Source organism: Budorcas taxicolor, chromosome 8 (assembly GCF_023091745.1).
Source record: "Budorcas taxicolor isolate Tak-1 chromosome 8, Takin1.1, whole genome shotgun sequence".
Lineage (NCBI taxonomy): Eukaryota > Metazoa > Chordata > Mammalia > Artiodactyla > Bovidae > Budorcas > Budorcas taxicolor.
In genome coordinates, this window is record NC_068917.1 from 74,394,158 (window position 1) to 74,466,246 (window position 72,089).

General features: G+C 38.4%; 1 protein-coding gene across 1 annotated transcript; it reads left to right on the forward strand.

Moving 5' to 3' along the window:
* Positions 1-5,879: 5,879 nt before the first annotated feature.
* Positions 5,880-57,281, forward strand: ADAM7 (ADAM metallopeptidase domain 7). Its single transcript, XM_052645229.1, has 23 exons — positions 5,880-5,959; positions 7,384-7,513; positions 11,131-11,207; positions 16,579-16,657; positions 18,235-18,311; positions 20,310-20,502; positions 22,072-22,125; positions 23,516-23,587; positions 26,739-26,908; positions 30,796-30,880; positions 32,512-32,642; positions 34,206-34,380; positions 35,862-35,951; positions 36,891-37,086; positions 37,733-37,835; positions 42,491-42,677; positions 46,865-46,945; positions 48,384-48,462; positions 49,378-49,483; positions 49,863-49,962; positions 53,943-54,014; positions 55,676-55,732; positions 57,237-57,281. Exons 1-23 carry the CDS (start codon positions 5,880-5,882, stop codon positions 57,279-57,281), a joined length of 2,439 nt encoding a protein of 812 aa, XP_052501189.1.
* The last annotated feature ends 14,808 nt before the right edge of the window (positions 57,282-72,089 follow it).

Genomic DNA, 72,089 nt, shown 5'->3' on the forward strand with positions numbered 1-72,089 from the left:
ACCAGTGTGTGCTATGGTGGCTAACAGAAATATCATGAAGAGTATGTTACTAAATGTGTTGGGTTTGGGGAAGGTGGGCAGGGTGGCCCCTCTCAGAGAGAGTAATTAATTATATTTGTCAAACTGGAGGCAAAGAATAGCATGAAATGAAGAATACGATGAAACCACAAAAGACTGACAAGTATACTCTGAGTTCTATTTAACCAACCTTGAAAAAGATGTTTCTGTAGGCAGATGAAAGGGTGGCCAACTGTATGGGAGAACTCACACGGGCATACCGATGAAAGGAGCAGGGGCACCAAGAACTGAACAGGCCAACCAACCGAACAATCACTCAAAGTAAAGTTCCACCACTCTTTTAGTTGATGATCTTAAAATACTGTGCAAACAGTTGCTAGCTAGAATAACATATGTCTCCTTACATTTGACCATTAGTGCTACTAAGAAGGGCTTCCCAGGTAGCACTAGTGGTAAAGTAACTGCCTGTCAATGCAGGAGACATAAGGGAGTAACTTAAAGAGAGAATGAAGAATAAGAACAGGAATTATTGAAAACTCCTTGAAAGGATTTTGTTATAAAGGGATCAGAAAAAGATCGAGGTTGCTGGAAGGGCATGGGAGATCAAGAAAGTTACTATAATTTATTAAAATATGAATATTACAGTTTGTTGAGAAGTGAGGTGAATGTGTGACACCACTCTGTAGGAACTGGACTTATGGATAGGATCACGAATGCTGCCACTTATCCAACTGGAGAAAACAATTACATTTCATTTCACACCTTGTCACCCATTGACTTTAAGTCTATGTTGTTTAAACATTTTGACCTCACTAAAGTTAAAGTATTTCCTAAAGCTGTTATGAAGTAGAGTTAAATTGAAGGTGAGGAATAATGTCAACCCTTCAACGAAATTGCAAGTAGTATGTGTGCTATGTATTAGTACTCGTCATTAATGATCTTACTTAATCTACACAGTGATCTGGTATAGGACGCACTATTACCTTTAATTTGCCATGAAGAAACCAAAACTCTAGGAATATTAAGTAATTTGTTCAATGTCATTAGCTAAGTAATTTGATTACCAAAATTAAAGGGTGAAATGTCTATGCACTCTTTTTACTCAGGATCTGCTATTCCCCACAAATAACTTTTTTTTTGCATGGTAAAGTAAGTCAATTTTTTTTATCACTCTTGTGGCATCTATATCATGACATTTACTGTGTATATCAATTCATAGACAGTAGGATTCACTAGAAAATACCTTAATCCTGAGAAAGATTGAGGACAAGAGGAGAAGGGGGTGACATAGGATGAGATGGTTGGATGGCATAGCTGACTCAGTGGACATGAGTTTGAGCAAACTCTGGGAGATGGTGAAGGACAGGGAAGCCTGGCGTGCTGCAGTTCATGGAGTCGCAGAAATATGACTTGGCAACTGAACAACAACAAAAAAGGATAGTGAGAAAAAAAAAATCCAAATGTCGTTATTCTAACAAGTCAAAATTTCTATTTACAATGAATAGGTCTTAGAAAAGGAAATTCAGTAAAAGCATGGAAACACAGCACCCTGATGTTTAAAAAAAAAAAAAATCTTAGAGATCAAACAATCTAATATCCCTAATTTATACATGAAGCACTGGGGCCAAGAAAATAAATGATTTGCCAAAGAAAGAATAATTACTCACAGGTGAACATAAAGTTCTTTATTTTGAATCTAGTGTTCTTTTCAATGCACTGAAAACACAATTAATGGGCTGAAATTAGCTTCTACAAAAAGAATTGCAAGTTCCCTTTAATGAATGTGACTTTGGAGTCCTTTATAATGATATTTCTTTTAAAGTCAGATAGAAAATGCTCATCTTTCATCCAGTATTTCTGTGTTTAGTTTTTGCCGTTGCTACTGTAATTTGGATAAGATTTTCTTTATTCATTTAATTTATTGCCCCTTTTCCCATGTTTCTCTTTGCGAAGGACAGAAGAGAATAAGCTGTTTGAGTCTGCATAGTGGACCGCCTCTTGTTTCTGACTTGGAGTGTGTTCTTTATCACCTGTCACACTTCCTGGGCCTCCACGATTGTGAACTCACTGTAAGTCTTTAAGAAGGGTTGAGGACTTGCTCTCTAAGTTGCTAGCTCAGAGAGAGGGAGCAAGACTGGAGAAAAGAGAGGGAGAAGGAATCTCAAGAGGAAACCTGAAGGGGTACGTGGATTGTGAGGGAGGTCAAAGGGAGAAAGCAGACATGCTCTTATCAAAGCTAGGAGGCCCCGAGACACATACTCCTGCCTGACTTCAAGGGTTGATCCTAGCATCCATAAGGATTGGACACAAGAATCTAAAATCTCAGGATTTCCCTGGTGGTCTAGTGGTTAAGGCTCCATGCTTCCAATGCAGGAGACGTGGGTTCAATCCCTGGTCAGGGGACTAAGATCCCACAAGCCATGTGACACAGCCAAAAAACCAAATAAAAATCATTGAAATAATGATAATAATAATAAAAAAGAACCTACAACCTCCAAAACCCTCACTGAAACCAAGATAGGAGTAGATTTGAGAACCTCCTATGCGAGGTTGCTCCACAAATTTGCAGCAGAGAAATAAGGAGGAAACAGAATATTCTCATATTTGTTTAATCCTTAAAATCTGCTTTTGTATGATAATTGGACTTCCCAGAGCCACTTTCATTGAAATCTGCTTCAGGGTTAATCGTTTGTTTGTTTTTAAAGCTTTATATACTTTAGTGATGCGGTTATTTTGAAAACAGAAAGCTGTGACTTGAGAGTGAAAAAAAAATATAAACTAGCTACAATATTTCATTGTGCTACTCTAGTCACTTGGTAGGGTTCAGAATTAAAGTATAATATTCTCCAGGTTTGAATGCTTGATTATAGACTGATTATGGGAAAATAAAGCTTGTTTCTATGTCCAAAAAACCACTAGCATATAAAAAGAACATGGGGTAAGGCAGAAATTTTAATGCCTGCTTTCCCCTTATTGATTATGGGGCCTGATTAAGTTACAAAAATTTTTCTTCTTTGAAAGTTCTGGGTTGTTTCACCTGGATTAACTGTGGATAATGCCATATCTTTAATATTTTAGACATGCTGGAAAGTTAGCTCAGCCATAGCTAAAGGCATCAGACAAATGCCTTTAAGCCTTATCATTTAACATGACACCATAAATAATTAGGATTCTACAACTGGTATTTAATTTTTTTTTTCTATTTTTACTGTAATAAAGGGAACTTCAATATGGTTCCTACCTATCACCCAATTTAAAATGCTGTCTGTAACCATCACTGTGAATGAAGCTGGTAAGTTCCATCTGATATGTGAATGAATATTTGTTTGATGACAGGTCAGATATATTAAGTATGCCCTTTGGTCTTCAACTATCTCTTGTATTGACCTGAAAGAAACTCTGCGGGTAGAAGTGATCACTTAAAGTTATTCCAATTACGTTCAAAATTTTGAGAAACACATGAAGATGGAAGCAGATCCTACTCATATTGCAAATTAGTTTCATTGCATTCAACAAATTTGTATTGAATACACTGTCTATATGCAAAACACTTCTACATTTCTGGTTCCAGAGTAAGAAAAAGCAACCAGAGTTTGCTTTCTGGAAGTTTTATTTTGTTTCAGGAAACAGATAAGCAATTGGATGAATAAGTCTGTGATAAACTAACAACCTTTCAGAAAAGAAAAGGGTATCTTGTTTCAACAAGAAGCTTGTTCTAGACCCTGAAGTTAGAGAAGTCTTTCTTGAGAGAGTGACCCTTGAACTAAGAATTGAAACATGAGGAATTAATCTGGCCACAGAGAGGCAGAGAAACAAGTGTATCCAGAGGTTCTTGGATAGGAGAAAACAGCATGTTGGGGTAAAGAAAGGAAGCCAGAGCTCCTGAGTCTCAGGGAAGGAGAGGAAGATGAGAAGTGGATAAAATCAGTACAGAAAAAATAATAAAAGCAAAATTCAACATTTATGTAGTTCTTTAAAAAATCATCACTTATCTAGCCTTTAATATGTAGTAGGTACCACTTTTAAGTGATTCAGTTAAATTAACCCCATTTAAACCTGGTTATTAACTCTACCCTCCTCTAGGGGATCTTTCCAATCTAGGGATTAACTCCTGCATTGTAGGCAGATTCTTTACCATTTGAACTAGCAGAGAACCCCCAAGATACTGTTGTAATACTTATTTTGGGAGAAAAGAAAACTGAGGTATGGAGAGGTCAGACCTTGTCCAAGGTTTGTAGGTAGGAAAAATAAGTGCTGAGAACAGAACCCAGGTGGGTTGGATCTAAATGTCTACTTTTATTTACTGTATTATAAAACCTCATCCTAGTTAAGTTAAATAATTATAGTCTACTTTTATTGGGTGACTACTATTACCGAGTATTTTTCCAAACTCTTCAATGTGTTAATATGTGTGCTCAGTTGCTCAGTCATGTCTTTTTTGTGACCCCAGGAATGTAGCCTGCCAGGCTCCTCTGTCCATGGGATTCACCAGGCAAGAATACTGGAGTGGGTAGACATTCCCTTCTCCAGGGGATCTTCCTGACCCAGGGATTGAACCTGGGTCTCCTGCATTGCAGGCATTTTCTTTACCATCTGAACCACCAGGGAAGCCCGTTAATTGGCTATACCCCAATACAAAATAAAGAGTTAAAGAAAACTTCCAGTTATGGTAGACTGGTTCAGTTTATGGGAATATTATGGAGATAGTCAATAATGGAGATAGTGGAGGAATAGAATCCCAAGCAGATATGGGGTTATATTGCAAAGGTATATCTCTTCTAATATAATGAGTGAACACCTGCATATAGAAGGGTTTGTACAGGTCCTTTGCATGTTTCCCCATTAATGTTTTCTTTTTGTATTGATTTGAAAGGGTTCTATATTATCAGGATCTATGCCCTCACATTTTGTTATATATGTTGTATGTATTTTGGGAGTTTTTATTTGCCTTTTTTTGAAATTAATTTGTGATTTATAGCATAAATGAGTTTTCATAAATAAGTTTAGATGAAAGTGATCTATCCTAGCTATCAGACCAATAAGTACTAGGGATGTAATGTACAACATGATGACTGTAGTGAACAGGGCTAGGTGGTATATTTAAAGTTGTTAAGACAATAGATCTTTAGAGTTCTCATCAAAAAGAGGAAAAAATGGGGGGTTGGTGTCTATATGACATGAACCATTTCATAATATATACTGTCAAATCTGTATGACATAATACCTTAATCTGTTGTCAATTATATCTTAATAAAACCAGGGAGAAAAGGGAAAGTTATTTCCCTTCATCTCTCCCTCTTACCCTAGTGACTGGATTCTTTTATCAAGGTGGGGATGAAATATGGATTCGTATCTTTAGTTTCATTTAGTACCATAAACATCATTATCCTTATGTCCTACATGGTCCAGGCCTTTATTTGGCTAAGAAAATAAAAGTTCTCGATATTTCTATCTACTTTATTTTATCAAATTTTCCTTGACAGTTCTTACATGTGGCTTTCAGCATAGATGACTTTCTTTCACCACAGTTTATATGAACATGCTTCAGTAATTTTTTCCAAGACAAATGTGATGTTTTCACTTTAAAAATAATTTAGTACATCTGGAGTCATATTTATAACAGGTATAATATAGGGATCTCTGTCCAGCCCACTTCCTCCACCACCACCATCTCACTGGTTACCTTTAATTAGTACATGACGTCCACCCTCCAGGTTTTAGCCTAAAGCACCTCACAAATTGTGTAACACGATAAGGAACACTTCCTTGTGCTGGATCAAAACTGCCTGTCTGTCTGTTAGGGTCTTCATCCTCTCTGTGGCAGCAAGGACCAAGAACTGTGCACGTCTTTTCTCAAACACATGTGCCCCAGTTTGCCAGAATCATTCAGAATGTTTCCCGGGACTTTATGTTTCATGATTTTACTCATTTTTCAGATTAAAGGTATGTGTTAATCTTTTTATGATAGTTTTCTTAGTATGCTATGAGGCAACATCTCTTTTGTCACCAAGTTTAAATTGTAAATGATAAAATATTAATATTCACTGATTTTGCTGAGAACATAGCATAGAATTTGGACTAGATTATGGTTAATCTTGAGATTCAATTGTTCTATAAAATGCTGTATTAATCTTAAGTACTCTGATAGATGGTGAGAAGGATTTTACTGAATATCTGCAAGGCAGTAAACACCATGTTTGAGCAAGCTCCGGGACTTGGTGATGGACAGGGAAGCCTGGTATGCTGTAGCCCATGGAGTCGCAAAGAATCGGACATGACTGAATGACTGAACTGGAACTGAGACAACATGTTAGCCATTAGCCACTTTGTGTATTAGCATGCTTAAAATTCTATATTATCTCCATTTAGCGGTAAGAAAATTGAGATTAATATCTGTAGATCAGAGAGATTAGACGTATTACTCATGGTCATGTATGTGTGTTCAGTTGCTCAGTCATGTCCAACTCTTTGCAATCCCATGGACTGTAGCCCACCAGGCTCCTCTGTCCATGGAATTTCCCAGAAAAATGGAGTGGGTTGCCATTTTCTCCTCTAGGATATCTTCCTAACCCAGAGATCAAACCCACATCTCTTATGTCTCCTGCATTGGCAGGCAGATTCTTTACCACTGCACCACTTGGGAAACCCCACTCATAGTCATACTGCTAATAAACCAGTAAAACTCTGGTTCCAATAAGAACAGATTCCAAAAGCCTATGCTCTTTCCTCTATATCACTCTGTAGTGGGGTTGGCAGGGCTCACCTGACAGGTGACTACCAATCTGATAGGTAATGTAGAGATTATTTTAGCACTGATTCAAACTATCTAAAATCCCTTTTACATAGGAAAGTCTTATATTTAACTATGAGAGTTGACTTCAAATACAAATGCCCCATAGAGATAAAATCAGTAATTTACATCGAAACAAACTATTACAGTGACTGGCTTCAATAGGAGGCAGGATCCAGAGACAGGCAGGAGAAGAAGACAAAGGTCACACCTGCAGAATAAAGTGAAAAGATGTAAGAAACTGAAGTACCCCAATCTGTTTGCCTACTTTCCAGTGGAATTCTCCAGGCAAGAATACAGGAGTGGGTAGCCATTCCCTTCTCCAGGGAGTCTTCTCAACCCAAGGATCGAACCTGGGTCTCTCACATTGCAAGCAGATTCTTTAGTGTCTGAGCCATCAAGGAAGTCCATATTTTCCTTAGATATATCAGTCTCAATTTCCGTACTTGTAAAGTGGGGATGCTCTTCCACCTGGCTGCTAACTGGGAGCAAATGAACTCCATGAGAATAATTCTGTTATCCAATTACCATGGAGGGATGTTAATGACAAATATATCTCCCCCCTTCCCTGCCCCGGCCCCCCACTTATGTTCCCTTTTAGGAAAGGTCATCCTTGGAGTAGAGGGTCAAGAACTGGTTCATCCTAAAAGGCTTCCTCTGATTCAGAAGCGAAATGTTTGGCACATCCATGAGGATGACATACAGGTATGGGCTTTGATTTAATAAATGAAATGCATTGTTTCACAGGTATGAAGAAAGCAAACAAGTGCTATATCTTGTCTTTTCTGAGGATTCTTACTCCTCTTAACACATATGCTTGGGTGGAGAGTGGAGTAGAGGTTGGGTGGTGGGGGGCGGGGGGGACCAAGCCTTTTATGGATTAGAAAACAAACAAACAAAAAAAGTTCAGGTTTGTTGGTGGGTGGGGGAGTATTTAAAATCCTCCAGTTTACGTGAGGAGTTCCACTAACAGTTTTCCTGGCTGATCCAAGACAGCCTCATTTGTTCTGAGCTGATGGCCATGGAGTGTCACCCTTGAGCATTTTGCTCTCCCAGTGATCTGATCTGCAGGTTTATTGACCTCACAGAATCTACAGCATGGCTGAACAACTTTCACAGGAATACAAAAGCCTGCTGCTGAGAAGAGTGTTTAATTCAAGTGTTAAAATTTTAAAATATTTAAAATGTTAATCCTGAAAATAATAAATATTTATGTAGAAAATGCACAATACTCCTACTGGGGAGAAAGCTTCAAAGTTAGGTTCTTTTCAATGCCCACTATTGTCAAAGAGGACTTCTCTGGTGGCTCAGACTATAAAGAAGGCTGAGTGCCAAAGAATTGATGCTTTTAAACTGTGGTGCTGGAGAAGACTCTTGAGAGTTCCTTGGACAGCAAGGACATCAAACCAGTGAATCCTAAAGGAAATCATCCCTGAATATTCAGTGGAAGGACTGATGCTGAAGTCAAAGCCCCAATACTTTTGCCTGATGTGAAGAGCTGACTCATTGGAAAAGAAACTGATGCTGGGCAAGATTAAAGGCAGGAGGAGAAGGGAGTGACAGAGGATGCAATGGTTGGATGTCATCACCGACTCAATGGACATGAGTTTGAGCAAACTCTGGAGATGGTGAGAGACAGGGAAGCCTGGCTTGCTGCAGTCCATGGGGTTGTAAAGAGTTGGAGATGACTTAGCAACTCAGCAACACTGCATTGTCAAAGACATTCAATGATTGTTTTTATTTTTATTTTTAAATTATTTTGTTAAATTAAAAAAAAATTTTTTTTTGGTATTAGGGTATAGTTGATTAACTAACAATATTGTGATAGTTTCAGGTGAACTGCAAAGTGACTCAGCCGTACATATACATGTCAATGACTGGTTTTAGATACTTATTACAGGCATTTCCATTTTGAGACTTAGGTTTTTCATTTGACCCATGGAGCATCCCGACTGTCACTTTGCCCCTGCACTCCTTGAGAAAGCAGACCTTTCAAATGCAATGACTTGTTCTCCCTCCACCGTAACAGGAGCCAGCCTTCCAGGCTCTCACTTTTTAGGTTTCTTGGTCACAAGTAAGACACAGTTCAACTTTCCAAATGGTCCTATAAGGCCTCTCTCCCATGGCTTGAGATGATTAAAAAAGTATCTCTCCATCTACCACCATATGGAAATAAAGTCTAACTATTTTTTTCTTTGATAATCTCCTTGCAAATAGTTTTCCTCTTGATCTTCAATTCTTTCCTCATCTTCTCAGACCTTTTAATGGTTGGATGTTGGTGCTCACCCAAGAGGTCAAAACCTGCTTTCTACTATCCGTTGTGCAAAAGCTGGTGGGCTCTTCTGGTATCTATTGTCTGAAGACTTAATCCAGACTAAGGTGAAAAGTTCCAGGATGAACCTACAAAACAAGCCTGGACAGGGCAGGAAATATGAGTTTGGAGCATCTTGCACCTGTAGAAAGTAAGGAGGTTCTCAAACAAACCCAACCTCACATTGATGGGAATGTGTCAAGTAAACAGAGGGATCAACAGAAGGATCTCCCAGTTTCCAAAAGAAAAATTTGAGCAACAAAGTGAATAACGTGGTTTTAGACCATAGCACAAAGTATCAGTTAATATCCAGAAGCCCATGTTTACGTAAAAAGTGATTGAACAAGGAAATTAATGAGGTCTCGAGAATAGACAAATCTCTCTTAAAGAAGAATCAGAAACTTGATGCAGAAATTCACCCCCTTCCCTAGGAGGTAGAGCATAGCACCCCACCTTTGAGCATGGGCTGTACTTCATGACTTCCTTCCCAAGAGTAGATAGAATAATATGGAAGAAAGAAAAAAATATAACTTGCAGTGAAGAAGGCTGACAAATGTTGCCTCGGTGAGACGGTCCAGGTTAATATCAGTAATAAGTCATACTGACAGTATGTTCTGATATGATGCTATGAAAAATGACATTTGATTTTGTTGTTTTCTATCAATTCTTCATAACTCTAGTCTAAACATGAGAAAAACATCAGATAAACCTAAACTGAGAGACATCCCACAAAAAACCTGACCAGAATTTTGACCAGTACTCTTCAAAACTGTCAAGGTCATCAGAAATAAGGGAAGTCTGAAAAATTATCACAATTTAGAGGAGCCTCAGAAGAAATGACAATCCCATGGACAGAGGAGCCTGACAGAATATAGTCCATGAGGTCACAAAGAGTCAGACACGACTTAGTGACTGAAAAACAACAGCAAAAAACGGATATAAATTGAAAAGTCATATACAAATAAAAGGAAAATATCAATTTCAAAAGTAATCAAAAAGAATAATTTATCACAATGTTATCATTTCATTATTCAAAAGACTTTTATTAGCAACAATATCGAAGGCAAGGAAACAAAAATGACTATAAATTTCTGTTGAAATTCTAATTTTGAACTTCCTTTATTCAAAGCTATCTGGTGATATTTACCAAAAGCTTTACCTTTCCCCCCCACATTGTTAATAGTGAAATTCTAACTGTAGTGAATATCCCAAGTGAAATTTCTAACATAGATGTAGATTAAATAAGTTCCTTTTGTGTCTTCCAGGAAAAAAATAAAAATATATACTGTAAAAGAAGACATGTTAGAACAGAAAATGCTCATGGTCATGATTTATTTTTATGTGAAGATGTAGAGTATAGGAGAGTGTATACCAACTGTTAATAATACATGAACGGAAGATCCAGGGCAGTAAAACTATAAGGATATATAGTAACTTGTATACCTCTGAATAAGGGGAAAGTAGGGAAAGTATGCATTTTTTTTCAATTAATTTCATTTTATAACTGGAGAAAAAGTCCACCAAAATTAAAAAAAAATAACAACAATTATCCTGCAATTAAAATAAATAAATTTTAAAAACTATACTCCAATATAAAATAAAATTAAAAAAATAACTTGAGGGGACTCCCCTGGCAGTCCAGGAAAGACTTCACTTTCCAATGTGGGGAGGCTGGTTGGGTCCCTGGTTGGTGATCTAAGCTCCTGCAGGCTGAGATCTTTGGATCTTGGCCAAAAAAATAAAATACAAAACAGAAGCAATGTTGTAATAAATTGAACAAAGATTGTTTAAATGGTCTATGTGAAAAAAAACTTGAAAAATAACTTGAAAGCAAAATTTTTCATAGAAATTCAGCTTTATCAGTACTTATTATTTTGCCTGAAAGGACTTTTGGGTTGCTGGGTAGAATGTGAAAGATCTGTAATTTTCCCCTCTACCTACCCCTCTACCCACCACCAACACACACTCAATGGGCACACATTTAAGTCACATGACGGATACTGTTTTTCAGGAAGCTTATGAAGAAGAATTGTTGTATCAACTAAACCTAAACAGAAAAATCTTAATAATTCACCTTCTAAAATCAAGGTAAGTTCTATGATAATTCAATACCTTATAGATGTATTAGTCTATAGTATCCTAGTTTTCATAAAAAACTTCTGGTAAAGTGAAGTCTTTAAGCCCTTCTTATGTATATGTAATCTGAATTCTAACTCTTCTAAAATAAGCTTGTATCATTTCAACAATTTAATAACATTTAACAACAATTATATATACTGCTCTCCTGTTCCTAAATTACTTCCTAGCTGGGGCACCTGGAGTATGCTCACTTTAAGAGCTCATACATTAATGCTTTGTGAATCAGTGGAACAAAACAAACTTGAAAACTAAATTGTTTTTAAAGTGACTTCTAAATTATTAAAAATAGACATCAAATAGAGTTCTGCTGGAGAGGACTCTAAGGGATGGGAAGAATTTAGTTTATCAAGTTATTTTGTGTACCTTAAATAATTCTAATGCATTAAACTTTCTTCATTAGCTCTCTTCACAACTGTTGCTGCTGTTTTTGTTGAATTTCCACTTCTTTTCAGTTGGTCCTACACACAATAGCTCTTCCTCCCACACTCAAACATTGAAATCATGAAGAACTGTCAAATGAGTAAAATATAATTATGAAGAATTGTCAAATGAGTAAAATATAAGGATAACTCCACTGAAGAATTGAGACTCTGGCCTATTAGCTAAAAAAATTAAGTAAATTAAATAAACAACAACAAAATCTCCTTCCACTTTGAGTCTCCCACTGGACAAATGTACAGAAATATGAACCTAATAACATACTTATATTGATAATTTGTTCAAAATCTGCATATTCTAACATCCTCAGGATGGAAGGAAGCTAAGATTTATTGAGAAATTTCTATGTGCCTTTCCTCAAAGTTCTCTTTTAGTCCCCAAAAGTTCTGGAAGTGTTAACCTCTGCATCCATTGAAATATCCACATGGTAATTTACACTGATTGATATTTGAATGTTAAACCATACTTGCATCCTTATGATAAAACCCTCTTTGCTGTATTCGGTTCACTTAGATTTTGTTAAAGGTTTTTGAAACTATGTTAATGATGAATATTTTTAAGCATTTCTACATTTTTGTGGTTTGTCACTTTTTTATATTAACATTATGTTGGCCTCAAAAATGAGTTAGGAAGTATTCTCTCTTCCTATATTTCCCAAAAGACGTCAGTTTTAGAATGTTTGATGGAATTTATGAATGAAACTACCTGTGCCTTGAGGATTTGTGTATGTGGGGGGGGAGTGGTTTTATTATTACAAATTCAATTTTATTCAGAGAGGGTTATTCAAATTTTTTACTTCACTTTGTATCAGTTTTAAATTGTAATTCACAAGAAAAATGTACATTCATGTAAGATGTCAAATTTTTGGTATAAAGTGTTTTTTTATAATATTCTTTTATTATTCCTTTAATATCTATAGTATCTGATAACACTTTTATAATTTCTAATGCTGGTAATCTGAGTTCCCCATCCTTTTCTCTTGACAAATATGAAGAGGTTTATCAATTAGTTCATCTTTTCAAATAGCCAAAATTTGGATTTGTTCATTATTGCTCTAATCTATTTATTTCACAGAATCCATCTATTATCTTTATTATTTAATTTTTCTACTTATCTAGGGTGTACTTTTCTCTTTTTATAGAAACATTTCATCTTTTCTGTCATAAGTATTTAAACTATTTAAAACCATAATATTTCCTTTAAGTATTAATTTACATGCATCTAAAAAACCTTGACATGTTTTATTTTTATTATCATTCTTTTCAAAATATTTTCTAATTTCTTTTGAGACGTCTTCTTTGGCTCATGGATTACTTAAGCGTGTGTTATTTACTTGATACCAATATCTGATAGTTTATGGTATAACCTTTGTCAAGATTTGTATGATATCATTTTTTAATAAAAATTTATTGCAATTTGTTTTATAGCCAAACCTATGTTCTAACTCGTTAAACATATCATATGCCCTTGGGGAAAAAAGAAATATTTTTCAGTTACTGGGTGAAGAGTTCTAGGTTAATAGAATTATTTAGATCTTTTATTTTTACTTACATTACTCTTTTATTTGTTCTGTCAATTGCCAAGGGATGAGTATTAAAACATCCAGTTATGATTTGGAATTTTTATCCTTTGAATTTTTAAAATAACTGCTTTATATATTCTGAAGCTTAGCAGTTAGATTCATTCATACTTATTATTGTTTTTTGTTTATGGTGGACTGACTCTTTTCTCATTATGTCATTATAAAATGTCACTCTTGCTGGGAAGTGTATTTTACGTGATATTAATACAGTTTAGCTCTGTCTTCACATGTTTACTGTTTCCATAATGTACGGTTTTTCATCCATTTTCTTCAACCTACCTGTGCTTTAACATTTAAAATATGTCTCCTGTAAGATGGCAAGTGGTTGGTTGCTGCCTTTTAGTGACTTCTGACACTATTTCTAATTGGAAAGTCTGATTGCTAATTGGAAAGTTTAAGCCATTAACATTTAATGTAATGAATGATACATTATAATGTTATGAATGAATGATTTCATTGTATTTAATTTCTGTTTGTCTCTGTTTTTGTTTCTCTGGCTTTCTTTTCCTACTCTTCTTTGGATCTTTGAATTATTTGACTTCTTTTTTGCTTTATCTACTGGCTTTTTGTTTATCTATTGTCTTTTTAGCAATATCGCTCTGCTTTAACTTGAAGTTTTTATTTTAGAGATTAAAACATATATTTACAGTTAATATTGTATGAAAGTGCAGTGAAAGTCTCTCAGTTGTGTCTGACTCTTTGCGACCCCATGGACTGTAGTACATGGAGTCTTCCAGGCCAGAATACTGGAGTGGGTAGCCTTTCCCTTCTCCAGGGAATCTTCCTAACCCTGGGATCGAACCCAGGTCTCCCACATTGCAGGCAGATTCTTTACCTTCTTTATCAGCTGAGCCACGAGGGAATATTGAATAATTTTTTATAAAATGTAAAAACTGCAATCATTTTAAGTCCATGTGTCATATGTACATGATACATATATCTTAATGCACATTAACCCAACAGGTACATAATTTGATAAAATATATGCTATATATATACACGTATCGGAGAAGGCAATGGCACCCCACTCCAGTACTCTTGCCTGGAAAATCCCATGGACGGAGGAGACTGGTAGGCTGCAGTCCATGGGGTCGCTAAGAGTCAGACAGGACTGAGCAACTTCACTTTCACTTTTCACTTTCGTGCATTGGAGAGGGAAATGGCAACCCACTCCAGTGTTCTTGCCTGGAGAATCCCAGGGATGGTGGAGCCTGATGGGCTGCTGTCTATGGGGTTGCACAGAGTTGGACACAACTGAAGTGACTTAGCAGCAGCAGCAGCAGCATATATACGTATATATATATGCATATATGATATATAATATCACAAATATTTTGCATTAATTTTGGCACTTAAGGCAAGAGATTTTTCCTTAGATAATATTTTTCCTAGGTTCTTCTCAAAATGATGCAGTTTTAGAACTTCTAGGATCTTTTCTGTTTCTTTTGCTGCCTGTACCACACCCTGATATCTAGATAGAGAGTCTTCTCATGTGACTGGGATTGATTTTGCTTATCTTTAGCATAAGAGGATCTTGCTGAGAATTGAAAGCAGCCTAGAGGCATCCAGACATGGTACAAACCTAACAGAAGCAGAAGATATTAAGAAGAGGTGGCAAGAATACATGGAAGAACTGTACAAAAAAGATCTTCACGACCCAGATAATCATGATGATGTGATCACTAATCTAGAGCCAGACATCTTGGAATGTGAAGTCAAGTGGGCTTTAGAAAGCATCACTACGAACAAAGCTAGTGGAGGTGATGGAATTCCAGTTGAGCTATTTCAAATCCTGAAAGATGATGCTGTGAAAGTGCTGCACTCAATATGCCAGCAAATTTGGAAAACTCAGCAGTGGCCACAGGACTGGAAAAGTCAGTCCTTTGAAAAGTTTTCATTCCAATTCCAAAGAAAGGCAATGCAAAAGAATGCTCAAACTACCACACAATTGCATTCATCTCACATGCTAGTAAAGTAATGCTCAAAATTCTTCAAACCAGGCTTCAGCAATACGTGAACCATGAACTCCCTGATATTCAAGCTGGTTTTAGAAAAGGCAGAGGAACCAGAGATCAAATTGCCAACATCCACTGGATCATGGAAAAAGGAAGAGAGTTCCAGAAAAACATCTATTTCTGCTTTATTGACTATGCCAAAGCCTTTGACTGTGTGGATCACAGTAAACTGTGGAAAATTCTGAAAGAGATGGGAATACCAGACCACCTGACCTGCCTCTTGAGAAATCTGTATGCAGGTCAGGAAGCAACAGTTAGAACTGGACATGGAACAACAGACTGGTTCCAAATAGGAAAAGGAGTCTGTCAAGGCTGTATACTGTCCCCCTGCTTATTTAACTTCTATGCAGAGTACATCATGAGAAACGCTGGACTGGAAGAAACACAAGCTGGAATCAAGATTGCCGGGAGAAATATCAATAACCTCAGATATGCAGATGACACCACCCTTATGGCAGAAAGTGAAGAGGAGCTAAAAAGCCTCTTGATGAAAGTGAAAGAGGCAAGTGAAAAAGTTGGCTTAAAGCTCAACATTCAGAAAACGAAGATCATGGCATCTAGTCCCATCACTTCATGGGAAATAGATGGGGAAACAGTGTCAGACTTTATTTTTGGGTGCTCCAAAATCACTGCAGATGGTGACTGCAGCCATGAAATTAAAAGACTCTTACTCCTTGGAAGAAAAGTTATGACCAACCTAGATAGTATATTCAATAGCAGAGACATTACTTTGCCGACTAAGGTCCGCCTCGTCAAGGCTATGGTTTTTCCAGTGGTCATGTATGGATGTGAGAGTTGGACTGTGAAGAAGGCTGAGCGCCGAAGAATTGATGCATTTGAACTGTGGTGTTGGAGAAGACTCTTGAGAGTCCCTTGGACTGCAAGGAGATCCAACCAGTCCATTCTGAAGGAGATCAGCCCTGGGATTTCTTTGGAAGGAATGATGCTAAAGCTGAAGCTCCAGTACTTTGGCCACCTCATGCGAAGAGTTGACTCATTGGAAAAGACTCTGATGCTGGGAGGGATTGGGGGCATGAGGAGAAGGGGACAACCGAGGATGAGATGGCTGGATGGCATCACGGACTCGATGGACATGAGTCTGAGTGATCTCCGGGAGATGGTGACGGACAGGGATGCCTGGCGTGCTGTGATTCATGGGGTTGCAAAGAATTGGACACAACTGAGCGACTGTACTGAACTAGAGGCATCTCTCTCACATAATAAGCTTTATCTGTTCTCTTATTAGAATAAATGAATCTCACCATCTCCCTGTCCTCTTTTCCAGGGAGCTTTTAGCCTTAAATTACAGTGAGACGTACTACTCCACAAAAGGAGAGGAAATCACCAAACATCCTCAGATCACGGTATCTTACAGGACCTTACTCTATCTCTTCTTTGAAAATATTATTTCCTTGCATAATTTTGAAACCATTCTAGCTTTACAAGTAGTTGCAGAAAGTGTTACATCAGAACAGAAAGTTGTGGGAAGTGTTAGTTTAAAAATAATAATCATAAATAATTTTTAAAAATTTTAAAAACTGAAGAGTTAATTTGGTTCTATCAGCTCATGAGATCTTCTAAGCATTACTGTTCACTTGCTCTTCCCACTAATACTGGTCAAAGAGTGTGGGAAATAAATAGAGTAAGTATAAAATTTAAAAAAAGAAATTAATCTTGCCTTGGCTACCATCACTGAATGATCCTAGAATAGAAGCTATGATCCTCTGAATGCTAAAGGAGGCTGATTACTGCCTAACAAGCAAATCAATGACTGCTAATGTATTCTTATTGATTTCTCTGTACCCAAAATGTTGTTAAGTCTGGAAGAAGGGTAAAGCAGGACACCAAAGAAGTATGAGGTACCCTGATGGAATAGTAGTTAAGCTAAAGGATAAAACTTATAGATCAGAAACTATTTTAAAACCTCCATCTATTTGACTTTTATGTAAATCCAATCCCCTTGCCTGGTGCTTCTGATGCACCAACACTGAGTCCTCTCTTTCATTCTCTAAATGACTTTTGGTTCATTTATTATAGCATTATTTCAGTGGATACAACTTCTGTTTTTATATTTATTTTCCATTTCAGAAGATGCCCACTGCAGCCTTCTAGCCAAGAATGACTTTATTCTCTCTACCAAATGTATACTTTTTAAACCATATCACCTCTATTTACGGCAGTTATCAGCTATGAAATCTAAGTCATCATGCACTCTTTGCAAAATGGAACAGTAAGAAAGCTGGGGACATTCTTCTACAAAGGGAGTGGATATTAGTCTGTGATGGTCTGAGGTCTAGGGCATAGAAATTGTCACACACAGACAGGAAGTGAACAGAAGGAATTGATGGAAAGAGAAATTATCGGTGGAATCACCATGAATGGAGCACCAAGGAGGAAGTAATAAAGATACCAAAATGATCAAAGCAGAGAGGCAGGGAAGTCATGAAGGAACCTGGTTAGCGACTGAGACCTAATTTTTGTGATCATCAAAAACTTTGATTTGCTTTCATATGCAACAGGGGGAAATGGATAATGATAGCACAGGGAGGGTAGTTTGATAGAGGTATTAAGATGGATTAAGGAATAATATTTCTAAGGAAAAGGGTCACATTCCGAGGTTAGCATCAACTCAGAGACTGTTAAAATTGTGAGGGAAGAATTTATATACTCTTTTAAACAAAATAATCAAGCAATTAAAAGGATTCTAAAGTAGCTTTAAAATCTTCCAACACAAGAATGCAATGAATGAATGCATTAATGAATATATCTTCCAACACAAGAATGCAATGAACGAATGCATTCATGAATATGTGTAATTTCTGAAAATAAAATAATGATTATTATGAATATAAATGTATTATGAATATAAAATGTATAGATATTAATATTTATATAATACCCAAACATGTACTTATGTCAACAGCCTCTTCATCTCTTTTAGGACCACTGTTTTTACCAAGGATCTATCTTACATGAGTTTGATTCTGCTGTCAGCATCAGCACATGTCATGGTCTGAGGTATGCACCATATCTTTCTACTTAAATGAGTTATTCTATGAATTTTCAAACACATTCTCTTTTTTTAAAGACACTTCATACAGAAAAATTAATGGCAAAAAATACTGTATATTTTTGGCATGAATATCCAATCTAGCACATTTTTTATGTTCATTTTAGACAAAAAGATACAACATGCTCTAAGCAAGACTGATTTTTCAATATATGATCAAGGAATTCAGAGCTGGAAGATAACTGAGATTCATCCAGCCTGGCCTCTCATGTTATCGATCAGGATACTGACATCAGAGATTTGTTCCTGAGCATTCATTTTGCTGGTGGTTGAACTCTGTCCGAAAATGGGCCTTCTACTTCCTAATCCTATACATTCCTACCACATCACAGCACAATGCTTCACAACTTTTTACTAAATTAAGCAGTGTTTCCAGTCTCTGGAATATAAAAAAGTCAGAAGTAAAGCCGATATAAGTTGTCTCTAGATCTTGGGCTCAAGGACAAAGGAAGAGGATGTTGGGAGGCAAAGTAGAAAAACAAGAAACTTGTATCTTCATTTATGAGGATTTTATGTGTTCAGTTTTCAGTATTTCCAAGAATAAAAAACCCTTTAACAACACAATTACCACATAGCAGTGTCTGTACCTTCATATATTTACTCTTTAATTAATACATACAGATTCACAAAATTTTTGCATGAACTCAGACTTGCCAGGGGTCCTCAACCATGAGTGGGAATCGCTACTCTACTCATGCTTCAGAGGAAAGATGGAGCTGTCAAACTTCTGAAATCCAGATGAGTTGTCTCTTAGCAAGGAGTCACATGCCATGTCACCTCTTGTTGTTCAGTCTCTAAGTCATGTCTGACTCTCTGGTGATCCCATGGACTACAGCATACCAGGCTTCCCTGTCCTTCACTATCTTCAAGGATTTGCTCAAACTCATGTCCGTTGAGTCAGTGATGCCATCCAGTCATCTCATCAGTATATCACCTCTTATTCACTCAGAATACCTGGCTACCTGCTGACATGAGGCCTTGACTCCACTGTTTCCCTTTCTTACTTTTTAAATTTTATTTAATTGGAGGATAATTGCTTTATAATATGTTTCCCTTTCTTAAAAAGGCAAACTCCATAAAGTGGAACAGAGAAAGACTGTCCTGGAAATATCAATAACCTCAGATATGCAGATGACACCACCCTTATGGCAGAAAGTGAAGAGGAACTAAAAAGCCTCTTGATGAAAGTGAAAGAGGAGAGTGAAAAAGTTGGCTTAAAGCTCAACATTCAGAAAACTAAGGTCATGGCATCCAGTCCCATCACTTCATGGGAAATAGATGTGGAAACAGTGGCTGATTTTATTTTGGGGGGATCCAAAACCACCACAGATGGTGCTGCAGCCATGAAATTAAAAGACGCTTACTCCTTGGAAGTTATGACCAACCTAGATATTGAAAAGCAGAGACATTACTTTGCCAACAAAGGTCTGTCTAGTCAAGGCTATGGTTTTTCCAGTAGTCATGTATGGATGTGAGAGTTGGACTGTGAAGAAAGCTGAGCACCGAAGAATTGATGCTTTTGAACTGTGGTGTTGGAGAAGACTCTTGAGAGTCCCTTGGATGGCAAGGAGATCCAACCAGTCCATCCTAAAGGAGATCAGTCCTGAATATTTATTGGAAGGACTGATGTTGAAGCTGAAACTCCAATACTTTGGCCACCTCAAGCGAAAAGTTGACCCATTGGGAAAGGCCCTGATGCTGGGAGGGATTGGGAGCAGGAAGAGAAGGGGACGACAGAGGATGAGATGGCTGGATGGCATCATTGACTCGATGCACATGAGTCTGAGTGAACTCCGGAGTTGGTGATGGACAGGGAGGCCTGGCATTCTGTGATTCATGGGGTCACAAAGAGTCGGACACAACTGAGCGACTGAAGTGAACTGAACTGAATGTAGCAGTAAAATGAGAGAGATTGTAAATAGACATTGTATTCCCAATTTCCACAGGGGGTTCTTCAGGGTGAGAGATCAAAGATATCTCATTGAACCAGTGAAATATTCAGATGAGGGAGAACATTTGGTGTTCAAATATGACCCCTTGATTCAGCAGCCTGCCAATTATTCTTGTACAGAGCTCAACTTTACCAGGACAACTATTCCAAAGGATAATACTAAATCCCTGGAAGATTCCAAAATGGAAGTGAGTGCTTTATTTTAAAATCATTTTTATCCCACGTCAAATGCCTCTTATTTTCCTTCTCATCTCAAAAGAGAGATTATAAGCCCAATGAAAGCAGTGTATATGCTACCTGAATCTGACTCTTCACTGTTTGAAATCTGAAATGTCAAATTTTGTTGTTCTTATCTTTATAGAAAATGTTCATTTCCTATAGCAAATCTTAGTTTGTCTCACCAATTTCAAAGAAGGTGGATATCTACAACCCTAAATATGTAGATTTATAGTATTAGAGCTAAACGTGGTTGGAAGGAATGAAATTTACATCTTGAAATCTCTCCTAAATATTCTTTTCTTTCCTTGTCTTTCTTGCCACAGTTTTTGGGGGAGGAGTTGTTGATGATAAACCAGATTATCTCCCTCACATCAAGCCAAATAGTCTAATTGTTAAGGTGGAATTTCTAGTGGAATGACACTACAATGATAGTCTTCTGTGTTTTAGGCTTTTCTGTACTAGCTCATTGGAGAAGGTGATTTCACCCCACTCCAGTACTTTTGCCTGGAAAATCCCATGGGCGGAGGAGCCTGCTAGGCTGCAGTCCATGGGTTCGCGAAGAGTCGGACAGGACTCAGCGACTTCACTTTCACTTTTCACTTTCATGCATTGGAGAAGGAAATGGCAACCCACTCCAGTGTTCTTGCCTGGAGAATCCCAGGGACAGGGGAGCCTGGTGACTGCCGTCTATGGGGTCACACAGAGTCGGACACGACTGAAGCGACTTAGCAGCAGCAGCATTAGCAGCATCCTAGCTCATATCATCTTAAATCTCCGTGAGGTGTTAGCCTTAAGATCTGTATTTGTCTTCTTCACATATCCATGGTTTAGGCTGTGTCTGAAACTTTCTAGATGCCTAAGAGGGGTTTTCTGATTAAATCAATCAATTAATAAATCATTAGTTAGCTCAGAAAAGAATAACTTAGTCAAATAGGTGAATGATATGCCTCTGGTTTATACTCAAGAGAATATGCATGTACCTAGCACCTGATACTGAAGGCTGAAAACTTAGAATTCCCTGGAACTGTGTTTTATAAAATAAAGATCTATAATTAGCAATGTTTTACATGTTTCCTTGGAATTGAATTTCAACAAAGGGAGATTGGGAGACAGAGGAGTAGAAGGAATACAGTCAATCCTATTGACTGGTTATATGTCCTGCTCTCAACTATAGATGGCCTTTTTTACATGAACTTACTTAGTAAGTGTTTACTTTATAAAAGAAAAAAAACCGTAAATGTTAAAAACTGTATTCATGATTATTTACTTATAACTCTTATTTTACCTGAAAGACCAAACAAAGAAATGAAGGAATATAAAATATGGAATGTTGTTTCAGTTTCACTAAAACCTGATGAATAGAACCACATGTTTTAATAACATATGGGTTTTATTTACCTAAATTTCTAGAATTATTAGATATACTCTTGGACCTCACCTTACATAATACCAACATTTTTCACCTTGGAAATTTTAACTTAAAATGTTAAGATAAGAAATATTAACCATACTTCATTCAATTTTGCATTCATTTCCAGAGCAAGGAAAAAGAAAAGCATATTGAACTATTCATTGTTGCCGATGATAATGTGGTAAGTTTTCCCTTAAACATTTGCTCTCTATTGTAGTTGTGATTTTTTAGCAAAGAGAAAGTAGTATTTTCATCAGAATTTAATTCCAGGTTCAAAGTTCTGTTTTTAGCTTCCCCGGACATATGTAAGAGACTGCAAAGAGTTGACTCATTGGAAAAAACTCTGATGCTGGGAGGGATTGGGGGCAGGAGAAGGGGACGACAGAGGATGAGATGGCTGGATGGCATCACCGACTCTATGGACGTGAGTCTGAGTGAACTCTGGGAGTTGGTGATGGACAGGGAGGCCTGGGGTGCTGTGGTTCATGGGGTCACAGAGAGTTGGACACGACTAAGCGGCTGAACTGAACTGAACTGATACGGTCCTTTGGGTATACAGCAGACTAAGCCAAAGTAGAACCGTCCTTCTCCATTATAAACATAAGGAAATGATAAACAACTTACAAAAAAATTGAAAACATGTTTACAGTCTGTACGTGGGTTTGTGCTCAATTGCTCTGTCGTGTTTGACTCTTTGCCACCCCATGCACTGTAGCCCGCCAGGCTCCTCGGTCCTTCCCAGGCAAGAATGTTGCAATGTGCTGCCATTTCCTTCTTCAGAGGCTCTTCTTGACCCAGAATTGAACCTGTGTGTCCTGCATTACTGGCAGTCTCCTGCATCACATGCAGATTCTTTACTGCTAAGCCACCAGGGAAGCCCAAGTGGAAAGAAGTGGGGTGGACCACAGTTTCTTGTCCTTCTCCATCATATCTCTGGCTCCAGGATGATCCTTGATTACATGCTCCTGAGCCTGTGGCCACCATGGATACAGGAGGGCTGATAAAGTTGTTGATTTTTGCAATATAGTGGTTGCTATGCAGCTTTAATAAGTCTTGTTATAAATACAGACTCTAAAGCAGCAGTCCCCAACCCATTTTGGCACCAGGAATTGGTATCTTGGAAGACAATTTTTCCATGTACCAGGAAACGGGGAGATGGTTTCAAGTGCATTACACTTATTGGGCACTTTATTTCTATTATTATTACTTTAGCTCCACCTCAGATCATCAGGCATTTGATCTCAGAGGTTGGGGACCCCTGCTTTAAAGAACAATTATCAGTTGGCTTAATAAATAAGTATAATGTTATATAATGTAATGTGAAGAGGGAACAGAGTTATAAAGAAACACCTTAAACTAGTGCCAAGTTAAAACTGCCTTTAGAAACTGCTATATCTGATTATTTTATATTAAAAGTGTATTTCTGCATAAGTTGTCTAGATTTTTCAGCTCACTGGAAGGAAAGCCAATGAATTTTTTTCTTTGAAATATACTATGATGGGAATAATTTTGTTGAAATTACATTCAGTTTCTATGATCGATGAATGTTAATTGAATGTCTATTTTTCCAGTATCGCAGAAATAGTCAACCTCACAGTAGACTGAGGAACCGAGTTTGGGGAATGGTCAATTTTGTCAACATGGTAAGATTTGACACAGTTTGAATCAAGCCAAAAACACAAATGAAAGAAACTTTTAGGCTAGATCTCTGCTGGATTTTTGTAGTAATCCTGATACTGATACAGCCCAAAATACAATTCACCAAGGCGGCTAATTAACAAAATTCCATTGGAAAAAAAAAATCAAAGCAACAAATGAATCACAACTGTAGGTTTTAAGTTTTCTAAGTAAATGACATTTAATATTTAGATAAGTTTCAAACATTCATTACGAAGCACAAAATTTACAAGGCAGTGTACAAAGACTTGACTACCCCCCATGAATAATAAAACCCATTCTTTCAAATTACTGTTCCGTGACCTTGCATTGTATAGCAAAAAGGCTTTCAAGCACTAATTTATAGTCCATCTTCAGACAGAGAGATCAGGGGAAATATTTCTATAAAAAGCAGCAGAATGATTACTTTGTCTAACTTAGAATGAACTAGAACCCTTTTAAATGAATAATACTGTGAGTTTTACACATCTTTTAAAAACTGACTCCTTCTGAGTTAGCCAGCTCCTTTACTAGGATAAAGAGGGCCCCCCCAAAAAAACACTGTCGAAATCACCCCTTTTGGTCAGTGATTTTTTTTCATTCATCAGCTGATCTGTTTCTAGTTTTTCACTAGAATGTTTGGGAACCTGAACCAGCCCTAACTGTGCACTGAATTCCCGGGTTAAGTGAGGCCACCAGTTTTGCTCTGCAGATAGGGGAAGTCATGAGCTGACCTCTATTCAAATTCTACTGGGCCTAGGGCTGTTGGATGGGCTATGAAGATTCCATGGTGAGGGTTCCTGGTCAGACAGACTGAAGTCTATATTTAGCAATGAGCAGGGCTGCAAATCAGATTCCCTGCTTGGGCACAGCAGGAGAAGCAGCTCTGAAACTGGTAAAGCTCTGTTGGCTGTCCTAAGTCAGGTTGACCCCCTTTCCTAGCTGAACAGGATCACTGACTTGGCTTGAAGACTATTAGCTCTGTCTGCTCATCTCTTAGGCTGAGCACTGCTGGGATGCCCATCTTTCAGGGGTTTTCACCAGTCCAGAAGGGGCTTTGCTCTGGGGGAATGTCAAGGGCTGCTTCTCCTATTTCTTGCAGTTATCTTTATTACTCCCCTAACATGGATCCAAATAAAACACAGATCTATCTCTCTCCTTGAGTTCCCATCCCTAAACTGTTGCACATTGCTGAATTTGTACTAAATATTTTCAGTTCAGTTCAGTGATATTTTCTCACTGGAAGAGAATATATCCAGAGAATGGCAAATATTGTTTCCGTTTGCACTCGATTGCAATTCTATGAACCTGAAATCCACCCAAGAAGGTAGAGAGTCCAAAGAACCCAGGTTAAGAAAAAATCTTACGGGACCTAACTCATCAAGAAAGACAAAGGAGTGGACATCTAGTTAGGTTTGAGATCATGGTTTAGCTAAAGATCTAACTTTATAAGAGTTTATGAAAACCATAGTCCTTCATGGTTATGAAATGGCCACGAATCATGATTATTGTGTCGGCACATGAAATTCTATATAGTCATATTACGCAGGTTAAAAAAAAGTGAAAAATTAGTACACAATTATTATTATAGCAATGATGTGAATATTAAACTTCTTAATAATCAGTTACATCTATGAATATTATCAAGTTGACCTCTCTATTTCTGTTCTTAACTCAGTGCCTATAGTTTATCATCCACTCCTCCTTTCAACTGACTTGTACTGGCTATTTTGAGATATAAAATTAATTTATCACATAGTTCTTTGTCTCAAAATCTTCATAATATTTGCTTTAATTCTTTCTGTCCTGGCATCAAAGTATCTATCAACTATGTGTTTACAAAAGCATATGGGAATAAGGGTGAGAAGGCTTGAGCTACAACTATTTTTATCTGCTTTGAAGCTTTGAGCAATTCCCAATAAGTTTTCTTACACAACAAAGTAATTCCAAAAATCAAACATGGAGCACAAACATGACACCTAGGTTACTTTTTTTTTTCTTTTTAATTTCTACAACTTTTTATTGGTGGAAAATTTTAATCATATACAAAGTAAGCAGAACAGTATAATGAACCTGTATATATCCATCATCCAATTTCAACAATTACCATCATTCTACGCTTTGTCAATATCACTAGCCAATGCCTACCACTTACATTATTATTATTGTACTTTTACAAGTTTGGGGAGGTAAATTCAATACTTTAAAATACACAAGTCTGCATTCTTCTTCTTATTATTTTACAGGTTTGAGAGTGGTAAGTTCAATAGTTTGAAATGCACAAGTCTTAGCTATAAAAATTTGAATAATGAACCCACCTATGTGAGCCACACTCCTATGACCATAATAGAATCCATTTCCCACAAAATTCCTGTATCCCTAGGAGCAACCTGCTGGCTCTCCACACCACTTTTCTGAAAAAATCACTGTAGATTAGTTCTAGTCTAAGAGCTTCACACAAATGGAATTACACCATGTGTCCTCATCTGTGTCTGACTTCTCTTGCTTAGCACAATGCCTGAGATGCATTCATGTTGCTGTGTGTGTATTGGTGGTTTGTTCTCTGACATTTCCAGGTAGTTTTCTAGGGTATGGAAATCACAATTTGTTCATGCATTCTCCCATTGATATTCATTTGAGTAGTTTCCAATCTAGGCTACTGTGAATGAAGCTGTTATGAACATTTTTGCACAAATCCCTTTGCAGACAATGCAATATCAACATTCTAGTCTACTTCCAAACCAACTCATGACCTCAGTAGAGAGATGGATAAGGAATAGTCATTCCATTATGTGCCAGGATTCATAAATTCATTTTTTCAGGCTAGGTATTATCTCAGAGCTTTACTTATGTATTTATTTTAGACATATCCTGAGCCCAGTGCCTATCAGAATTATAATTCAAAGAGAATCTGATGTTTTTAGTCAAGTTTCTTGGTTGGCCATGGCAGTTCACCCAATATTCTGGATGACTCAACCTCATATTCTGTTTCAATACAACTATTTATAAAATGAGGCCTGAACTTTTGACTATGTACTTCACACATCAAAATTACTTTTTTAATATAAAGAAATATAGTCACAATAAAGGATCCTTCTGCAGTTTGACATTGTGAAAAATTGTTTCTCCTTTGAACAGATTTATAAAACCTTGAACATTCATGTGACATTAGTTGGCCTTGAAATATGGACAAATGGAGACAAAATAGAGGTAGATTCAAACATAGAAACTACCTTACTGCGTTTTTCAGCTTGGCAAGAAATAATCCTTAAAAAAAGGAAAAATTTTGATCACAGTATGTTACTCAGGTATGTAACTGCTCTATTTTTCTGCATATTAGCTGGATTATTTTCAAAAAGAAAATAATAAAAACAAACTAAAATATTTTTAAAGCAGTTGACTTTTGGATAAAAGCCACAGGAATAAAATATTATGTGTGGTTATAGAAAATTTCCAAATGACCTTGTAAATGATCTTTTCCCTAATAATGGTCTTTCAGCATCTCTTTTGATGTCCTTACAGCTACTATGTAAGGGTGGTACCAGCTTTACCTATTCCATCTACCCATAATCCCAGTATTTCTCTTAAGGCCTACAAAATAGCCCACAAATACACTTTCTAGAGATTTCTTCAAGAAAATTGGAGCTATCAAGGGAACATTTCATGAAAGGATAAGCATGATAAAGGACAGAAAACAATAAGGACCTAACAGAAGCAGCAGAGATTAAGAAGAGGTGGCAAGAATACACAGAAGAACTATGCAAAAAAGGTCTTCATGACCCAGATAACCATGATGGTGTGATCTCAACTAGAGTCAAGCATCCTGGAGTGTGAAGTCAAGCGGGCCTTAGGAAGCATTACTACAAACAAAGCTGGTGGAGGTGATGGAATTCCAGCTAAGCTATTTCAAATCCTAAAAGATGATGCTGTTGAAGTGTTGCACTCAACATGCCAGTAAATTTGGAAAACTCAGCAGTGGCCACAGGACTGGAAAAAGTCAGTTTTCATTCCAATCCCAAAGAGGTAATTTCAAAGAATGTTCAAATTACCATACAGTTGTGCTCATTTTACATGCTGTTAAGATTATGCTCAAAATCCTTCATGCTAGGTTTTAGCAGTATATGAACAGAGAGCTTCCAGATGTATAAGCTGGATTTAGAAAAGGCAGAGGAACCAGAGATCAAATTGTCAACACCCATTGGATCATAAAGAAAGCAAGGGAATTCGAGAAAAACATCTACTTCTTCTTCATTGAATATAGATCACAACAGACTCTGAAAAATTCTAACAGAGATGGAAATACCAGCCCACCTTGCCTGTCTCCTGTGAAACCTGTATGCAAGTCAAGAAGCAACAGTCAGAACCTTACATGGAACAACTGACTGGTTTAAAATTGGGAAAGAAGTACAACAAAGTTGTATATTGTCACCCTGCCTGTCACATGCAGAGCACATCATGCCAAATGCCAGGCTGGATGAATCACAAGCTGGAATCAAGATTTCCAGGAGAAATATCAACAACTTCAGATATGCAGATGTGTACATGTGCTAAGTTGCTTCAGTTGTGTCCAGTTCTTTGCTACCTTGTGGACTGTAGCCCATCAAGCTCCTCCTCTATCCATGGGATTCTCCAGGCAAGAATAGTGGAGTGAGTTGCTTTGCCCTCCGCGAGGTGATCTTCTTGACCCAGGGATAGAACCTACATCTCTTAGGTCTCCTGAATTGGCAAAGTGGTTTCTTTACCACTCACACCACCTAGAAGCCCAGATATGCAGATGATACCATGCTAATGGCAGAAAGTGAAGAGAAACTAAAGAGCCTCTTGATGAGGGTGAAAGAGGAGAGTTAAAACGCTGGCTTAAAACTCAACATTCAAAGAGTAAGATTATGGCATCTGATCCTATCACTTCATGGCAAGTAGAGGGGAAAAAGTGAAAGCAGCAGCATATTTTCTTTTCTTGGATTCCCAAATAACTGTGGATGGTGACTGCAGCCATGAAATTAAAAGACATGTTCTCCTTGGAAGGAAAGCTATGACAAATTTAGACAGTGTATTAAAAACTATAGAGACATCACTTTGCCAACAAAGATGTGTATAGTCAAAGCTATGGTTTTTCCAGTAGTCATGTAAGGATGTGAGAGTTGGATCATAAAGAAGGCTGAGTGCCAAAGAATTGATGCTTTTGAATTGCAGTCTTGGAAAAGACTCTTGAGAGTCCCTTGGACTGAAAGAAGATCAAACCAGTCAATTCTAAAGGAAATTAACCCTGAATGTTGGAAGGACTGATGCTGAAGCTGAAGCTCCAATACTTTGGCCACCTGATGCAAAGAGTTGACTCACTGGAAAAGACCCTGATTCTGGGAGGACAGGAGGAGATGGGGGCAACAAAGGATGAGATGATTGGATGGCATCATTGACTCAAAGGACATAAGTTTGAGCAAACTCCAGGAAATAGTGAAAGACAGGGAAGTCTAGTGTGCTCTAGTCCATGGGGTCACAAAGACTCAGACACGACTTGGTGACTGAACAACAATAACAACAGCATTATCTCAATGTTAACTTTCAGTCTGAGCTCAGAACTAGGAAGCTTGCAAGGCCCATAATCAGAGCTTAGGTCTAGTTATTTGGCAGATTGATGAGAAAACCAGAACTCCAGATATCATTTCTGGTATCACAATGACTGTAACACATAGTTCCAGGGGAATAACTGTATCTGGTTTAGTTTCACACATTCATGTACTACTATGTCCCAAAATCAAGGGGGGTAAGCTGAAATATCATCATGACCTTCATAGCAGGCAAGGACCATGCCTAATCCATTGATGTATGTCTTAAAATACTTAATAAGTTAGTCTAGGAATATTAATTTGTTTTATGTAGACAAACTTTTACTTCCAAGAATGTCTCTTATTCTGAGCAGTAGCTTCACACACTAATAGTATGTCTACAAATAGGAATATGGGGAGGGGAATGCTAAATGTTTAACTGACCATCATATTTGGAACTTCTTATATGTTGGGTTTCTTATATCTCTGCCTTCTATATTCACATAGATCTAGAAGTGATTGGATACCATCTATGACATTATCATCCTGTGACTTTTGGTTTTCAGTGACGATGAGCTAAGTTAGAATCCAGATGGTGCTTTCTCTGGTGGTTCATCTCCATAGCTGATATTCTCTCAAGATCCCCAGAGTCTGGAAAGATCAGAATCCTAAATTCTTCCAAGATGCATAGTCAAATACTAAGACTTTTAAATATAGGGAGAAAAATATTTCAGTAGTGAAGACAGAAAAATAGCATCTCTTCTTGATGAAAAAATTTGAAGACTGAGAGTGGTCACCTGACCTGACAACCTTTTTTGTATTTGAACTCTCCGTATTATACTCTGAGTTTCCTTGGTGGCTCAGATGGTAAAGAATCCGCCTGCGATTCAGGAAAACTGGGTTCAATCCCTGGGTTGGGAAGGACCCCTGGAGAGGTAACAGCTACCCACTCCAGTATTGTGGCCATGGCATAGCAAACAGTTGGACATGACTGAGTGACTTTTACTTTCACTTTATTATACTCTAAGAATGGCCCTCCAACCTATGATAGTTCTTTTTAGAGTGGTAAAACTCTAAATGTTCTTCTTGAAAGCATATGAGATTTGGGTCCCTTTAGAATACGCATCTACATCTGTCTTTTCAGACAATCCAGAAATAAGCCTTTTTCACATGACAAGTGTTTTTAAAATATCTGATAATAGTTATCAAACTCTCTATGAGTTTCTATGGTTAATTATTTTTGTTTTAATTTTCAAGCACAGCAAACTAATCATGATGCTGAGTCTGTTCACTATGCTGCATTTTCCCCTCTGAACCCTTTTAAATATTTCTGTCTTTTAAGTGACCTTATCCAAAGTTGAGTGTAGGGCAAACTAAAGTTAAGTCAAATGGACTCTGACCTTATTATTATTTTTTTTGGAAAGGGCATTTTTATAATTTAATTTCAAGATTACATTGACTTTCTCAATGCCTCTAAAATGCCACAGGTTTAAAATGAGCTTGATATCAACTAAGGTCATCCTCCATTCCAGAACTCCAGGAAAAAGAAAAGGCACTTTTCATGTACCAGGGTACTAGCACTGGGGGGTTCACTTCACTTCAGTCTTTGTGTTAATTGAACTACGGGTTTATTTGTATCTTGTTCATAGTGGAAAGTGGCTCTATGCACAGGCGCATGGAACTTCTTATCCAGGGGGGATGTGCCTGCCCTATTATTCCTCCAGTGTTGTTAAGGTGAGCTGTGTTTTATTTATGTTACATTACTTAATTAGAACGTTTACCTTAAATTACTGTAATCTTCTGTATTCTATTAAAAGGAACCATGTATGCATCTTATCATATATTCCCATCAAAATATGTCATGATGAAGCTGTCTTGTTTCTTTCTTAAGTGGGAAATGTATTATAAAAATTATAAATACATAATGAAGATAAACCAGTGCTTTTTAGAATCTAAAAGAACATTGGATTTTGGATGATTCTCCCTGCCTTTGAAACCTTCTCTAGCATGATAAAAATAATCACACTGATAGAGTTTTGGTATATATTTCTATTTTTTTACAAAGTCAAATATGAAATCTGAAGATTTCAGTAGCAACTTTCTGTCAAACTCCTATTAATGGTATAAGCCTACTTAAAGGTTCTTACGTATGAAAAGAGTATTCAATACTTATGTTAATATATGAATTAACATACAGAAACTAGGGAAGCTCTTTTGCCTATTACATATAGTTATTTATAAAGACGTGATGTACATAAAACTTGATGGCTGGTTTAGCAAGTGAACATAATTGCTTTTATTCAGGAAATGTATAAACTACTTCAAATATCATATCTAGATGGCCTTACCATTCAATTTTAGCAAGCCTACCACCTACAAACTGCCAACACCCCTTGTTTACCTGATCCCTTCCCAAGTCACTAGGCTTCCAGTAAATTCTGTCCAAGTAACCCTAAGATAAGCTTTAAAATATCAAAGTTGATTTCCTTTAGTGTCTTTACCTAGTGCTATGCTCAAGACAGTCTTGTAAGACCTTGAACTTAAAAGCTAGTACTTATGAAGATGACTATCTGATTTTTCATTCCCATGGTTCTTTTAATGATTATGATTTTGCCTATAGTATTTCAGAAATAAAATTTTGTATAATAGAGTCAAATTAATCTAATATAGGCTGTGCACTCCAATTATGACAGTATAACCCATCCAGGATACATTTTAAATGTCATATGAGTAAGATGAAATTACCAAATTAGGGGTGTTTTTCCTTTATAGTAACCTGATTCCCACCCCTCTTCAGAAATTAAAATTTTCCACTAACATAGAAATTAAAATATAAAATAGAACTAAGAAAAGTGATAGTAATCAGCACTGCCTTTGACTTTCCATTACTGATCTTCTGACTTTTTTCACAGTAGTAACTCTCTCCTCATGATTGTATCACATTATTGCTTAATGTGAGATTATAAATGGAAAACCCTAAACTCACATATTTTTATTTTTATGCCCTTTGAATATCTAGTAATAGGAGATAATCAATAATGTTTATTTTATTGTTAGGATGTTAATTAATAAGTTTGAGCTATTTGTAAGAATGAGTCTATATAAAATCAATAATGACTATTGCTTCACACACACAAAATATACAAATGTTAGAGTTAGAGACCATAAAAAGGTTTTGTCCAACTTCATTATATAAGTGAGGAAATTAAGGTGCAAGAATGGAAGATAATTAAGTTCTTAATCTCTCAGATAAGATACTAATTAGCCAGAAGCTAGAAACCAGATCTTAGTGACTACTTCAAAGCTTATGTACCGTAGTGTGCTATTTTACAGAAGTTTTTAATGTAAGATTTTTTTGGCCTCAGGATCTTTTACCTGACGTCAGTGCAATTGCAAGCAGAATGGCACACCAGTTGGGACATAACCTTGGGATGAGTCATGATGATTACCCGTGTACCTGTGCTTTGGAAAAATGTGTGATGAACAGTGGTGGAAGGTGAGATTCCAACAATATAGAGAAAATATTTTGATATCGGAGGAATGACTTTGATTAAAACTCAGTGTTATAGGGCTATATGGTTATTATATGGCTATGGTTTCCCTGGTGGCTTAGAGGGTAAAGAATCTGCCTACAATGCAGGCAGCCCAGGTTTGATCCCTGGGTCAGTAAGATCCTCTGGAAAAGGGAATGGCAACCCACTCTAGTATTGCCTGGAGAATACCATGGACAGGAGGAGCATGGTGGGCTGTAGTCTATGGGGTCACAACGAGTCTGACACAACTGAATGACTAGCACTATGGTTATTATCTGGAATTTTCCCAATATATCCCGGGTAAGAACTTTGTAACTGATATCTAATTTTACATCATTATCTACATAATTAGTAATATTTGGGAGGGAAACCCACCATCTCCCTCAAATGTCTTCAAGACTTTAAAAATCCATCTGTAGTTAATCATTGTATCAATAATAATGAGCAGGGAGTCAAAACCAGAGGAAGATAGAAGGGAGGTGAGTTTCAATTTAAAAAGAAGTATATTGCATTCCTAGGATGTTTATGAAAATGAGTTGCTTCAAGAAACGTTATGGAGAACAGTTTTTGCCAGGTATCCTGTTAGCTAGTGCTTACTTTTTAAAAACTTGAACATGATTCAGTTCCTGTATTGAGAAGCTAGTAATCTTGCACACGTGGTAGACAAAAATATAGATTATTTCAAGTGGAACAATAAGAAGTGACATAGAAACAGCAGGTACAGTTGGCCTAGATGTAGGCTTCAGGGAGCTTCCCAGGTAGGACTAATGGTAAAGAGCCTGTCTACCATTGCAGCAAACACAAGAGACGTGGGTTCAATACCTGGGTTGGGAAAATTCCCTGGAGGAAGGCATGGTGACCCACTCCAGCATTCTTGCCTGGAAAATTCCATGGGCAGAGAAGCCTGGTGGGCTACAGTCCATAGGGTCGCAGAGGTGAACAGGACTGAAGTGACTTAGCACGTACACACACAGGCTTCAGGAAGCGTATTCTGGAAGATACATAGTCTGAATGTTTTCACTAAACTAGCCTGTGTTGGCTGTATTTCAAAAAGACATTTCATATAATAAAGAGCCCAGTTCCTGCTCTGCTGTAACAGTAAGGCAAGAATAAGAAAGGTAAATGGACTTTGAGTCCATCATTTCTATTTGTTTTGTTTTGGCTGCTCTGGGTCTTTGTTGCTGCGTGGGGGCTTTTCTCTAGCTGAGACGAGCAGGGACTACTCTCTAGGTGTGGTGCATGGGCTTCTCATTGCAGTGGCTTCTCTTCTTGTGGGGTACGGGCTCTAGAGCATGGGTTCAGTAGTTGTGGCGCATGGACTTTGTTGGCCTGAGGTATGTGGAATATTCCTGGATCAGGAACCGAACCCACGTCCCCTGCATTGGCAGGCAGACTCCCAACTACTGGACCACCAGAGAAGTCCTCTCTTTATTTTTTATTCTCATTTCTTCATAGAATTTTCACAGCTGTTCTACCACTATGCATTGATATAATTAATCTTTATCTTCAACTTGTCCTATCTCTAGTATTCCTGCACTGAAATTCAGTAAATGCAGCAAAACCCAGTACCAGCAATTTCTCAAGGATTACAGGCCAACGTGCATGTTCAATGTTCCATTTTCTGACAAGTTTTCTGATTACCCATATTGTGGAAACAACAGATTGGATGATGGAGAGGAGTGTGATTGTGGCCTTATTCAGGTATTTGCCAACAATGCTGTCTTTCAATTTACTAAGTGTCAACTCAGCTAGAACCTAGGCAGGGATGTAGCCATTAATCAACCATGGTAATCCTTGTAAAGCTTCAACAAATATGATTAAAAAAAAAAAAAAGAATTGGAAACATGCTGTTGGGTAGCCTCTTTGCAAACTTCTTCCCAAGTCATGAATTGTGTGCAGTGATCTTGCCTCAGGTCCAAAGCATCTCATTAGCCTGGTTTATATGCTAATTGGCTCTTCTAGTGTGAAGGGCCCATAGGTCTCCTTAAGTCCGATCACTCTTGCACAGTAGGATTTGTTCTACAAAATCCCTCACAGTCAGTTGAGTTTGACTCAGGGCCTTATGATGCTAGTCTATATCCCTGTTGACCAGTTGACATTATTAGAAAATTTAATTGAGCAGAAACCTTCCAAATGTACACAGATTTATAGCAGTCTTTGGAACATTTAGAATAAGCCTTGCAGGCATATTTTAAATTAATTCTTAATCTGCTTTTCTCCTACATAGAAGCTCTTTCTTTCAAGAGCTCATCACATAGGTATGTGTCCTAGATAACGACTTCTCACATTATCAAGTGCTCATCATCATGTGGTTGGAATGTGGACTCTGATTCATTCAGTGTGTCTGGAGTAGAACTGAGATCCTATTCCTACCAACCTGTGACATTGTGATGACGCTGGAAGTCCAAGGACCACATTTTTAGTAGCTATGCTGTGGACATTGCACAGTTCAAAAGAAGTGTAGTAAGATGGCCACAAAGAGACTCCATGATCAGAGTGGAGACTGTGACAGGTCCAGAGGTTACAGCTTCTAGTTTTCAAATGTCTAGGATTAAATGTGAAGAAAATCTTAACTTCGGAAACAGATGCTTTTGCCCGTGTGCATTGCTTGGAATACTGCTACAGCTTTATTCTAACACTTGAAATACCTTACTTTGGGGTTCCTAATTCAGGCCATGGACCAGTCTGTAGCCTGTTAGGAACTGGTCTGCACATCAGCAGGTGAGCAGTGCAAGAGTGAGCAAAGCTTCATTTGTATTTACAGCTGCTCCCATTGTTCACATTACCACCTGAGCTCCGCCTCCCATCGTATCATTGGAGGTATAATAAATATAATGCACTTAAATCATCCTGAAACCATCCCTCAAACTCTCAGTCCATAGAAAAAGTGTCTTCTATAAAACTGGCCCCTGGTGCCAAAAAAGGTCACAAACTTTGGGCTTGTGAGAATTCACTAGCTGTGGAGTACTGAACAGCTCCAAGGGAAGGAAACAAAATAAAAGTCCCAGACACTAGTTGTAAGCAGTAGCCTTTATACACATATCATAGTCAAGGACCATGCATTTAAATTGAACTCTGAAAAACAACTAAGGCTAAGTTCCACAGAAACACAGTGAATGAACTCTTTAAACAGGAGCCAAAGTACAAAGCACTTCTGATCTTTCATTTCTGATGATTGCCAGGACTGCACTAATCCTTGCTGTGATGCACTCAAATGTATGTTGAAGCCAGGGTTTACTTGTGCTGAAGGAGAATGCTGTGAATATTGCCAGGTAAGAGACTCTGCTAGGACTGGTTTCTCTATTTTCAGTTTATTAACTATACATAGAACCAAAGAGTTGTCTGATCACTGAGTGACCTTACATTACCAATCCCAGATTGCAGCCAGATATGCTGGTACTCAATAGAGCCTCTTCTGAAATGCTCTGAGTTTTAAACCCTCATCTGTGCTGTGGTTTGGGAAGTGGAGAAGTGGGTAAGCAGTGCTTAGAATTTTAGAAGTGGAGTCATACAACCAACATTATTTTTGGTCTTTTTTCAATGACCACTAGCTGATTTCACCTTAGCTGAGGGGGGAAATGGCACCCCAACTGCAGTGAACTAACAGGGAAAACAGTTATACTGGAAGCCAGCAGCAGCAGTAACTAGTACCTAGAGATAGATCCCTAAGAAAGATTATCAGACACCCAAATGCTTCTGTCCAAGGTTTCACTGACTCTTCCTTAATGCCACTGGATCATGAACTAATAAAGGAAAGAAAGTGTGTTTAATTCATCTTCAAATCTCTCCAAAACCCCAGGAAAATCAAATACATATTGATTTCTTGGGAGTGGAGATTTCTCATTATAGTCAGGGGTTCCCAGTCTTGTGTGTATGGTGGGCTGGGGGAGAGGGACGAACGAATGAAGAAGGCAAGATGAGAAGAACACAAGCTCATTTCCCCATTTTATAACCATTCCAACTCTGCCCCAAGGCTGTTCTAATACCAAATTTCAATACCACCAGCTTGTCATTCCTAAAATTATATACAAGCCAAAAAAGATAGTAATTTTCAGTGGAAAGGAGAAGGAAATCATGATCTCATGACCCATCCTTAAAACTTCTTTTAGTTAAATTAAATGGGTCAATCTACTTACTTCCTCCTACCAACTGACCCTTCCTTGCCTGCCTAAGGATGCCCAAGAGTCAATCTCTTCATTTTTCTTCCACAGATGAAAAAAGCAGGGTCTATATGCAGACCAGCAAAAACTGAATGTGATTTCCCTGAGAGGTGCACTGGCCACTCTTCGGCGTGTCCTAAGGACCAGTTCCAAGTAAATGGATTTCCTTGCAAGAATGCAAAAGGCTACTGCTTCATGGGGAACTGTCCCACCCATGATGATCAGTGCTCTGAATTGTTTGATCACGGTAAGAGACAATAACAGTGAATGATAGATAAAGATAATGGCCGCTATTTCTCTGTTACTGTCCTTTAGGAATTCGGGGGCAAGATTGGAGATAATGTCATTTATGGCAGATATGGCCTGGCAGCTTTATAAATAATACCTTTAATATTCATTGATTTTATCTCTAATATTAATTGGCTGGCTTCCCAGGTGGCTCAGTGGTAAAGAACCCACCTGTCAATGCAGGAGATGTAGGGGACACAGGTTCAATCCCTGGGTTGGGAAGATCCCTTGGAGGAGGAAATGGCAACCCACTCTAGTATTCTTGCCTGGAGAATCCCATGGACAGAGGAGCCTGGCGGGCTATGGTCCACGGAGTCGCAAAGTGTCAGACACAGTCGAGCAACTGAGAACGCATGCACACACATTACTTGACTATCTAAGTATGCGGGGAAAAGTATGTTTGTTTCTTTTTTATACCCATATTCCTTCCTAAAATATCCTCCTGAGGCAATAAGATAGTTTTAAAATTATTTATTTATCCCATCTGTTTCACTACTATGTAAATGATAATGAAATTTCAATGATATTAGAAAGGTAAGGCATTTATGATTTGTCACATTCACGTTGTCATTGTTTTGCTTTTACCATACTGCTTTGGATCCCAGAAGCGAAATCCAGTTCTGATATTTGCTACAAGATGAATACAATTGGAAATAAATTTGGATACTGCAAAAACAAGGGACGCATATTAATTCCTTGTGAAGAAAAGTAAGTACCTTGTAAAGAAAAGCATGTGCCCTCTCAAAGCATTTTGCAAAATCAGAACAGCTGTTACTCTGATAGCTGACAGTCTCTCTTTTTCACTCAGGAGATTAGGAAGAGAGGGCTTCCCTGGTGGCTCAAGTGGTAAAGAATCTGCAAGCAATGCAGGTGACCTGGGTTTGATCCCTGGGTCGGAAAGATCCTGTGGAGTAGGGATGGTGACCTACTTTAGAATTATTGCCTGGAGAATTCCACAGGCAGAGGAGACTGGTGGGCTACAGTCCATGGTGGCAAAGAGTTGGACATGACTGAGCAACTAAAACTTTTGCTTTTTAGAAAGAAAGGGGAGCAGGAAGGGAGAGAGCACACATCCCTGATGGAATTAACTGGTTTTATGTTCTGTATTTTGTAACTGAAAATCATGGAATGCAGGAAAGAAGGATGGGAAAGATTTAAGATTCTTAGAAAGAAAAGGAGGTGAAGAAATAGCAGAAAAAGAAAGAGATAGAAGGAAAGAGGAGGAGGAAATAGGTAGAAAAGGGGAAAAGAAAAAGAAAGAAGGAAAGTCATCAGAAGAAAGAATGATAGACACTGACATTGAAGGCAAAATGGGAGAATTGAATATTAGATCCAATTTCTATAACACATGTGCTAAACCCATCTTCTGGGTTTGTTACTGATGTATGACATGGTTTCTGTATTCTCCCAAACAGGATCTGTACTGAAGGCAATGATAAAAACCTAGAGTCAAGTTCAACTTTGCTTCTAAATATACTTCTAAATATGGGCAGTCACTTAATTTGCTTTATTTCCAACTGTTGTGTCATCTGTGAAAAGGGGGTTATGATAATAGCAATCTCATAGAATTTTTTCAAGTGAGAATCATCTGATGTGCTCTATGCAAGCAAGAAAAAAGTTTACTGTCCTGACTCACGTTCAGCCAGTTCAGTTCAGTCGCTCAGTCGTGTCCCACTTTTTGAGACCCCATAAGGGCTGCAGCGTGTCAGGCTTCCCTGTCGAACACCATCTCCCACAGTTTACTCAAACTCATGTCCATTGAGTCGGTGATGCCATCAAACCATCTCATCCTCTGTCGTTCCCTTCTCTTGCTGCCTTTAATCTTTCCCAGCATCAGGGTCTTTTCAAATCAGTTTTTCGCATTAGGTGGCCAAAGTATTGGAGTTTCAGCTTCAGCATCAGTCCTTCCAATGAATATTCAGGACTGATTTCCTTTAGGATGGACTAGATGGATCTCCTACCTGTCTAAGGGACTCTCAAGAGTCTTCTCCAATACCACAGTTAAAAAGCATCGATTCTTTGGCACTCAGCTTTCTTTATAGTCCAAATCTCACATCCACACATGACTACTGGAAAAACCATAGCCTTGACTAGACAGACCTTTGTTGGCAAAATAATGTCTCTGCTTTTCAACATGCTGTCTAGGTTGGTCATAACTTTCCTTCCAAGGAGTATGCGTCTTTTAATTTCATGGCTGCTGTCACCATCTGCAGTGATTTTGGAGTCCCTAAAAATAAAGTCTGCCACTTTTTCCATTGTTTCCCCATCTATTTGCCTTGAAATGATGGGACCAGATACCATGATCTTAGTTTTCTGAATGTTGAGCTTTAAGCCAACTTTTTCACTCTCCTCTTTCACTTTCATCAAGAGGCTCTTTAGTTCTTCTTGGCTTTCTGCCATAAGGGTGGTGTCATCTGCATATCTGAGGTTATTGATATTTCTCCCGGCAATCTTGATTCCAGCTTGTGCTTCATCCAGCCCAGCATTTCTCATGATGTACTCTGCATATAAGTTAAGTAAGCAGAGTGATAATATAGAGCCTTGACATACTCCTTTCCTGATTTGGAACCAGTCTATTGTTCCATGTCGAGTTCTACCTATTGCTTCCTGACCTGCACACGTATTTCTCAGGAGGCAGGTCAGGTAATCTGGTATTCTCATCTCTTGAAGAATTGTCCACAGTTCGTTGAGATCCACACAGTCAAAGGCTTTGGCACAGTCAATAAAGAAGAAGTAGATGTTTTTCTGGAACTCTCTTGCTTTGTCAGTGATCCAATGGATGTTGGCAATTTGATCTCTGATTCCTCTACCTTTTCTAAATCCAGCTTGAACATCTGGAAGTTCACAGTTCACATTCTGTTGAAGCCTGACTTAGAGAATTTTGAGCATTACTTTACTAGTGTGTGAGATGAGTACAATTGTGTGCTAGTTTGGACATTCTTTGGCATTGCCTTTCTTTGGAATTGGAATGAAAACTGACCTTTTCCAGTTCTGTGGCCACTGCTGAGTTTTCCAAATTTGCTGGCATATAGAGTGCACCACTTTCACAGTATCATCTTTTAGATTTGAGATAGCTCAACTGGAATTCCATCACCTCCACTAACTTTGTTCCTAGTGATGCTTCCTAAGGCCCACTTGATTTCTCATTCCAGAATGTCTGGCTCTAGGTGAGTGATCATACCATTGTGATTATCTGGGTCATGAAGAACTTTTTTGTACAGTTCTGTGTATTCTTGCCACCTCTTAATATTCTTGCCACCTCTTCTGCTTCTGTTAGGTCCATACCATTTCTATCCTTTATCGAGCCCATCTTTGCATGAAATGTTCCCTTGGTTCTTTAATTTTCTTGAAGAGATCTCCACCCTTTCCCATTCTATTGTTTTCCTCTATTTCTTTGCACTGATCTTTTCCTCTATTTCTTTACGCTGATCACTGAGGAAGGTTTCCTTATCTCTCCTTGCTATTCTTTGCAACTCTGCATTAAAATGGGTATATATTCCTCTTCTTTGCTTTTCACTTCCCTTCTTTTCACAGCTGTTTGTAAGGCCTCCTCAGACAGCCATTTTGCTTTTTTGCCTTTCTTTTTCTTGGGGATGGTCTTGATCCCTGTCTCCTGTACAATGTCATGAACCTCCATCCTTAGTTCCTCAGGCACTCTGTCTATCAGATCTAATTCCATGAATCCATTTGTCACTTCTACTGTATAATCATAAGGGATTTGATTTAGGTCATACTTGAATTGTCTAGTGGTTTTCCCTACTTTCTTCAATTTAAGTCTGAATTTGGCAATAAGGAGTTCATGATCTGAGCCACAGTCAGCTCCCAGTCTTGTTTTTGCTGACTGTATAGAGCATCTCCATCTTTGGCTGCAAAGAATATAATCAATCTGATTTCGGTGTTGACCATCTGATGATGTCCATGTGTAGAGTCTTCTCTTGTGTTGTTGGAAGAGGGTGTTTGCTATGACAAGTGTGTTCTCTTGGCAAAACTCTATTAGCCTTTGCCCTGCTTCATTCTGTACTCCAAGGCCAAATTTGCCTGTTTCTCCAGGTGTTTGTTGACTTCCTACTTTTGCATTCCAGTCCCCTGTAATGAAAAGGACGTCTTTTTTGGGTGTTAGTTCTATAAGGTCTTGTAGGTCTTTACAGAACCATTCAACTTCAGCATTCTTGGTCAGGGAATAGACTTAGATTACTGTGATATTGAGTGGTTTGCCTTGGAAATGAATAGAGATCATTCTGTCATTTTTGAGATTGCACCCAAGTACTGCATTTCAGACTCTTTTGTTGACCATGATGGCTACTCCATTTCTTCTGAGGGATTCTTGCCCACAGTAGTAGATATAATGGTCATCTGAGTTAAATTCACCCATTCCACTCCATTTTAGCTCACAGATTCCTAAAACATCACCGTTCACTCTTACCATCTCCTGTTGGAGAAAGGAACAGTGACCCCACAAGAGACTGACTCAGAGTTGCTCGAGAGTGTCCAGGAGTCTCCAGTGGAGGTGTGGGTTGGTGGTGGCCTGCTGCAGGGTTGTGGGCACTGAGTGTAGCTGTACGTGCGTTGGATCTTTTGAAGGAAGTCGTCATTATCTTCATTACCTCCACCATAGTTTGGCCCCAGGTAAATAACAGGAAGGCAACACAACTCCACTGGTCAATAAAAAATTGGATTAAAGATTTACTGAGCATAGCCCCACCTATCAGACCAAGACCCAGTTTCCCCCTCAGTCAGTCTCTCCCATCAGGAAGCTTCCATAAGCCTCTTATCCTTCTCTATCAGAAGGCAGACAGACTGAAAACCACAATCACAGAAAACTAACCAATCTTATCACATAGACCACAGCCTTGTCTAACTCAATGAAACTATGAGCCATGCCAAGTAGGGCCACCCAAGACAGACGAGTCATGGTGGACAGTTCTGACAAAATGTAATCCACTGGAAAAGGGACTGGCAAACCACTTCAGTATTCTTGCCTTGAGAAACCATGAACAGTATGAAAAGGCAAAAAGATAGGACACTGAAAGATGAACTCCCTAGGTCGATAGGTGCCCAGTATGCTACTGATTCAAGTTATGCTCATCAAAGTTACTAATAATATTCTCCTGTAAGGTTGAGCTAATATTGCTTTATGAGAATTACCTAGGTATCATAAAGAAATACAGTCATTTAGCATCTTTGTCTGCTCATCTCAGTTTTCAGGGTCAAGACTTTGTCCAGAGTCTTACCTGGCCTCTCCTAGGCTCTGACAAGCCTATGTTTAGAAAAAAAAAAACAAGCAGGCCACTCCACTGCCAGCCTAGTTTCTAAAGTTCTATTTCTTGTCCCAAGTGTGAGAATATATTCTTGCTTCCCTTCAGAGATATCAAATGCGGAAAGATATTTTGCACAGGTGGGCATCACTCTTCTGTCCTTGGAGAAGAGAAGATCTACCACCTTAAGAAACATCTGAAACAGAATACCAGTGAATGCAAAACCTTCTATTTATACCATGATTCTAAGGATTTTGGCCTGGTGGCACCTGGCACAAAATGTGGTGATGGAATGGTAAGATGAATGCCCTTTGTTTTATTAAAACTTCTTGTTCAGTCACATAAAACTTCATTGGATCCTGTAATTGGCCCCAGAGGGCCTATCTATGGGAACAAAGAAAAAAAAATGCAATATTTTTTAAATGAGCAGAGGAGCAATAACACTATAGTAAATATTCATCTTAATATTTTTATACCAATTATGTAAATGCTACAAATGTGCTGAATTAGTGTCTTACAGTAGATGCTTAATGAAATTATTGACTTAATGTTTTGAATTTAATTGACTATGAAGTAGCCATACAGTCTTCATTTATTTTATTCATTCAGATGTATTTACTGGGCATGCACTACGATGCCAGTATCTGTGCAGGACACAGATGATGTAAAGATGTGTGTACTTGAGAATTTCTTAGATTAAATCAAGTGTATCACTACAGTTCAACTCAGTTGCTTTCACTGTGACGTGATCAATGTGTATGAGTCCAAAGGAAGTGACTGACGTTTCTTAGAGAACATGGAATGGCATCTCCTGATGCCATTAAATGAGAGACATTTCAGTTTCAACTTTATGAACATTTTTCAACATACAGAAGAAGAGAAAAGACATGTTTCTATGTTTTAACTAACTTTTATTGGCGTATAGTTGCTTTATAATGTTGCATTTGCTTCTACTGTACAGTAAAATGAATCAGCTGTATGTTTACATATGTCCCCTCTATTTTGGATTCCCTTCCCATTTATATCACCACAGAGCACTGAGTAGAGGTCCCTGCACTATACAGTGGGCTCTCATCAGTTATCTGTTTTATATATTGTATCAATATTGTATACACGTCAATCCCAGTCTCCCAATTCATTCCACTCCTTCCTTTCCCCCTTGGTGTCCATGTGTTTGAGCTCTACATCTGTGTCTGCTTCTGCTTTGCAAATAAGATCATTTTTCTCAATTCTACATATATGCATTAATATATATTTGTCTTCCTTTTTCTGACTTGCTTCACTCTGTATGGTAGACCCCTGGTCTATCCACATTTATACAAATGACCCAGTTTTGTTCCTTTTAAATATTATTCTGAATAATATTTCGTTGTATATATGTATCACGTCTTCTTTATCCATTCTTCTGTCTATGAACATTCAGGTTGATTCCATGTCCTGGCTATTGTAAATAGTGCTGCTATAAATATTGGAGTGCATGTGTCTTTTTGAATTATGGTTTTCTCTGTGTATATACCCAGTAGTAGGATTGCTGGACCATATGGTAGCTCTATTTTTAGTTTTTTTTATGGAATCTATGTACAGTTCTCTATAGTGACTGTATCAATTCACATTGCCACCAATAGTGCAAGAAGGTTCCCTTTTCTCCACACCCTCTCCAGCATTTATTATTTATATGTATTTAGGTGATATCATTGTAATTTTGATTTGCATTTCCCTAATAATTAGTGATGATGAGCATATTTTCATGTGTATGTTGGTCATCTGTATGTCCTCTTTGGAAAAATGTTGGTTTAGGTCTTCTGCTCTTTTTTTAAATTGGGTGCTTGTTTTTTGATATTTGAATAGCATGAGTTGTTGATATATTTGACAATTAATCCCTTGTCCATTGCTTCATTTGCAAATATTTTCTCCTATACTGAGGGTTGTCTTTTCATCTTATTCATGGTTTGAGGAAATACTTTTTTTTTTTTAAGGCATACCTACATAATATACAAAGGTACAAAGCATAATATATGGCATATCCAGGTAACTGACAGTTTTAGTGTGATTGGAGTTTTGGTGAAATGGTAGAAAACTAAGTCGAACAGGTAGAATGAAGCTAGATTTGGAAAGTTTTTATCACTCTGAGATGAAAACTTGAGAATGTATACTAAAAACAATAACCAGTGCATCAAGGTTTATAAGCACCAGAGTATTTGAAAAATATAATACTGTATTAAAATCAGCAACTTTGAAACTGAAAAGTATCTATGACATGGCTCCCCCTCTCTACACCACCACCCACAAACATTACAGTATCATTCGTATAATGAGATAGAAAAATTAATTGGAAAGTAAAAATTCAGCATATAAAAAAGGAATCAGAAGTTAATAATTTCATAGAGATCTATATTTCAAGTGCATAATTTTAACTACAGAGGGACAGAGGAGCCTGGCAGGCTACAGTTCATGGGTCACAGAGTCGAACACAAGTGAGCTACACACCTCATGAAAATGACTAAATAAATATAAAAATGGTGAGGAGTCAATAGTTATGAAAATTTGTTTGCATACCAACCACAATCTAGAAAGGTCGAGAGCTTTCAATAACAGAGTGTGTGAGGCATCAGTTCAAAGAAACTACCAAATAATTTTCTGTTTATTTCAGGTAAGGAAAATCAGCCAGAGGTATCAAGCAAAAGTATGAGGTCCCCTTCATAGAGTGACTGGGATTAAACAGAGGTTGAAAGGGGAGCAATGGTTAAGGAACATTTGGTGACGGTGCAAACACACTGTGACTAGGCACCAGCACCATACAGAGTACCTGCTTCCGTCAAGAGAAAGCTTAGTGCAGAAGCGCACTGCTCATAACGCTGTCGGTTCTTAAACCAGTTCCTCATAAGGGAAGTCGTGCATAGCAAACGCCAGTCTATAGAGATACCACAAAGACACTACCTACAGAATTTTCCATTTTCATATTTACACTTACTAGTTTTTTAGACATGAGGAACTTTAAATGCCTTAAAAGCATTTTACTTTCTCTTAGCAGTTATTCTTTCTCGGTCAATTTAAATACCTAAGTGCCCTTTTCCTTAGTCATACTACAGAATTTACAACATAGATAAGAAAAAAAAAACACAAAAAAATTAAAGGGAAGAGAAGCTAAGATAGAAAGATAGCAGACTGCAGAGAGAACAAGAGAAAAGAGGAAATTCGTTGGTTCGTTCTCTCATACAGAATTGCTCAGAATTGGTCTCTGTAGCTATCTCTTTAGTAAACATTCAGAATTGCAAAATAAAAATAAGAAACATCTCAGCATTTTCCTTTGGTTGAGCCTGAAATCCTTGAAAAGAGGTCAGCATGGGTTTTAAGACAAAGTTTCTCAGTGTTTAATCATGTATATAGAAAACCCATTCCGTAAACATAAGGAAACAAGACTAAAAAACAGCCATGAAAGAAACCAGGATGGTGAACAAAGGAGACAGTCTGAGCAATCAGAGATGATAGTTCCTGTGAAACGGACACACTTTTAGAAAGAGGAAAATCCTTTAGAAATAAATTAAATGTATATTTTAATGACTATATAACATTATATAGCAACATAGAAGAAACATAACATATATATTATATATAACATAATAAATGTAACACTATAAAGCAACTATGTGCCACTAAAGTTAATTAAAAAAAAAAAGATGCTATTATTTAAAAATTTTTAAAAAGTGTACTAAATTTACAAAAATGATACAATTTGAAATCCAGAAGCACTGCCTTCAGAGTACAAAATAAATCACAATTGCTTTTATGCAATTTATGCCGTAAGCCATGGAATCAAAATTATAAAAAATCAGTAAATTGAAAGCTATTCTTCTTAAAAAAGAAAACTAAGATGAAGTTTCTAAAAAGAAAAGAAAGTGAATTAAAGCAAGAAATGCAGTTCTAAGAAATCTGAGACAGATTTAATAGGAATTCTAGATAGAGAAACTGTTTGTTTAGTCCCTAAATCGTGTCTGACTCTTTGCAAATAAATGAGCTAAGATAAGCCAGGTAATAACCAAGAGCAATAGCAGTAATTTGGTCACAAAACTTACCCCCCAAAAAACATAATTTAAAACAAAATTAATGAGTATAAATCATAATGATAAGATTAATGGATACTGACAAAATGCCCAGCTAGCAACTATGATATAACAAACATGGATCCTTATCAAATTAGAAGAAAATGTGGTAGAAATAATAGAAGAAATTGCTGCAATTACAATGGTAGAATCGTTGATAGGTTAACATCTGAAGAAGTCATGAGGACATAGACATTATAATGATTAATGTATTTGTATACAACAATATTTGACTGTACAGTGGTTTTTTTTCAAATACCCACTTAACATTTATAGAAGATTTCCTCTTCAACAGAAGACTCTACATGTGGTTTTTCATTAGGACAAATAATGCAAATTCTGAGTAAGTAATTCTAACTAATCTTGGTGACTTCATTTCTAGGTGTGCAGCAATGGTGAATGCGTGACTATTGAAAAGGCCTACAATTCAACTGATTGCTCTGCTCAGTGCAATGAAAATTCTGTAAGGTTTGACTCCTTTTTAAATTGATGTCTTACCAGTCACTTGTTTGCACAAGACTTCATTCTCAAGCCTGTATATAAGTACAGGTGCACCCATGAGTGTGTGTATATATATGTATATACGTATGCTTGGTGATTTTTAAATCAAATATGCATTTGGGATCCATACTTTTTGATGCATTAATAATACTGAACCAAAGAGCCAAACCAAGTGTTATACATAGATAATGCCAATACTGCAAGTATATGTCTTATTGGACTGGTAATCTAGAAACCCAGTAATTTATGTATGTATGAAGTTTAAACCAAAAGGTTAAAGTTGGGTCTATTGGGACTTCCTTGGCAGACTATGGCTAAGACCTTAAGACTTCACCTTCCAATACAAGAGATGCAGGTTCAATCCCTCATCAGGAACTGAGATCCCACATGCCTCTTGGCCCAAAACCCAAAACATAAAACAGAAGCAATATTGCAACAAATTCAATAAAGACTTTAAAAATGATCTACTTCCAAAAAACTCTTTTTAAAAAGTTGCATCTATCATAATTTCTCTTACAGTTAAATTATACCAGTATTAACATTCAGTTCAGTTCGTTCAGTTCAGTAGCTCAGTCGTGTCCGACTCTTTGCGACCCTATGAATCGCAGCACGCCAGGCCTCCCTGTCCATCACCAAACATTAGCCCAAAGCTTTTGAGAAAAACAAACAAACAACAAACAAAAAAAGCAACAATTTTTTCACTCATTTTGACGCTGTTCAGTACTAGTAGTATCTAGCAGTTTGCTTTTGTGGGTAACATCTTTCCTAAATCAAATTAATCAGTAACACTTATATAGAACTGTACTCTTTCAAGAGTTTTATGTATATATTAAATTTTAAAAGTTTCATAATCACATTAAAAGATAAGTACTATTCCTATGCCCTCTTTTAGAGATTGTGAAGCAATCACACTGATATTCTATGAAAGGAAAAGCTCAGCTTTCAGTATGGAAACAGTGTATGTCCTTAACCATTACACGATGCTTTTGGATGAAGTAAACATTTATGCCACTGCTTTTTTTTTTTCTCACATTAATGTCATCTCACTAAATCAAGTTGAAGTCTTCTTTTTGTCTATGATATGCCCAAGTTTAGCAAGAGCTATTCATTCAATAGTACTGATGGCTTCTGGAAAGATAAGCCAAACCATCTGGTTCATTCAGTTTCAAATTTGTCAGAATCCTTCTCTTACTCCAAGGCCATCTTCAAAGATAGCTGCTCCTTGTATTTTATTGTCTTATTTTTCCCAACCTTGATTTTGGATTAGTTAATTAATAAAAAGTTCATGAGGGTGTGGGTGTGTGTATTTTGGGTGTGTGTGAACACTAAGCTGAATGAGGTGGAAAACACAAGTTTTATGTCAGTCATGTGATGAATTATTTGATTGATGGCTCTTCCAGGTGGATGATGGTGAACTTGAGTGTCAGTGCAAGGGAATTCAGGCATCTACGGAATGGGAGGAAACCTTAAATGTTACCAGTGAGTATCCCGGAATAATACACTATCTTAGAACGTCCTGGTGGTCCTGTGGCTAAGACTGTGCTTCCACTGAAAGGGGCATAGGTTCGATCCTTGGTCAGGGAAGTTCTGCATTCTGTGAACTGTGACCAAAAAATAAATAAGTAATAATCATTAAAAAATATATAGGAGCTTGCCTGGTGGCTGGGTGGTAAAGATTTCACCTGCCAATGCAGGAGACATGGGTTTGATCCCTGCGTTGGGAAGATCCCCTGGGGTAGGAAATGGCAACTGACTCCAGTATTTTTGCCTGGGAAATCCCATGCACAGAGGAGCCTGGCAGGCTACAGTCCATGGGGTCACAAAGGGTCGGACACGACTTAGCGACTAAACAATAAAACGACAAAGTATATATACATAATATCTTGCATATATCAGAAACCTCACCAGTGATAATACTTTCTGCTTATATACCAGGTCTGCTACACATGTGTTGTATTTCTGTATGGATTTGTATGATATTTTTCTTATTGTTAATGTTTAAATACCCAAGTTTGAATTTACTACAATTGATCTGGAATAAATGTATCTTCTTCCACTTAAATGTGGATTAGTTCCTCTAAGAACCCTTAACCCAGTAAGGCCTTTTCTATAGTCAGTTAATCACTGATAACCCAAGTTTTCCCACTAACTGGGATTCTCTTAAACATAATGGAATCTTGGGTGGAGTGTCCATTCCTAATACAGATAATAATTTGTACAATGTCCTGGTCTTTGACTTTATTAAAAAAAAAAAAAAAAAAAAAACAGAGGAGGGTAGAATTAAAGTCCTTCAAGGAAGACAGAAACATAACTGTAACTTCTCAGTTAAATGTTAAGATTCCATTGTTCCAAGGTTGATGTCTTGGTTGAAGCTCATGTGTTTTAATGTTACAGATATCTCCATCCTGGTGGTCGTGCTTGTCCTGGTTATTTTTGGTGTTGTGGTTGTCATATTACTAATTCGTTACAAAAAATGTATTAGGTTGAAGCAAGTTCAAAGGTAGGTCTGTATTCTTTATGTGTTGAAGGGGACCATTACCGAGACAATATAAACTTTGTGGCCACAAAGAATATTTGATGGGAAGAAGGTATAAGCCTCTTACTGAAGACCAAGTAAAAGTGTAACAAGTTGAGCCTTTACACACTTCATTCTCATTCAGATGTTAACCCCATGGTTCCCAACTTCTCTGCACATCAGAATTACAAGTTGTTGTTGTTGTTTTTTTAACACTAAATTTGGTTCCTCCTTCAGATGTAATTGTTATAGAGTGGCACATGAGTATGAATCAGTCTTTTAAAAATCTCCTAGATGATTTACTATTAACCACAGGCTTATCCCATACTATAGCTGGTATCAATATTCAGTTCCTTCTTGACAGCCCACCTCGAGAAACCCTAGGAGTGGAGAATAAAGGATACTTTGGTGATGAGCAGCAGACAAGGAATGAGCCCATCTTACCTGATATTCATCCTCGACATGTAAGAAAATATTGATTGCAGTAGTTTTAATCAATTACAAAAGTAGCTATATGTATGTTTGAAGTGAACTATCCCTAAGCTAAGTGAAGTGGGAAATGTAGAAGAATAGCTAACATGATTCCACATCAATGATCTTCTATTGACACGTAGGGAAGGAAAGAATGGCAGGACTCAAATAAATCAAGACATTATTTCTGAACAGAATATATTGGTTAAATAAAATACTAATTTGTGCACAGCTGGAAAATATTACAAATATAAACCACCACTGAGATATAAGACAAGTCTTAATAAATCTGAAAGAGTTGATATCATACAAAATATGTCCTCAAAATAAAATTCTGTTAGAAATCAGTGGCAGAAAAATATTGGGAAAAGTCTTTTTCTCATAAAAATTAAAAACGTACAGTGTATAGTGTTGAGAGATAAATATTCAGGTGTGAAAGTATAATTGTATGCAAGGAGGAGGTCATTACTTTAAGTTTGGAAAGTGGTTAATTTAGAGGGGTAGGAAGTGAGTGGCAGTAACGATGGGAAACTTGAAATTTCTTAATCAGTTTAGTAATTACAAGGGTATTTACCTTAAATGTTTCATTAAGCCATGAATTTGTTTTGCGTATGTTTCTTAATCTGTATTGTATTTTCTCATGAAATGACTAGAGATGAAAAAGGATGATAATGCCAATTATTAGTGGGGATATATAGAGTGTATGGCCTAAAACTGATCATACACATTCCCTGTAATCTAGCAGTTTCGGTCATATGAATACACTCAACAGAAAGCGGTACGTGTGCATATCAGAAAACATCAACAATAATGTTCCAACAGCATTATTTGCAAAAAGCAAAAATAATACAAATATCTCGTAACAAAAAATAGTTCACTATATATTCATACAATGGAACACTACAGAGAAGGAAAAATGGGCAAACTACTGATGTTTACAACATATTATTGTAGGTGATGTATTACTACCACAAACATACTGCTAGACAACATGTTAAACTCAAAGGCAAACTGTACAATTCAACTTACATAAGTTCAAACTGACAAAACCACTCTATGACATTAGATGTCAGAGTAGTTGTTATCACAGGGAAGGGTGGATTGGGGGGAGGGGTAAGGGGTGGCAATAAAGTTCCTTTTTTGATCTTGGTGGGGCTTGGTTACCCAGATGTGATCATTTGTGAAAATTCACCCATCTCAACACTTTCTATTCATATATTTCTTTGTGTATCTTTTTACTTTAAAGGGAAAGCTTATTAAAATAATACCCATGGGGGGTGGGGGGGGGAGAAGATGACAATCCTGGAGAAATCCCAGCAAGTCATGGCTTGTTTAGTACCTTTAACAATAGTTATGATTACCAATGTATTTGGCTCAGTAGGGGAAAACAAGTGTGAGTGCTGATTAGGAAGCTACAAAAGCAATCTTAAAAAAAAAAAAAAAAAACAAAGAAGAAAACTTGGTGACAAGATTATACCAATGAAACTGCCCACAAGGACCTATTTCTTGAAGGAAGTATGAACTGATTATTGATAGATGCAAATGCCAATGAAAATATAATGGTGTTAGTGTTTTAAAATTAGGAATTTTTTTTTGGTTAGTGAGCTTGCCCCAACTCTCCCTTTCCCGTAAGTCCTGTGTATTATAGAACAAGCTCCCACCATACCCCAGGGACATATCTATGACATAGCAAGAAGGCTTTTACTGAACTTCTCTTACTCAGGATTGTATACTCCTTCTGTGGTAATAAGATGATTTATCATTTTTATCCATTCTTACTTTTTATTATGACAATAGTGACCCCAAGAAACAAGTCTTCATTGTCCACTCAGATGAGCAGAAAATATTGTGTGGTAATTTTTTAAGCTTACACTGAGATTTTCTGATATGGAAACACAGGATGCCAATGTCAGGGTTAAATAAGAAACTGTATGTAACTGTACTTAGCCCCGTGTTTGTATATATTTAGCACTGATGTCTGTTAATTATCTACTATGCTCATGCACCATTGCAGTAACTTTCCCAATTGCATTTTCTTTAAATTAACATGCAAACCAGTTTCACTCTCAGAGAAGGTAGTTGGGAGAAGGTAGTCTGACTATATGTTGCTGTTGTTCAGTCACTATGCCATGTCTGATTCTTTGCAGTCCCATGGACTGCAGCACATCAGTTTCCTCTGTCTTTCACTAACTCCTGTTGTTAGTGTTAGTCACTCAGTTGTGTCTGAATGTTTGCAGTCCCATGGACTATAGCCCACCAGGGGCTTCTGTCCATGGAATTCTCCAGGCAAGAATACTGGAGTGGGTAGGCATTCCCTTCTCTAGGGGATCTTCCCGACCCAGGAATTGAACCAGGGTCTCTGCATTACAGGCAGATTCTTTGCTATCTGAGCCAGCAGGGAAGCCCCTATCTCCCAGTTTGCTCAGATTCATGTCCATTGAGTCGGTGATGCTATCCAACCATCTCATCCTCTGACCACATGATCAATGATAAATAGTTACCAGAGGTTCAGATAGAGCCTGGGGCATATTTGTTGCACTTCTAGAATACAAAATCCCTAAGAGCTATCCAAAATTTTAGTTAAACGGGGGAACTTAGAAGAAGAGCTTAATAAATATTTGATTGAATTTAACCATATAGAATAATATGAGGCTTCCCAGGTAGCACAGTGGTAAAGAATCTTCTTGCCAATGAAACAGACTTAAGAGACGCAGGTTCGATCCATGATTCATGAAGATCCCCAGGAGGAAGAAATGACAACCCCTCCAGTATTCTTGCCTGGAGAATCCCGTGGACAGAGAAGCCTGGCGGGCTACAGTCCATGGAGTCACAAAGAGTCAGATGTGACTAAGCGACTGAGCACACACATGCACATAGCATGATACATTTAAGTGTAGATTGTACAGGACCGGAGAAGGCAATGGCAACCCATTCTGGTCCTCTTGCCTGGAAAATTCCATGGACCGAGGAGCCAGGTGGGCTGCAGTCCATGGGGTCGCTAAGAGTTGGACATGACTGAATGACTTCCCTTTCACTTTTCACTTTCATGCATTGGAGAAGGAAATGGCAACCCACTCCAGTGTTCTGGCCTGGAGAATCCCAGGGACGGAGGTATCTGGCAGGCTGCCGTTTATGGAGTCGCACAGAGTCGGACACGACTGAAGTGACTCAGCAGCAGCAGCAGCAGCAGATTTTATAGGACAGTTTGAGTCTTTGTATCTCTTGTTTAGGCTTTTTGTATTATCTGTCATAAAATTATATAAATAATAATTATTCAACTGATGCCTGTTTGATACATTAGTTACCCATCAAAAGGCTAGTTCTTAGGAAAACTGTGATTTGGGGAAAGATGGTGTTTGGGATCCTTTTTCAGTTACGTTAATGATGCTTGGTTAGATTCTTGGGACCCAGGGCCTCTCCCTAGTTCTGTTTCCACTGAACCATTCTTTCTGATTGTATTATAAAAACCACTGAGGGTTAAGAGACAGCACTTAACAAAGGGTAACTTAGGCCAGAATGTAAAGAAACTCCTGGGCTTCCCAGGAGGCACTAGTGGTAAAGAACCTGCCTGCAATGCAGGAGACATACAGAGATATGGGTTCAATCCCTGGGTCAGGAAGATCCCCTGGAGGAAGGCATGGCAACGCATTCTAGTTATTCATGTCTGGAGAATCTCATGGACAGAGGAGCCTGGTGGGCTGCAGTCCATGGGGTCTCAAAGAGTCTGAAATAACTTAGCACTAACACATGCAAAGAAACTCCCACTCTTTAAAGTATGATTGCTTTATAGGTAGGTTCTTAGACTCATCCTTCACAAGAGAACAACATATGCAAGAATGTTATCTCTGTGTGTTTTAACATTTGTACATTTACTAAGACTATATTCTAGGGAGGACTTGAAAATTGATTTTGTAAGCATGGGAAATAGTCCTATTTGAGCATTAACTGAAGGCTTAAGAGTATCTCTTTTCAGCAGCAGCGAAGAACCACAGAGTCCTTGGAGAAACTTCCAACCAGCTTCTCCAGTCCGCACTACATCACTTTGGTATGTCCCCCCTCTCTATTAGTTGTGCTAATCTGTGTCCATGTCACTAATAATCTTGGTGCCACTTAACCACTCATCAGTTCCTTGAAAAGGTCCAGTGATATAACACAGCTCTCTGACTCTGGGCAGAAATAGGAACTTCTTGGCAAGGCTGGGATTACGGTGATAGGAGTACAATGACTCCTGTTAAGTACACAGATGCTGTCTTTATTTAAAACACTGACTGTCTCATCATGAATTCTTGGGAATTAGTTCTGATTTTTTTGTGAAAAAACACAGTAACATGTTATTTACTGTGATCACAGAGTTTGTCTGTAGCCCTTAAATGTTATTCCTGGGACAAATGCCTTGCTCACCCTGCTCTAGACCCACCCCTGCTTCTCAGGGGTCAAGTTGAATGATGGCTTCCAGAGAGGCCTTGAGCAGCAGAGGGCTTTCCACTAACAGAGGAGGTGTGTTTCCCGAATCAGTATTGATGACAGAGAAACCAGTTAGCTAAATCAGCACACACGTGCATGAGAGACATGGAGCCAAAACAGAGACATTACTTTCCTCAAGTAGGAAAGCAGAGAAGTAAAATACATCTTTCTTTAAGATAAATGAGCCCAGATATTTTTCCTTAGCTCAGATTTATAGGTTTCCGTTACAATTTTTACCAGCTCATTGTTACTCAGTCGCTCAGCCGTGTCTGACTCTTTGCTACTCCATGGATTGCAGCATGCCAGTCTACCCTGTTATTCGCTATCGCCCGGAGCTTGCTCAAACTCACGTCCATTGAGTCAGTGATGCCATCTTACCATCTCACCCTCTTCTTCCCCTTCTCATTCTGCCCTCAGTCTTTCCCAGCATCAGGATCTTTTCCAGTGAGTCAGCTCTGTGCATCAGGTGTCCAAAGTATTGGAGCTTCAGCATCAGTCTTTCCAATGTTCAGGGTTGATTTCCTTTAGGATTGACTGGTTGGATTTCCTTGCAGTTCAAGGGACTCTCAAGAATCTTCTCCAGCACCACAGTTCAAAAGCATCAATTCTTCAGTGCTCAGCCTTCTTTAGGAGATGATTATTCATGACAGGAAATTTGAGTGAATCATACAATCTCTGAATATGCGCCAATATCTCATAATCTCCAGTGTCTTCAATGGGCTTACTTCCTGAAGTCATCATTTACTTAGATTCAAAAAGAAGAGAGAGATGACAGGGTCTCTAAGATCACCTGAACCACTGGAGTCTTTATCTGCACCTGTATCCTCAAGTACACATAAACATTATTAGAGCTGGGTGCTAATCACCAAGATGCTCAACTATATCTCTATAAAATCAGCAGTTCTCATTATGCATTCTTTAATGGATAGAAGGGGGTGACCAAGATAGTGTTCAGTCTGTGGCTTCACAGAATCCTCATATCACACAAAAGGGTCTCAGAGAGTGCTCGACAGGCAGGGTGGCACTGTCTGTTGGAGTTACAGCAAGGCTAAAAAGAAAACATGGTTTCTGATAAAACGTCACTTAACCAGTACTACCCCCACCCTCACCCACCTTTGCCCACTTCATTCCTACACAGGCTTAGTTTTTCATGGATCAAAAAGGGGTGGTCTGAGTGTGTATGTGTTTCTGTGTATGATATCTTCTGGTTCAGTTCCTGACACAACAAAATGTTTATTATAGAAATCTGCAAATAAAGAGCACAGAGGAATGGCAAATTCCAATTCAAGCGCCCAAATGGTAAGTTCCCACATCTAATCGCCCCCTCCTTTTCAAATGCTAGCTTATTTGTGTGTGTGTGTGTGTTTGCCTACTAATTGACTGGAGAGATTCTCTCTTCTTATCAAAAGATTGAGATGATTAAAATTGTTTTCAGTGATGTGCTTAAATGTCTCACAGATAATTCAGCAGTGCTCATCTTAGTCCAGGAGTTTTCAACCTTACCAAAGGAGCAAGCTAGAATTTAACAATGTTAGAGTCTGAATACACTTTGGAAATAATAACAAAAACAAAATAAAGATATGATAGTACTGGTAATCATAGAAAATGGGCTCCCCTGGTGGTTCAGTGGTAAAGAATCTGCCTGCCAACACAGGAGATGAGTTTGATCCCTGGTTCAAGAAGATGCCCTGGAGGAGGAAATGGCAACCCACTCCAGTATTCTTGCCTGGGAAATCTCATGGACAGAGGAGCCTGGCGGACTACCATCCATGGGGTTGCAAAGAGTCCAACATGACTGAGCAACTAAGCAATTATAGAAAAGTTATCCTTTCTAATGGAACAGTTTGCTTCATGATTGCTTTGCTAAAGCTTTCACTTAAAACTCAATAATTCACTAAACCTAATGGATAATTTTATTTTGAATGACTATGTCTAATGATAGAAAATTAATCAAAAATTTGTATTTTTTGCCAAAGGGAGACAAAACAGCATTGTGTGACTGACTACATTTTAGAGTTTTTGTTTTCATTCCCTCATTCATCCATTCGTTGACTTTTCTTGAGTCTCTACAAAGTAATGGGTTAATAGGAGGGTTTTCCCTAGAAAGCATTCTTACTGGAAATCCTGCCCATTACACTTTCCCTTTTGGGATGGAGAAGGAAATGCTTTTTAGAAATTTGCTCTTTTTTTAAAATATAATTTTATTTACTTTATTTTTGGCTGTGCTAGGTCTTTGAGGCTGTGCAGGCTTTTCTCTAGCTGCGGCTAGCGGGGGCTCCTCTCTAGTTGGGGTGGGCGGGCTTCTCATTGCAGTGACTTCTCTTGTTGCAGAGCATGGGCTCTAGAGCACAGGCTCAGTAGTTGAGGTGCACAGTCTTAGTTGCCCCGCTGCATGTGGGATCTTCCCTGGGCCAGGGATCAAACCCATGTCTCCTGCATTGACAGGCAGGTTCTTTACCACTGAGCCACCAGAAATGTTTTCAAGCGGTCCTTCCACTCCACAAAGATGAAGCGGCCTCATATTGGAGAGTGGAGAGAGATGGTCCTTAGGGCAAGCAGACAGTTTGCCTTTCTGTATTAAAAAACAAAATGGCTTTCTTTCTTCTGTGACAGACTGGTCGATTTTACAATAACTGCTTAATCAGCCATGGCTAAGGAGATCTGGGAAAGCATGGATAAATGTAATACAAACAGAATGTGAAAAGGTTACTGTAATTAGCAGATATAAATGAGTCACTGAAATATAACATGCTTATAGATTTTGCAGAAAATAATTCATTTTTAACCATCTCTTTTTATTTAGAGCTTGAAACTGGATATCCAAAATGGCTGTGCAAGGCTAGGCTGAGGATCCTGGAAGCAAGATCTTCTTAACCTTCCCTAGATGTTTGCTACACAAATTCTGGTAGTTTCTCAGCTGTTCTTTATCCAGACAGAACACGCTGAAGAGAAACAGCATTTTTCTATAACATTTACTTGTAGAATTCACAACCTGTGGCTTAGACATATGCTAATATACAAAAAAAATCTATCCTTTTTCACATGCTCCTTTAGCTTCATACAGCAATAAGTACTCTTCTTGTGCTAGTATATTCTTACAAAATATTAATCTAATTACTTAAAACATGAGTCAAAACTTGGAAGTAAATTACAATGTTGAGTCTAAGAAGGAAAACATCTTTTATTACAGGTTATTTCTTTGGGAACATAAAAGTACTTCATAATTACCACTAATTATGGTTTAAATAAAGTTCTCTCCTGCAGAGATGCCAAGGAAATCCATGCAGGAAGCATCAGATTCCACTACCTAATTAAAAGGTCAATGGCTGTTCTGATCATTCCCTATCGGTGAAGGAGGAAAAAGAATAGTCACTTCAGCTACCATATCTTTCTTAAACTTGTGAGGGTGGCCAAAGAGAACATGAAGCTCTCCTGGTCATTCAAAAAGCCAAGAAGTCAATTCTAACTTCCTTAATATTTTAGACTTCTTTAAGAACTAGCCAGAAAACTCATAGAAGTACAAAATTTTCAAAAAATTGACTCCAGCAGAGAGCAAATACAATTTCCCTTGAAGGCTTTTGAGATCCTTGCAATATATGGGTTTGAGCACTCCAGTGTGGCATTTCTGTGCTGTTTCCAGTTGATTTTGGTATGTGGGATTGTCCTGGGAATGATTTCAGCTCTTTCTTATAAGGGTGCATCTCATCATTTTCTCCTGTGTTCTCTATTTTCTTTTTTCTTAACTGCTCAAGCTATCTGCAATCATTTTTTCATTTACTGAAATAAAGTTTTTAAGTGCTAAATGCAAATTTTCTGATTCAATGAAATAAAAGCTGCAAATGAAAGAAGAAAGCTGGTTGTTCCTGGTGAATTTCTGTTGCAATGTTGACTGGTTGATGGGAGGAGCTAGTTAAATCAGCAAAGGATAGCAGTGACTCAGCACTTTATACCTAGTGTGCTTTCAGTAAGCATCTGTTCTTATTAAAGCCATTCCTTGAGACAGAATACTGATAAATGCATGCTTAAAGCAAAACATGCTAATTGAAACATTTTATGTAAATTTTTGAAAAAAAGAAAAATTCTGTATCATATACACTAGCCTCATTAAAGCAAGCAATAATTTTCACGTCCAAGACAAATATCATGGGATACTGCTTATATGTGAAGTCTAAAAAAGTGGTATAAATGAGCTTATTTACAGAAATAGATTCACAGATGTAGAAAACAAACATGATTACGGGGCTGGGGGGAAGGATAAATCGGGAGATTGGAATTGACATATACACACATATCTATATAAAAATTGATAACTGTTCAATACTCTGTAATGACTTATATGGGAAAAACATAAAAAAGTGGATATATGTATATGTACAACTGATTCACTTTGCTGTACATCTGAAACTAATACAACATTTGTATATCAACTATAAATTGTTTTTTTTTTTTCATGGACAAAATGGAGAGATGTTCACATATTCCAGTCCCTTGAACAATGCATGTGTTGATGAACAATATACATTTTGGTGATATCTTATTCTCCCTTTAAAATAATCATATTTCGGTTTTGATTTGTTACTTTCCTTATTGTTCCCACATTTCTTTCAGGAAACTGTCCATCATCACTCATTTCTTCTGTCCTGGGCTCCACATTCAACTAACTACCAATTTCTAGTGATTTTTTTTTTTTTTTTCAAATTTCTCTCTCTCTCCAATTATAAATGTTTGGAATTCCTTAAGTCCTCCCACTTCATTGCTTCCTGCCTAGATAATCATTCTAGACTTCTAATCTGCTGCCCTGTTTCTCAAACAACCCCAGGAGCCTTCTGACAATTAAGCTTCTTTTTAATTTTAAGTAATATTCATCATGCTCGTCCATATCACTCACCCTAGGCCTTCAAGACTTTACATTCGTTTCAAATGCCTCTCTCTGCTCTATTTCCTAGGGATCTTCTTCTAATACTGTCTACAGACTCAGAAGCATTTTCACACCTACCTCTAACCAGTGGTCCCCTTGTAGACAGAGTTCTGTCTCTGGTTGCGGATCAGTTACTGTTTTATAGCCCTAATATTTCTGGCTCTTGTCATTTCCCCAGAGTTTGAACCCTATCCCTTGAATCCACAAGCACGGTTAAGGCTCCCTCTTGGAATGGACACACCTGCTAGACCTACTATCTTACAAACTCTGCCCTTCACTTCAGCCCCTTGAAGGTCTTGCTGTCCAGCCATGAATAAACAACCCTTATTAATGCCTCAGCTTAGACTGAACTTGCTACCAGCTTGGAATGTTGTGTCTTGAGATGCTGGACTGGCTCTCTGCACTTAGGTCAAGTGCCCTCTGCCCTGGACAGAGGTGGATTTATCTGGAAGCTAACGAATCTGGGGCTCTTCAGGGCCCATCACATGTGCCGCTAAGACATTTTATCTAATTTTGCATTTATATTTTTTTAAATGACATTCAGTGGGCCATTGTGGGTTGGGAAGAAGAAATTCAAACCGTATATCAGCCATGAGAACCTATTGTATAACACAGGGAACACACTACTCAGTGTGTGTATATAGCACAGTACTCGACTCAGTGCTCTGTGGTGACTTAAATGGGAAGGAAATCCCCAAAAGGAGGGATATGTGTATGCATATGGCTGACTCACTTTGTTGTACAGCAGAAACTGACACGGCCATGTAAAGCAACTATATTCCACTTATAAGACTTAATTAATTATTAATTAATTATTCATTAATTAATTTTTAAAGGTGCCAATAGGAAACAAACAGGACAAAGATGCACCTTAGTTAGGCTGAAGTTGTAATCACGGGGAGGGTGAGAGTGGACCAGCCTGAAATGGTACAAAAAGGATGTGGGCATAGGAGAAGCATGGTAGGTTTGATGATCCTCCCACATCCTCCCAGACAACTGGGGAAAGACCTGCCTGGGCGTTGAGTACTCAGGAGAACACCACAAAGAGGAAAATCCAAGACTGGAGCAAAACCCAGCTGAACCCTGACTATGCTCCCCAGCCCACATGCAGATCAATGGCTGAGGGCCAAAGGTTTATAGGCTCCCAGCGTTTGGACAAAACCAGTGCCCAAATCTCCAACCACTGAGTGATGCAGGATCAGGGAACCCCATAGAAAAAACAGTATAAAATATAAAAAGAAGTCAAATTGATCAGAGATACTAGTGGCTGTACATCTCAAAGGGTGAAGGATGGGCAGGGGATGAATTCTGCAATGTAAGTTTCTGCAAGTCATTTTAAAATATCCTCTGAAAAAATAAATTAAAATCTATATTTGTTACACTATATTATCTAAATGTTATGGTGCCAAGGAATATCAAGTATATTTTTACATCAGTCCTACCAGGACTGCAGTGAGCCATTCCCTTCTCCAGGGGACCTTCCCAACTCAGGTATAGAGCCCAGGTCTCCTGACTTGCACACAGATTTTTTACCATCTGAGCCACCAGGGAAGTCTAGGACTGCAGTGATGACAACACAAACTAAAACAAACGCAACATTCCCAGTAGCATCCATTACAGTCCTCCTTGGGTATCAATGGACGATTAGTTCCAGGCTCCCAGGGGAGACTAACCTCCTCCCAAGCTCAAGTAGCTTACATAAAATGGTGAAGTTGTTCCCTTTTTTTTTTTTTTTTTTTCCTATTATTTGCATGCAACCTATGGGCTTCCCTGGTGGTTCAGATGGTAAAGAATTCACCTGCTATGCAGGACACTTGGGTTCCAGCTCTGGATCTGGAAGATCCCATAGAAAAGGGAATAGCTACCCACTCCAGTATTCCTGCCTGGGAAATTCCATGGACAGAGGCTCCTGGCAGGCTACAGTCCGTAGGGTCGCAAAGAATCAGACAAGACTAAGCAACTAACAAGACTGAGTGACTAACAAGACTGAGCATCTAAGACTTATGCAATGCAAATGTATACTTTAAATCATTTCTATATTACTTATAATACTTAATGCAAAGAAAATAGTACCTTTGTTAATAGTTATAAATACAATGTAAATGCTACATAAATAATAGCTGAGATGTGGCAAATTCAATTTTTGCCTTTTGGAACTTTCGAATTTATTTTTTCAATGTTTTTTCATCCACAGTTGGTTGAATTCCTGGATGCAAACTGTGATTACAGAGAATTGACTGACTGTCTTCTCAAATATCAATCAGATATAGAGCCACTCTGCCTCTTTATCAATGCATCTGGACTGATAGGTGATTGTGGAATTTAGAAAATGGACTTTGGATCTGCTAAAATTGTAAAATCATTCTGAGGAAAGCGAAACATTTCCCTGCCACTTCTGTGGCAGGTCTCTCGGTACCTGATAACCCATCAATGAAGTTCCTAGAAAGGGTCACTAGGAGGCGACATAGAAAACTAAATCGAGCAGGTAGCCTGATTCCATTCCTTTGTTAGACACCAGTCGTAGGAAACAGTGACTTTAAACTAACTCACTAAGAATTTTGTTAAAGTCCTCTTCCTGATTATTAAGGAAGTAGCTCTGGGTGAATTTTGACAGACAAAACTTCCCTGTCTGCCAGGATCGTGGGTTGAGGGAGAAAATAAAGAGCATTTCGCTGAAAAGAAAGGAGAGCCGGGTTGGCAGCCTGAAAGGTTTGATTGGAGATTCTAACTGGAAAGACAAATCCTATTTGCTCTGTTTTGAAATCCAGTCTTCTTGAAGCTGACTTGTCAATAGCCCCAGATAACCCAGTCTCCTGAAGACTCTTGTGAGTTTTGCTTTTGTTTTTAAATTTTGTAGTATCTTGTTTACTTATTTTTTGGAGTTCATCAGATTGGCCACTGAGGCCAGGGATGCTTGAAGGTACTGCCCCCCTCCCCCAACCAGGTACCCCTAATGCATTTTAAATGTCAGGAGAAGCCACAGCCTGTGTGACTGTGGGACTCAATGGTGGACCCTCGATGACAATGGATCATCACCAAAGACTGAGAAATAATTGGAAGACTGAGCTGATTGGCAGCTTCCTGATCACTTTCTGACTGAAGGTCAGGCTTTTAGGAAACTCAGAAGCCATTATGTAAGGAAGTGGCTGCCTCAAGGCTTTGACAGAATGCATTAACATCTTTCTCCAGGAAAAGCTATCCTGAGCTATACATAATGGATATCGATTGCTCAGAAAAGAAGATATAACTTTAAACCTTCGGGGGTCTCCAGAGACGAAAGACAGAGAAAAAAGAGGGCTAGTTTGGAAGAAACCATGCCAGAGCTATCTTAGAGAATCCTAGATAAGTGACTGCAAAAGCCACGGGCACCAGCGATTTGCTACCAGGAGAGCAAAGACGGCGTTTATGGAGGGCATGCTCTCTGTTAAGCATTAAGCTAAGCACTTAATAGCATAATTTCATTTTTAAATTGAAACAACTCTGTGAGTATTGTTCAGTCGTTAAGTCGAGTCCAATTCTTTGTGATCTCATGGACTGTATTCTATGTGATCTCATGGAGTCCTCTGTCTTACACTATCTCTTGCAGGTTGCTCAAATTCATGTCCATCGAGGTGGTAATGCTGTCTAACCACCCCATCCTGTCGTCCCCTTCTCCTTCCACCCTCAGTCTTTCCCAGGACCAAGGTCTTTTCCAATGAGTCAGCTCTTCCCATCAGGTGGCCAAAATATTGGAGCTTCAGCTTCAGCATCAGTCCTTCCAATGACTATTCAGGGTTGCTTTCCTTTAGGATTGACTGGTTTGATCTCATTGCTGTCCAAGAGATTCTCAAGAGTCTTCTTCAGCACCACAATTCAAAAACACCAGTTGTTCAGTGCTCATCTTTATTTATGGTCTCACTCTTACATTCATACATATGAGCTAATATTATCCTCATTTTACAGTTTGAGAAAAATTAAGATCAAGGGCCAAATAATCCACTGAGAGAGAGCTAGCTGATTAAATATCAGAGTCAGGACATCGACCCAGGAAGTCTAACTCCAAAGAGTATGCTTTCAATCATTCCCATGCTTCTCGGGTAAATATAATTTTGACAAGGAAAAGGCAGACTCCTTCAATTTCAGACTCCTAGAAAGGAAATGAATATATCTCACTCCCACTTTCATTTTCCATCCAGCAAACTTCCTAACCTTTGGAGCCACAGGGACAATGATTCATAGGTTTACACAGCCAGGAAAGACAAGAGAATCCACCCAGTAGTGACCCCCCCAATTTAGGCAATCGCTAGTTGAGATGCTGTTGTTCACAGAGGGCTGTGTTTGGGGATACAGCTGAGGCTTCAATTCCTTTTACCATTCTGTTGGCCACTCCCTAGGGGGTGCTTGTGATCCTGGAATCTTTTCTGTGTTTTACAACTACTTTAGGTTCTGGCTTCCCTGGGGGCTCAGATGGTAAGGAATCTGCCTGCAATGCGGGAAACCTGGGTTCTATCACTGTGTCAGGAAGATCCCCTGGAAAAGGCAATGAAAATCCACTCCAGTATTCTTGCCTAGAGAAACCCATGGGCAGAAATGCCTAGCAGGCTACATTTCATGGGATCACAAACAGTCCAACACACTGAGCAACTAACACTTTCACTTTCTAGGTTCTGGAAGATGCTTTCTCAACAGGACAGGGCTCTCTCTGGGTGATGTTCTACTTCAGTTTAGCATGCCTAGGAAAGCTGTCTGATGCTGCCCCACCATCTGTGCAGAGAAGGAAGACCAGCAGAATTATTGACACTCGAAAGGAGGCAATGCGAGGGGGGATGGTAGGCATCAATACAGAGACAGAGTCTCTAATGAAAGCTTCTTCCTTGCTTGAATAAAGAATGCACCAGATGAATGGTCATCTTTAATAGGTAACGAAAGAGAGGACATTTGTACTGCACCCTTTTAGACTCCAGGTCTAAACTTCCAGACTTTTATACACTCACTGTGGGATGTCCACTGCAAAGCTTTGTGACCAGTATTATTTTACAGATGAGAAAACTAAGCATAACCGGTCCCCATATATGCAGCTTTAAATGGCAAAACAAAAAAATCTGATCATATGCTTCAGACCAAAGCCACAATCTGAACTCTTCTCCACTCCAGTTTTGAGGCTGACTGGTCATGCCAGGTGGCTCAGTGGTAAAGAATCTGCCTGCCAATGCAGGAGATGCGGGTTCCATCCCTGGGTCAGGAAGAGCCCCTGCGGGAGGAAAGAGTAACCCACTCTAGTGTCAGACTTTATTTTTTTGGGCTACAAAATCACTGCAGATGGTGACTGCAGCCATGAAATTAACAGATGCTTACTCCTTGAAAGAAAAGTTATGACCAACCTAGATAGCGTATTGAAAAGCAGAGACATTACTTTGCCAACAAAGGTCCATCTAGTCAAGGCTATGGTTTTTCCAGTGGTCATGTATGGATATGAGAGTTGGACTCTGAAGAAAGCTGAGCACCGAAGAATTGATGCTTTTGAACTGTGGTGTTGGAGAAGACTCTTGAGAGTCCCTTGGACTGCAAGGAGATCCAACCAGTCCATTCTGAAGGAGATCAGCCCTGGGATTTCTTTGGAAGGAATGATGCTAAAGCTGAAACTCCAGCGCTTTGGCCACCTCATGCGAAGAGTTGACTCATTGGAAAAGACTCTGATGCTGGGAGGGATTGGGGGCAGGAGGAGAAGGGGATGACAGAGGATGAGATGGCTGGATGGCATCACTGACTCGATGGATGTGAGTCTGAGTGCACTCCGGGAGTTGGTGATGGACAGGGAGGCCTGGTGTGCTACGATTCATGGGGTCGTAAAGAGTCGGACATGACTGAGCGACTGAACTGAACTGAACTGAACTAATGTTCTTGACTGGGAAATCCCATGGACTGGGGAGCCTGGTGGGCTACAGTCCGTGGGATTTCAAAGAACTAGACACAACTTAGTTACTGACCACTGAGTCATGCCCCAAGATGACAACAGCATCACAGGTGGTCACAGAATGACTTGAGGGTTTATTCTTGGAGAAGGCAACATTGATCTAGAAAGTGGTTTGCCACCCAGGTGCAGTGGGTGGGCCTGTGTCTTTGCCATGAAGCAGCAGATATCAATTTCATTTTCACATCTTCTGCAGGTTCTTCAAGCTAATGATTAGAGGGAAGGAAATATTCAAAGGTCTGTCATCACTCCAGCTGGACTCAAAAAAGGCTCATTGGATAGAAAAACGAATGATTTTAGGCAAATCATCCAGCATTTAAAAATCATTCTTGGGACTTCCCAGGAAGTCTGGTTGTTAAGACTCTGAGCTTCCCCTTCAGGGGGCAAGCGTTTGATTCCTGATCAGGGAACTGAGATTTTGCATGCTGTGTGGCACAGCCAAAATATATATTTTTAATATTTTTAAAAAGATAACAATGTCCCATTTATTTCAATAAATAAAGAAATAATAAAAATTATTCTCATCTCATATTTAAACTCTTCCATTCTCTTACCTTATCAGCATCAGGCTCTTGATATAATAGCTTATACTGATGACCCAGGAATGGTGAAATTAAAAAACTTTTTTAAAAACCTGAGGTCCTGACTCAGGGACATGCTTATTCAGGTCCAGGGAAAGTAAATGGAGATGAGTTTGATCTCAGAAATGTGTGTGGTGCTCTGTCTGAAGAGAGACTTGGATTTAGATATTGTTACCTACTAGAATGTTTATGCTACTGCAGGAATGAAAAAAATATCTTCCAAGTAGCACACAGAGCACATTTGATGCCACAGTATTGAGGCCATGCTGGTCCATCCAGAGTAGAAATCAATTCATTCCATCTCATTAATGCTGCCTTGGTGGCTTAACAGGTTCTATGCTGAAAATAACACCAGCTGGACACTTGACACACAATATCCCACCTTCAGAAATGAATTAGCAGTCATAAGTCCAGTGTAATGCCAACTGCACCCTGGGTTCACTTGGATATTCAACTCTCAGAAGAAGAGTGAGAAATCTAAACGGGAGAGAATATATGTACACATACAGGGCTGCCCCTGTGGCTCAGCAGGTAAAAAAAATCCACCTGCAAAGCAGGAGACCCAGGAGATGAGAGTTCAATCCCTGGGTCGGGAAGATCCCTTGGAGGAGGAAATGGCAACCCACTCCAGTATTCTTGCCTGGGAAATCCCACTGAACAGAAGAGCCTGTCAGACTACAGTCCAAAGCATCCCAAAGAGTCGGACATGACTGAGCGACTGACTGAGAATGCATGTATACAATACATACAGCTGATTCACTTTGCTGTACAGTAGAAACCAACGCAACATTGTAAAGCAGGTATACTCCAATAAAAGTTAATTTTAAAAAGAGAGTGTTACAATGAAAATCATTCCCAGGATCACAGAACAGCCAAAACATGATCTTTTTCACTAGGAACTCCCTCACTTAAAGTAACCCTTTAAGCAAACAAGAAAAACCTAGAAACAGAGACCAATAATCCTTATACATTTCAGGGGGGGGGGGGGAATGGTTTAAAATAACTAAATATATAGCAAATATGGATCAACACCATTTAGGTTCTGCTTCTTTAATTATCCATTTACTCCATTATTCAGCATGGATTCATTGCATACTTGCTGTATTGGAGGTTATTATTCTAGGTACAGCAGATGTCACCACCCTAATGGCAGAAAGCAAAGAACTAAAGAGCCTCTTGATGAAGGTGAAAGAGGAGAGTGAAAAAGCTGGCTTAAAACTCAATGTTCAAAAAACAAAGATCATGGCATATCCAGTCCCATCACATCTGGCAAACAGATGGGGAAACAGTGGCAGACTTTATTTTCTTGGGCTCCAAAATCACTGCAGATGATGATGACAGCCACGAAATTAAAAGAGGTTTGCTCCTTGAAACAAAAGCTATGACCAACCAAGACAGAATATTAAAAAGCAGAGACAATACTTTGCCAACAAAGTCCATATAGTCAAAGCTATGGTTTTTCCATTAGTCATGTACAGATGTGAGAGTTGGACCATAAAGAAGGCTGAGCACCAAAGAATTGATGCTTTTGAACTGTGGTGTTGGAGAAGACTCTTGAGAGTCACTTGGACTGCAAGGAGATCCAACCTGTCAATCCTAAAGGGAATCAGTCCTGAATATTCATTGGAATGACTGATGCTAAAGCTGAAACTCCAATACTTTGGCCACCTGATGTGAAGAGCCAACTCATTAGAAAAGACCCTGATGCTGGGAAAGATTGAAGGCAGGAGGAGAAGAAAATGACAGATGATGAGATGGTTGGATGGCATCACCCACTCGATGGACATGAGTTTGAGCAAGCTGTGGGTGATGGTGAAGAACAGGGAAGCCTGGCGTGCTGCAGTCCATGGGGTCGCAAAGAGTTAGACACAATTGAGTGACTGAACAACAACGAAAATTCAAAGTGAAACTGTGAAGGTGTCAGTTGCTCAGTCATGCCCAACTCTTTGTGAAACCACGGGCTGTAGCCCACCAGGGTGCTCTGTCCATCGTTTTTCCCAGGCAAAAATACTGGAGTGGATTGCCATTCCCTTCTCCAGGAGATCTTCCTGACCCAGGGATTGAACCTGAACGTCCTGCATTGCAGATTCTCTACCATCTGAGCCACCAGGAAAGCCCAAGGAACCCAAGCCTCATGGAAAGGCAAAACAGGTGATGAAAGGCAAAGGGGGAAGGTAATAGATGGGGTTGCCCAGGTTAACGAAGAGGAGGTGTACACTTTGTTAGAGTGGAGGAGCCTTCAAGAAGGCATATTTTCATTAAGATCTTAACAAATGTACAAAGGTTTACCAAGCAGAAAATGAGGACTACAAGGAAAACTGGAAAGTCCATGGACACCAGGGGTTAATGGGTCCATTCATAGTGAGTAGTTACTGTAGCTGAATTATAAGGTGTATAGGAAAACATGTATTATCAGCACACGTTGAAGGTGACTGTAGAAGGTATTCTCTGTGAGTTTACCTTAAAGGATGTGAGACTTATTAAAGGGATTTCAGGGACAGCAGCATGATCAAACTTGTCTTTAAAGGAAAAAAAGACACTAATAAATATGGATTAGAGAGAAACTCATGAATTGTCCAGATTAGAAGATGCCATGCTTTATAGAGACCAAGGATGATAAAGACAGACAGAAGAGGGTGGCTTCACAAAGCTTTTTTTCTGAGTGAGGAGAGAGGAATGGGGCAGAGGGGAAGTTGATATTGGCTTCTAAGGTTCTGTTCTATATAGACAAGTCTTCATCAGGTCTTTCACCAAGAGAGAGGATGAGCCAGCTTAGACTAGAGGCAATAGTAAGTTGGAGGTATTTTAAATTGACTTTTATGTAGATAATGTAGTGAATTAATATGATAGCAAAGTAAAACTAGGGAAAATTACTCAGAAAAGTTTTATTACTTTTTTTTAAAAGGTGACTTAAAAATATTTATTCCATTCCCTCTTTAGCACAGATGGTAAAGAATCCACCTGCAATACAGGAAATTTGGGTTAGATCCCTGGGTTGGGAAGATACCCTGGAGAAAGAAATGATAACCCTCTCCAGTATTCTTGTTCAGAGAATTCCATGGACAGAGGAGCCTGAGGGCTACAGTTCATAAGATCACAAAGAGTCAGACATGACTGAGCGACCAACACTTTTCACTTTTTCTTCACTTTCTCAATTATTGTGCTAAAAGCTGACTACCTCCAGCAGATCCTTGGACCAGTAGCACAGGGTTGAATACAAGATGCGTTCATTACCTACTGTTTTGATTTAAAATAAATGTGTTACGTTTTAAAGTAATTAAAATAAAGCCCAATGAAGTCAGATACTTAGTGGAAAATAACTGAGATATTGATAATTCTTGGCATAGGACTCAATTCCCCTAGATGTTGGTACAGTACATAGTTCCTCCCCATCCTCAGATTGATGCCTGGATCGGGTGAGACAGACTGGGACCTGGGATCTGAGACCTTTGCTACAGTGTTTGCACCTGGACAAATACTTCCTCAAGCAACAAAACACCAAGTAACTATTAATATAAGGAACTAAAAATAAATGTGTGCATGTGCAGTTGTGGAAAATTATTGACAGCAAGATACATAAAGACCAAAACCCAGCTGCCATTTCCAAGGAGCCAGAAACAAAAGCAGGTTCACAGCTAGAGAGAAATTTCATCTTAGGTTGAGTGATACATTGAGTCTCACCCATACCTGATTTAGATCATATTTAGATGAAAGTTTGGGCTTTTAGAGTATATGCTAGAATGAGTTAAGACATTTAGGGCTGTTGTGATAGGGTGAATGTGTTCTGCATGCATGAAGGACATGAATATGGAGAAGCCAGAGGGAGGTGTGTTATGGGCTGAATTGATTCCCCATCTGCAAATTCATATGCTGAAGTCCTAATAGCTAGTACCTCAGAATTTTACTGTATTTGGAGATAATGCTTCTAAAGATATAATTAAGTTAAACGAGGTCATTAGGGTGGGCTCTTCTACAGTAAGTCCCCTAAATACAAATTTCATTCCAAGAGCCTGTTCATAAATCCAGTTTGTTTGTAAGTCCAACAAAGTTAACCTTGGTACCCAACTAACACAATTGGCTATATAGTAGTGTACTGTCATAGTTTATAAAACTTTTCACACAAATAACGCATAAAAAATAAAAGCAAAAAGAAACCATTTTTAATCTTGCTGTGCAGTACCTTGAAAAGTACAGTAGTACAGTACAACAGCTGGCATACAGGGGCCGGCATCGAGTGAATAGGCAAGAAGAGTTACTGACTGGAGGAGAGAGAGGAGGAGCTGAAGGAAAGGGGAAGTTTCAGTTGCTTAGTCATGTCTGACTCTTTGCAATCCTGTGGACTGTAGCCTCTGTCCCTGGAATTCTCCAGGCCAGAATACTGAAGTGGGTAGCCATTCCTTTCTTCAAGGGATCTTCCCAGCCCAGAAGTTGAACCCAATTCTTCTTCATTGCAAGCAGATTCTTTACAGTCTGAGCCACCAGAGAAGCATAGGAAATTCTATGAATTCAGAAACCATGGGAAACATGAATTCAGAGATGCAAGCTAAATAAATGCCACTTTAATCACAATTTCAATTTTTATCTCATAGTAAGGATTAAATGAACAGCATACTACATTTTAGAAAATTTCAAAGCAGAATTGAAATTAAATCATTAGAAGTGAGAATTAGTAGGGAAAAAACAGACTAAAATTCACAAATATAATTAACGTTGGAATTAGCAGTTTCAGAGATAAGAAATAAGTACATAATTACTTTTAAAGAGTTAAAAGTTGACCAGAAAAAGAAATAAGGAACAAAAATAACCTGTAGATTAAAAAATAGATAAAATATAATTAAAATTAAAATGCAATGGATGTGCTGAGCAGCATGTTAGACATAGCCAAAGACAGAATGAATAAGTTTTATGACAGGTCTAAAGAAGGTATCCAGTTATGTAGCATTGTGAGATATAGCTGAAAGGAAGCATAAGAGACTTATTTAGAAATATTGAGATAGTGGAAATAACTTATAGTATTGATTGTTTGGTGTATAGTGGATGGAAACCAGGAATGAGGAAGTATTCTGCAGAAGCCCTTATCTTTCATTATAAATCTTGAATATTATTGGATATTTTAAACTATATGTATTTCATGAAAATTTATTTTATTTATTTTTAAAAATTTTATTCTATATTGGTTTATAGTTGATTAATAATGTGTTAGTTTCAGGTGTACAGCAAAGTGTTTTGGTGTTACATATGCATGCATCTATTCTTTAAAAAAAAAACTTTTAAAAGAGATAAGACAGCTGTCCTTTATGAGACTCAGTAATTAATTTAGACATCAAAGTTCTGGTTTGTATAAATAAGAAAATAACGTAGGCAATTGTGATGAAAATTTAATATATTTTTTTTCTGGATGAAAATCAAAAGATGCCATTTTTCTGATCTTCACAATCATTTTTCCCCTATATTACAAGTTGGTTTCCCCTATTACTCTTGCCTGGAAAATCCCATGGGCAGAGGAGCCTGGTAGGCTGCAGTCCATGGGGCCGCTAAGAGTCAGACACGACTGAGCAACTTCACTTTCACGCATTGGAGAAGGAAATGGTAACCCACTCCAGTGTTCTTGCCTGGAGAATCCCAGGGACTGGGGAGCCTGGTGGACTGCTGTCTCTAGGGCTGCATAGAATCGGACATGACTGAAGCGACTTAGCAGCTGCAGCAGCAGCAGCAGTGGAGAGTTTAGGCAGGGCAGACTAAATCCCGGCATTGATTCAACAAGCACCACGACTGTGCCATCATCATTCTGCCAGAGGGACAATGTAAAACTGACTAAGAGACAAAACTGAGGCTGATCCAAAGAGACATATACAAAGTGGGTCCTTAAAATGCAGTAGAAGAAGTGTCAAGAAATTGCATATTGAAAATTAACTGGAATTGGAGAGCTAGGCAATTTAGGGAAAATTTGTTGGAATGAGTAGAATAGGAGGTGGTCTGGAATAATTAGAGAGATGGGAGTCTGCGCCTGCCACTAGGCTTGTGTGAATTCCTCATATACATTGGCATCTGTGAGTTCAACCAATAAAGAGGATAGAGGGGACAAGAAATCAGACTGTCCTATGAAGTTAATGAGTGAGTGATAGTTGCTCAGTCATGTCCAACTCTTTGCGACTCCATGGACTGTAGCCTGTCAGGCTCCTCTGTCCATGGATTTCTCCAGGACAG

Coding starts and splice junctions, on each gene's coding strand:
- ADAM7 (XM_052645229.1), top strand. CDS start 5,880: ATGTGCCCCAGTTTGCCAGAATCATTCAGAATGTTTCCCGGGACTTTA. Junction 42,678..46,864: donor CAAAATGTGGTGATGGAATG/GTAAGATGAATG, acceptor CTTCATTTCTAG/GTGTGCAGCAATGGTGAATG. Junction 49,484..49,862: donor AGGTTGAAGCAAGTTCAAAG/GTAGGTCTGTAT, acceptor CCTTCTTGACAG/CCCACCTCGAGAAACCCTAG.